This window comes from Amblyraja radiata, chromosome 13 (assembly GCF_010909765.2).
Source record: "Amblyraja radiata isolate CabotCenter1 chromosome 13, sAmbRad1.1.pri, whole genome shotgun sequence".
Lineage (NCBI taxonomy): Eukaryota > Metazoa > Chordata > Chondrichthyes > Rajiformes > Rajidae > Amblyraja > Amblyraja radiata.
Window position 1 is genome coordinate 24,549,029 of NC_045968.1, and position 72,089 is coordinate 24,621,117.

The window sequence follows — 72,089 nt, forward strand, 5'->3', positions numbered from 1 at the left end:
AGACGGTGCTACGGCGGCTGAGGCGGCGTTCTGGCGGCGGCGACCTGGATCCGGGGCTCGGCCGCGGGCCAATGGAGGACAATGTCGGGAGCTCGCAGGTCACAAGCTGGTGCCTGTTTTCCGGAGCACCCGTTGCAACAGCTGCGGGCAGCTTCGACCACCCCCCGGGCCGCGGAGCTTGAACCGTGGGACTGACTTACCAGTGGGGTATCGCCTCGGCGCAGAGGGAGAAGAGGAGGGAAGAGACAGTAACTCTAAGACTTTTGCCTCCATCACAGTGAGGAGGTGTTTGGTGAACTCACTGTGGTGGATGTTAATTTGTGTTTATTGTGTTTTGTTATTATTACATGTGTGGCTGCAGGCAACAGCATTTCGTTCAGACCGAAAGGTCTGAATGACAAATAAAGGATTCAATTCAATTCAATTCAATCATCTCATTCCAGAAACCAATGACTCTTTGCATGAGAAACATACCTCTCAGATCTCTTTTGAACTTCCTCCATCTCACCTTGAAGCTCATGCCATTTTATACTAGACTAAGTGGGACCTGTTGGGTCTCATGTTCACATGGGTGGACTGGTCCCCCAATACAATATTCCACCTCTCCACCAATTCCAATATTGATGGCTTTCTGGAGCGCTAGTATGGGTGTTATGGGCTGAAGGGACTGGTTTCCAGAGGGCTAGTATGGACATTGTGGGCCGAATGGATTCTTGGGCTGGCAGCTCAGTCACACAAGCCTCGCGTGATGGCAGCTCACTCACTCACGGCTGGTGGGCTGGTAGTTGACTCAAGGCTATTCCTTGAAATTCCATTTCAAGCAGGGTGCAAGGCCACCAAATTCAAGTGCATCTTCATACCATTTCAAGCAGGGTGCAAGGCCACCAAATTCAAGTGCAGTTTCATACCATTTCAAGCAGGGTGCAAGGCCACCAAATTCAAGTGCAGTTTCATACCCTTTCATGCAGGGTGCAAGGCCACCAAATTCAAATGCAGTTTCATACCATTTCAAGCAGGGTGAAACCACCACAAAACACCACATAAAAACCACATTAAAACCACACTCACGGTTCAGTAGACATTCAGTATGTTTAGTTGGTTCACAGCTCAGACAGTCGTGACCTCTCTCGCCCCCATCTTGCAGAGACTGGGCCATGCCCACACCAAAGATCCTATAGCTCCGCTATAGGATCTTTGGCCCACACTTCTGGGTTTTATAGTCCCTCCCCCTCCCACCGGTCTTCATGGCAGGAGAGAGAATCTCAACATTTTATAAACACTAATAACTTTTATTTTTTATCGATAGGAAAAATCCTCTGCACCTGATGAGTGTAGGGGGACTCTGAGTAAGATGGCCAAAAATCACAGGCATAAGTGGTAACATTTTTTCTAAAATCAATATACAGTGCAAACAGGAAGTGGTAAAGTTTAGACTTTTAATTATAAGCTTTTTCAAACCTACCACCACCACCACCACATTTGCTTAGCTTTTTCAAACCAACCACCACCACCACCACCACACTTGCTTAGGTTTTGTCAAACCAACCACCACCACCACCACATTTGCTTTGTTTTTTCAAACCAACCAACCGCCACCACCACAATTACTTTGCTTTTTCAAACCAATCAACCACCACCATATTTACTTTTTCGAACCACCTGAAGGGCACTCACAGGTCAGTAAAACCAATCACAGTTTAGTAGACAAAGTGTTCAAGAAGGAACTGCAGATGCTGGAAGATCGAAGGTACACAAAATTGCTGGAGAAACTCAGCGGGTGCAGCAGCAAAATTGTACAGGGCATTGGTGAGGCCAATTCTGGAGTATGGGGTACAATTTTGGTCGCCTAATTATAGGAAGGATGTCAACAAAATAGAGAGAGTACAGAGGAGATTTACTAGAATGTTGCCTGGGTTTCAGCAACTAAGTTACAGAGAAAGGTTGAACAAGTTAGGGCTTTATTCTTTGGAGCGCAGAAGGTTAAGGGGAGACTTGATAGAGGTCTTTAAAATGATGAGAGGGATAGACAGAGTTGACGTGGATAAGCTTTTCCCACTGAGAGTAGGGAAGATTCAAACAAGGGGACATGACTTGAGAATTAAGGGACAGAAGTTTAGGGGTAACATGAGGGGGAACTTCTTTACTCAGAGAGTGGTGGCTGTGTGGAATGAGCTTCCGGGGAAGGTGGTCGAGGGGGGAGGTGAAGGGACAGGTGTTGCATTTCTTGCGGTTGCAACACCTGTCCCTTCACCTCCCCCCTCGACTCCATTCAAGGACCCAAGCAGTCGTTCCAGGTGCGACAAAGGTTCACCTGTATCTCCTCCAACCTCATCTACTGCATCCGCTGCTCTAGATGTCAGCTGATTTACATCGGGGAGACTAAGCGGAGGTTGGGCGATCGTTTCGCCGAAAACACCTCCGCTCAGTCCGCAATAACCTACCTGAACTCCCGGTGGCTCAGCACTTCAACTCCCCCTCCCATTCCCAATCCGACCTCTCTGTCCTGGGTCTCCTCCATTGCCAGAGTGAGCAACAGCGGAAATTGGAGGAACAGCACCTCATATTCCGTCTGGGGACCTTGCGTCCGGATGGCATTAACATTGAATTCTCCCAATTTTGCTAGTCCTTGCTGTCTCCTCCCCTTCCTCAACCCTCTAGCTGTCTCCTCCCACCCTCCCATCCGCCCGCCCTCGGGCTCCTCCTCCACCCCTTTTCCTTCCTTTTCCCCCCCACCCCCCATCAGTCTGAAGAAGGGTTTCGGCCCGAAACGTCGCCTATTTCCTTCGCTCCATAGATGCTGCTGCACCCGCTGAGGTTCTCCAGCAATTTTGTGTACCACAGTTTAGTAGACATGTGTTCAGTGTTATTCACTGCTCAGACTGAGAATCGTGACCTCTCGCTCCCCCATCTTCCGGGGACTGTAGGCTGTGGGCCGAGGAGCTTTATTCTGCAGTTTCGTGACCCAAGTCACCAAACTACATGAAATGTTCACATATTGTGTAAATAAATCATATAAATCACCCCTGAAACTCGTCATGAACAAGACTTGCACATTTTTATTAAATTAGAGAAAAACTGGAAAATTTTCGGGTAATTTTTAGTCCAATCAAAGCACATTTAACATTGAGTTGTCTGCCAGTTGGCCAATCACCCGCTTTGTTTCAGGCTAGCACACAAAATGGCTGAGGGGGCTTCACTGATGCCTGTTTTACTGGAGATTCCGATTTGTTGTCTGTGGAATACATGTCGTGGAAACTTGCAGCAGGGTAATTGAATTTAGTTAGAAAAGCATTAAAAAGGCTGAAGAATGTGCTGCTAAGTGGATGGAAGTGCAAGAAAGCCTTGAAAGCAAAGTCGCTGCTGAGGTGCTCCAACACAAAGAAGACAGCCAGGAATCAACTCTAACTGAAAGGTAAGATCTAAAGTCTGAATTTATGAAAATCTATCTGTATGGACTTTAGTTAATTTAATTGCACCCTTTTATAATGTGAATAAATTCACTCATTCACTTACTCCATTCACTTACTCCATTCATTCATTCATTCATTCATTCATTCATTCATTCATGAAGTTGAGGGCCTAAACTATATGTTTCCATAACACAGTCAACATAACATTGTCACTAATGCCAGCTTGTTGTAGTCTAATAAGTCTTTAACAGCTAATCTCGGAGCTGCCTGCGATAACTTACCGGGAAAAAGTGCTCCGACCACGGGGCCTAGGTACTCGCGGTATAGTGAAGCCGCGGTCTCAATTAATAAGCGGCCGATTCGCGAACACGGAGCCGCGGATCATCTCCGCGGTCGGGGGGGTGGGGGGGAGGCTGTACATAGAAATTTTATGAATTGAAGTCTGTAGAGGCCGTTTTCACGCCCCGACAACGGGAGAAAAACGGAGGGATATCGATCGCAATTTATAGGCTTCCATTGCAGTGAAAAATGGTCAGAAATGGTTGATGTTTCTGTAGAAATGAATTGGTGATATGTGAACTTGAACTAGTTTTTCTATGGTAGTAACCTATTGTTATTTTCATTAACATTCTTCTTGGTTTCTTGGTCCTCCAAAATATTCCAAATGGAATTTAAACTGGAGGTGGAATTTTATTAAGATTAATTAACATTATTTATTAACAATTATTAATTAATTAATTTATTATTATTAATTAACAAAATTTATTAACATTAAGAAGAGGTTGAAATTTTATGAATTGAAGTCCATGCAGACCTAAGTAAAATCAGATTTTTTTTTCTGCAGCTTCTGCCCCTCCACTCTTCAGAGCCTGTCCACACAAAAGTGTTTTGTGTGGACATTCACTGTGCTTTAATGAACACTAATTTGATAATTTGCAGACTTGCCATCCCATCTACCTGGACATGCATACATGTTTAATTTCCTCATTGATATGTCGATATTGTCTTACATAATATAAAACATGAAAAGATGTAAAATACACCCTGACACATATTATCTTGTATTATTAGGAGGCAGCAGTGTATCCCGGGTTATCATGCAGAGTGCTATCGTCACTTCTGCAACATAACAACAATAAATCGAGCGATAGCAAAGTCTAAAAGGAAGAAAGGTAATGATAGGACTCAAACAACAAATCTTTTTTCTTATGGTCATATGATGTTACTTTGAAAAATGATAAGATATATTTGAGGATGTTGATTTATTTTACTTTTCATTCCTTTTCTGTTTTCTTTTTCCTCTTTCAATTGAGTTCAAGACGCTGAAAAGCCTGAAGCAGGTGAATCACCTCAAGAGGCAGTTCCTGATGGTGAAGCAGATGAGCCGGCCCCAAAGAGACTGCTTCGATCCATGACAAGTCATAGTCAACAAACAGCAACGGTCGAGCACACTGACCGTAGGCATGTCCTACCAGCGCATTGCATCATTTGTAAAGGTTCAAAGTACACAAAATAAATAAATTGTGGAAAAAAATGATTATATAAAGTTTTATTTTAATGTGGATCGTTTCACTGTTTATTTGGTCAAATTATTTAAACAATGAGTGAATTACTTATGATAATGACTGCGACAATCCACCCACCGATCCACACATACATGCATACGCACATCCACACGCACACATCCATCAATACGCACACTTCCATGCATGCAAACACCCTACCTGGTCGGTGTGGCAGCCTTTTCTCTGGGCTGCCCGTTGACCCGTCCTCGTGGCCTACCTGCGGGCTTGGAGCGCCGTTTCCTGGCGGGAACCGCCCAGCACCTCGGCCTCGGCGGCGGCACAGCATTGGAGCGCTGGAGCGGAGCGGGCGATCCCTTGCCTGGGTCGCCGCGCTGGAGCGACGCGCTGGAGCTCTGGCGAGCTGGACCGCCGAGAGCAACAACTCCGGGCTGCGGGTCTGCGGAGCGTAGAGGCGGCGTGCGGAGAGGCGGCAGTGTGGAGAGGCGGCGCCAACTTTATCAACGGGAGCCTGGGTGCTCCAAACCGGCGCGGCCTTGTCGGCTTCGGCAGCCGCGGGCTCCAACCAAGAAGCGGCCGTTCCAAGTGGCCCAGCCGCCGAAAGGACTCTCCCGACGCCGGGGCAAGACCACCCGGTGAGAACGGCCAGGAACATCGGGCCTCCGTAGAGGCAATTGCGGTGGCCTCAATAGGCCTGACTTTGGGGTGAACATGGTGTGGGGACTGGACATTGTGCCTTCCTCCACAGTGCTATCCACTGTGGGGGGATGATTTTTTTGTCTAATTGTAGTCTTGTAGGTCTGTGTCCAAGATGGCTGCCGTGAAGAGAGAGTGGACGCTGGCGCGCTTTGGTTGCCGCTGCTCCCTCTTCACACTGTGTTTTTGATTTTCTGTTTTTGGATTGAATCCTGTTTTTAATTTGTGTCTCTGTGATGTCTTTATTACTAGTTATATTCCGATTATATGTTATTCCGATATACTATGTAAGGTGTCCTTGAGATGTTTGAAAGGCGCCCATTAAATAAAATTTATTATTATTATTATTATACATGCACACATACATCCATCCACACGTACATACACACTTACATCCAAAGATACACGTTTGAAAGGCATACACAGACACACACACAAACTAGAGATAAACAATGCAACACTTTTAGGGTTCTTTTAGGTTAAAGGTAATAGCCCTCATTTGCAAAGGCACCATCGGGGGGGGGGGGCTATAACATAAATATAAGCTCATTGTAGCTTAAAATGAATATTCATCAAGTAAACATCAGAGCATTCGATTCTTGGCCAGGATGTCACATTTACATCAGAAATAAGACAGGTCTCTTACAGGTCTGGCACTGCCCCAGTCCCACTATGGCCGTTACCCCCACTCTCCCCACTTTGGCAGTCAGCGGGGTTCAGTGAATGGGGAAATCTAGAGGATCTGTCCTGACCCTTTAATTAGGCAGGTTCATGAGCCCTTAATACCTGGGACATCTGCCGCAGTCTCATTTAATTTCCTATTAAAGCGACTGGAACATGCCTGCCTGGCACTGGCCGTCCCACTATGGCCATCACCCCCACTCTGCACACTGGCAGTCAGTGGGGTTCAGTAAAGGGAGGAACCCACAAGAACTGCCCTAACCCATTAATTAGGCTGGTTCAGGAGCAGGACCTCTGCGACAGTATCATTAAAAAAACACACTCACAATTATATTCATCATATTATTTTTATATAATTATAGTTATACTTAATTATATGTGATTACATTCATATTTACAGGTTACAGGTTATTGGTATAATAATATATAGTTTAAATGGACTGCAACACGGAAATAGGCTGCCCATGGTGTAATACGGGCATTGGCCACTAGATGGCGCTTATTTTCCCGATCTCATTTTCTAATTAGTTTAATTAATTAATGTGCAACGTTTGGCAATGACGAGTTATGACTTCCTTCTCAATTATAATTCATCTAAATCTGTGGAAAATTTCATGTAGTTTGGTGACTTGGGTCACGAAAACTGATTTCTAGACACATTTTTGATGCTCGGCCCACAGCCTACTGAGGCAGTCCACACTTCCGGGTTTTATAGTCCCTCCCCCTCCCACCGGAAGGGGCGTGGCCTTCATGGCGTGATTGACAGGAGAGAGAATCTCAACATTTTTTAAGCATTAATAAGTCTTTTATTTAACATCGATGGGAAAAATGCTCTTGTCCCGCGCAGCGGAGTGGGACTGGGTAAGATGGCCAAAAATCACGGTTCAGTAGACATTCGGTGGTAGCGTTTTTTCTAAAAACAATATGCAGTGCAAACAGGAAGTGGTCAAGATTTGAGTTTTAATTATATATATCTATCTACCATGGGAAACAGACTCTTGTTATCTACCCTATCTATGCCTGTCATAATTTTATAAACTCTATATGGTCACCCTTCAGTCCCCTTTGGTCCAGGGTAAATAGACCCGGTCTATCCAATCACTCAAGAGAACAGAAATAAGAACTCAAACTCTTCAATCCAGGCAACATCCGTATGAATCTTTTCTCTACTTTCTCTAACTTAATCATATGTTCACTGCACGGAGACAATCAGAATTGCACATAATGCTCCAAGTGTGGCCTAACCAACCTTTTGTACAACTGTAACATGATCTTCCAACTTTTATAATCAATGGAAGTGCTGATGAAGGCTAGTGTGCTGTGTGCCGTCTTCACCTCCGTGTCAACAATTGTTACTCCCTTCAGGGAACTCTGCACTTCTTCTCCAAGGTCTCTCTGTTCAACAACACTGTACAAGGCTCTGACAAAATGCGTCACTTTGCACTTGTCTGAGTTAAAATCCATCAGCATTCCCTTGCCCTTTCTCAGTTGATCTATATCCAGTTGTAATCTTTGACAACCTTCATCACTCTCCCCTATACCATAAACGTTGATGCTACCAGCAAACATATTAATCATGCTGCCTACATTCTTATTCCAACCACTATTATTTATCGTAAAGAACATGACCCAGTACTGATCCTTGCTGTACACCACTGTTCATAGGTCTCCAATCTGAAAACCCCTCCACTGTCACCCTCTACCTCCTAACACCCTCTATTGTATCCAATTGGTTAGCTTACACAGGGTCCTGTATGTTCTAACGTTCCAGACCAGCCTATCATGGGGACCCTGTCAAAGGTCTTGTTGAAGTCCATGTTGGCAACATTTACTACATATCCCAATTGATAACTGCCCTGTCCTCATCAATCTTCTTGGTCCCTTTCCAAAATTCCAGAGACATGATTTCCCACACACAAAGGTATGCTGACTAACTTCAAATAACCTTTGCTTTCCTTCTCTCTACCTTCCCAATTCTACGACCAGTTGGGGGAAACTTTTTTTCAATCTCTGTTCTTGATGGAGATGCGATTTTTTTCCTTATCGTATCTCCGTCCCCACTGCGGCCTAACATCGTGGAGTTGGGGGCCTTTCCTGGAGACCGACCCGGAGCTCCAAGCCGCAGGAGTCTGTGGGACTTTAACATAGCAGAGCTTGCAATCCCTTTGTCTGGGATCGAAGCTCCAACCACGGAGCCTGTGGACTTTAACATTGTGAAGCCCGCGGTCTCTGGAAAGAAGAGGCGACTTGGGAGCTCCATGCCGCAGAGAGAGTGGGAGTTTCGATCACCCCGACGGGGGCTTCGATCGTCGGCTGCGGGGGCTTTGATCACCCCGACTGCGGATGATTTGACTGACTCGACCGTGGGAGAACAAGAGGAAGAAGATTGAACTTTATTGCCTTCCATCACATTGAGAAATGTGGAATCCACTGTGGTGGATGTTTATGTTCACTTAAATGTGGTTGTGTGTCTTGTTGCTTTTCACTTAGTATGGCTGTATGATAACTCAAATTTCACTGTACCTTAATTGGTACATGTGACAATAAACTGACCTTGAAACCTTGTGACCTTCTCCCAGTTTAGGATTTATTCTACATTTTCCTAATTCTTCATTCCCTTTGCTCTGTTTACACACCTTCACACTTCCTTATCTATCTACCTCCCTCCCCCTGATGTCAGTCTGAAGAATGGTCTCGACCCGAAATGTCCCCTATCTCTTCTCTTCTTTTGCCTGTCCCGCTGAGTTATTCCAGCATTTTGTGTCAAACCCTAATCAGCTCTTGTCTTTCAATAGACAATAGACAATAGGTGCAGGAGTAGGCCATTCGGCCCTTCGAGCTAGCACCGCCATTCAATGTGATCATGGCTGATCATCCCCAATCAGTACCCCATTCCAAATGCAAATAAATCATATCTCTCAGAAACCCTCCCTACCGATATAAGGTTCACTGTTCTTTATTCCCCTGGGTTATCCCTGCATCCTTTCTTAAATAAAGCCACAACATTAGGACAATTTGAGCCCTAATGTGGAAAGGAGAGGAAAGAGTGAGAGTTGGAGCAGGCTTGACTGAGGACCCAGTCAACCATTATGGAATCCTGGCGTGAGACAAAGAGTCGCATTGGGCATATCAGCACGGAATGATGCATATTCAGAACTGAGATGGAGAAACTTTATGTTTATCTTTGATATGTTTTCTACAAAATGTTATTTATTAATATTTCAGGATCTGAACATCATTAATTTGGTTTAATTGGCCATCTAACTTGTCTTAAACTGAGTCAGGTTGAGTTTATTGCCCTGTGCACCAGTATAGTTAGATACAGGTTTAATGAAAATCTTGCTACACAGATTCAGACAACACACAAACATTGGTTAGTCTGGAGTCACTAATCAGCCATACATGTAGTATAATGATGGCAGATTTCTCCACCCGAAGGAGATGTGTTTACAACAATCGGGTAATTTGTGTTTATCATTATGTATGACATTTTTATGCCAAATTATTAACCGAATTTACACCCCGCAGCTGCTGAGTGCAGGTCTCTGCATCGTTTGCAACATAACTGAAACGCTGCGCTGCTACCCGTGTGTTTGATAAATCAAACTATGCGTGGGTATTGTGCCATTATTGTACATGTCTGTCCGGCTTCCGTGCGGTATTGATTATATACAACCAGGAGCGAGCGATCAGCAGAGGGGGCTGGAAAGCGATAGTGAGCCAACAGATCGTGGCAAACATTTTTTTTAAAGGGGGGGGGTATAAATTGTTTGAAATGCCATGTGCGTGAGGTTCACATTGAGTTTCAGTGCCTGCTCCCTGTCGTTGGCGCCGGGAGACCGGGCCGGGCAGCGGTCACTGCGGACACGTGAGGTGAATTTCCAATGCAGCATCTCAGCAGCAGCAGCAGTAGCAGCGGAGAGAGAGGGAGACAGGGAGAGGGAGAGACAAGGAGGGAGGGAGAGAGGGAGGAGAGCAGTCATGCGCCGGCTCGCTAATCTCTCCACGAATATTGCGGATTTGGACGCGGCCATGGAGGAACCCGCAGAGGAAACCCCCGCTTTCACAGGGTGAAGGGCGCTTGGTGCAGGGGAGCTTACGAATCTGAAGCCCGTCTTTCTCTTCGCCTCGCCTTCACTCCCCGATCCCGGGCCGCTCGGGTCATGGCTTGGCCGTGCATCAGCAGGGTGTGCTGCCTGTCCCGCTTCTGGAGCCAGCTGGACAAGTCCGACCTGTCCGTGCCGCTCACTGTCCAGAATTACTCCGAGGTCATCGAGCAAGAGGTGAGGTCTGTCACCCAGCAAGTGGCGGCGGAAGGGAGCCTGAACAACAGCGCGCCGCTGCCCCCCGAGCACAGGGCAGAGTCGCCGGTGCAGGAGTCAGTGTCCAGGCACGACTTCAAGTCCTGGAGTGTGTGCAAGGAGGCGAGCTGCAAACCGAAGCAGGAATACCATCCGTCAGGGGTCCCTTTCTCCAGCGACACCCAGTACAAACTCGACTTCAAGGCTTGGCCCATCCCCAAAAAGGAGAGTTACCCCTGGGTCAAAGCAGGGCAGGACCATCCCATCCCCAGCAGTGCCAGCGCACACACTCTACACCCCGTGCCCACTGCGGAGCAGCAGCGAGGAGAGAGGCAGCAGAACCCCAGGGAACCCGCCCCAAAGCATACCCGGGAGGAGACCATCAGGCCCGCAGTAAAAACCACCTCCTACAGGTCAGTGTCTGGAGCTCTGCCCACGGCGTGTCTCACTCCGGGCAGTCGTCTGAACCATAAAGATACTGCACCGACGTGAACCTCCCCCTCCCCCCCCATCTCAACCCATTGATTTTTTTTGTCTGCATCTATATCCCCACGCACGTATCTTAAATAATACACTCGATTTCTAGCTTCGGGTTGGATCTCCGTCTTGTGAAAGTTAATGACTTTCCAACTGAGCATTAATCAGAAAATGACTGAATTGCAGGATGGCTGTGATTTGGGTTGCTAGCATTTGAGATCAAAATTGACTTTTTAAAATTATCATTGATCATTACTCGGATGGATTTACACAGATGTTTTCTTCGGGTAGAGGAAAAAAAAGATATGTGTGATAGTGTGCATGAGGATCATCATTGGTAGCTGGTCGTTCACATTTTATACACTATCAAAAGCCTCCTTGCAGTTTCTCGCTGTCTCGTTATGTTGTGGCATCTACAGCATGATTGCTTTGTCCTATTTACTTCAAGTGCACAAATTAGTATAAGTAGCCTTAATATTTTATTTCGTCCTTCCCTTTTGGAGAGATACATTTAAAATTAAGGTATGGAGGAGCCGAGCACTACAATTTAAAAAAAAAAGTGCATTATTTTCAATGTTCTCTTTCAACGTTAAAAAGAAAACTCCCAGTAAATGCTGCTTATTGTTCCACGGGCTTGGTCTGCTTGGCTGTCAGCTGCTGTAATTGATTCCCATTCCTTTATTAGGATAAATGGACAAGAGCAACTGACATTGAAATATGACGGCATTATTCTGGAGCCGTGCTTAAGAACCTCCATATTACGCGGTCCAACATAATGCTAATATGTTGGATTAGTTTAATGTGCCGCTTAACCAGGATCTCGGAATAGTTTTTCTTTAATTTTTTTATAGAACACATCACGAATATGCCGGCTTTACATTTCATTATAATGATGTACTGTTAATGCAATTCATGCATACAGGAGAACTGGGTAAATTCATGTTGAGTTTGAATGGCACATTGCGGACACTCCACTGACTGGCAGAGATTTTTTTTTTAAATTGTGATGCTATGTAATGAGAGAATCCATTTGTCCATCTCTGTAATTATTCTCCCTGTTACTTCTGGGCATTACACTTCCAATTTCAAACACAAGACATTTTGTCACACCAGTGCTGTCACTAATTTTTCAACTGAAATTATCCTCGTCATTCTGTCATCTTCCCATACTTTTACATTTAAAGAACTGTCAAAAATGCACAGTTGCCTTTGTTTTATTTTATTTTAGTTATTTGTGATATTGCTTTATTCTTTTCCTCATTCTCTGCTCGTGGTAAGGAAATTCCAATTTGGAATCCACTCCTTTTCCAACCTAATGTCTCCCTAATGCACACACCCCCGAGTGGTAATCCCGAGTCCAATCCAATTTACCAATTGGTACCAGTAGCGTTGTGGAAAAAAAGTGTGAAGAGGTATTTGGAATCATTTGGGAAATTCGGCAGAATCAAATTATATTAGCTTTGAAATTATTGCATTTTCTTAGTGGATTTTACAATTAATCGACAGTAGCAAGGTATAGGTATGTATGTATAATATATCTTCTGTAAAATGATATACAGTATCTTTGTGTAATTTTTCTATCTATGTACTAGAACATTTCTTTTATATAACACTTGCACTTAGAAGACTATCCAAGACACATTATGGGAGCATAATGGACACAAAAGCAAAGAAGGGATATTGGGAGGGGACTAAATGTTTGACGGTGAAGATGGGGGTTAAAATTTGTATTTTGAAAGAATTACCAAATATGGCTGCAATACCAAATGGGCTAGAGTAGGTGCAGAAGATAGACACAAAAAACTGGAGTAACTCAGCGAGTCAGGCAGCATCTCTGGAGAAAAGGAACAGGTGACATTTCAGGTTGAGACCCGAAACATCGCTTATTCCTTTTCTCCTGAGATGCTGCCTGATCCGCTGAGTTACTCCAGCTTTTTGTGTCTATCTTTGGTGTAAACCAGCATCTGCAATTCCTCCCTACACTTAGAGTAGGAGCAGGTGGATTTTGAGTTTGTAAGATTGAAGGATAATAGAGTTCAAGACGTGCAAAGTTATGAAGGAATTTAAATATAAAGATCTGTTTGTGTCATTGGGAGATGAGAAACCAATGGAAGTTAGTGAGTACAAGGGTGTGATGCATTGTGGAGCCTAGGATATAATCGCCAAGATTTGGATGAGTTGACAGTAGAGGATGGAGGTCAGCCAAGGCTGCATTGGATCAGTGACATCTGAAGGTCACAAACAAATGGACAACATTCAGCAGCGGCTGGCCTAGCTTTGGGCAGAGACCGATTATACTATGTGGATAAAAGAGAAATGGGTCCAAAGCACTTATAGTGAGATTGAGGATGCTAAAACCGCAGCCTTTCTGGTGGTTCTTGCATGATGGCCAGGTGGTGAATTGCATCATTTGCAGATTTTCTTGTTGAAGTGAAAGACAATGGCTTCAATCCTTCCAGCATTGCTTAGCTAAGGAAATATTGGTCTTAATCTGACTGAATGTTGGGCAAGAATCACATCACAGCTAGTGGAAGAGTTGACTAAGGTGGCGGAGAGAGAGAAAATTAGATGTTGTCAAATTTGCTGTGGCTTTTTCCTTTGTATAATTATACTGTCTACAACGTAAAACATGATTGCATTTGTGGAGACGCAAGCTATTAGGAGTTGGAACGTCATGTTACAGTACTGCAAATTGTTGTTTAGACCACAGTTGGAGTATTGTGTGCAGTTCTGGTCACCAGCCCCAGAGGAAGAATGTGATTAATCTGGAATGGGGGGCAAAGAAAATTCACAGGGATTTTGTCTGGACTGGAGGTTTTAAGTTACAAGGAGGGACTGGGTGAGGATTGTTTACCCTGGAATGAAAAAGGATGAGGTTAGAGATTTATAAAATGATGACAGGCACAGATAGGATGGATAATCACAGCCTATTTCCCAGGCTAGGGGAATCTAAAACTAGGGGGTATATATTTAGTCTCAGGCTTCATTGATGGCTTCAAGGTAGAGATGGTTGAAAGCATCAAGTTCCAAGGAATAAATACCGTCAGCAATTTGTCCTGGACTAGCCACATCACATCTATGGCCAAGAAAGCATGCCATTGCCTCTACTTCCTTAGAAGGCTTCGGAAGTTTGACATGTCCCAAATAACCCTCACCAACATCTACAGATGTGCTGTAGAAATCATCTTATCAGGATGCATCTCAGCCTGGTTTGGGAAAAACTCCTTTCATGACCACAAATAAATGCAGAGAGTTGTGGACGTAGCCCAAAACAGCCTCCCTTCAATTGACTCCAACTACACATCACGCTGCCTCTGCAAGGCCACCAGCACAATCAAGGATCAGTCTCTCCCTGATCACTCCCTCTTCATCCCTCTCTGATCAGGTCTGAGGTACAGAAGTTTGAAAACTCATACCTCCAGATTCAGGAACAGTTTCTTCCCAATGGTTATCAGGCAACTGAACAGTCCTCTCATCAGCTAAAGTGCAGATCTGACCTCCCATCTACCTCAGTGGATTCCTTTGAACTATCTTTAATCGGTATTTGTGAGACTTCAATGTTACATCTTTGCACTAAATGTTGTACCTATTTATCCATTATCTGTGCACTGTGGAAGACTCGATTGTACTCATGTATAGTCTTTCCTTTGACTGTATAGCACGCTAACAAAAGCATTCCAATGTACCTCGATACACCTGACAATAATAAACTAAACTAAGAGAAGTATTTAAAGGGAACCTGAGAGTAGGTTTTTCTCACAGAGGTGGTGTGTATGTAGAATGCGCTGACAGACAAGCTGATAGACATAGGTACAGTTTTGGTCTCCTAATTTGAGGAAGGACATCCTTGTGATTGAGGCAGTGCAGCGTAGGTTCACAAGATTGATCCCTGGGATGGCGGGACTGTCATATGAGGAAAGATTGAAAAGACTAGGCTTGTATTCACTGGAGTTTAGAATGATGAGGGGGATCTTATAGAAACATATAAAATTATAAATGGACTGGACAAGCTAGATGCAGGAAAATTGTTCGCTATGTTGGGCGAGTCCTGAACCAGGGGCCACAGTCTTAGAATAAAGGGGAGGTCATTCAAGACTGAGGTGAGAAAAAAGGTTTTCTCCCAGAGAGTTGTGAATTTATGGAATTCCCTGCCAAAGAGGGCAGTGGAGGCCAAATCACTGGATGGATTTAAGAGAGAGTTAGATAGAGCTCTAGGGACTAGTGGAGTCAAGGGATATGGGGAGAAGGCAGGCACGGGTCATTGATAGGGGACGATCAGCCATGATCACAATGAATGACGGTGCTGGCTCAAAGGGCCGAATGGCCTCCTCCTGCATCTATTTTCTATGTTTCTATGAACAATTACAATGTTTTCAAGACATTTGTGTAATCCATAGATACGAAAGGTTGAGAGATACAGTATATGGGCCAAATGCAAGCAAATGGGATTATTTAGATAGGCATCTTGGTAAGCATGGACGGGTTGGGCCAAGGGGCAAGTTTCCATGTTTTTCATTGTATTTTGGTACATGTGATAATAACAAACCAATATCTTGCTGTATGTCTCTATGAATCTCTGGCTCTTGAATTGAAAGTATAAATATTGAAAGTGAAAACTGAATAGTAATTATGTGATGTGCTAAGGAATATTAGATAGGCAAGAGTGATTATGTGGGAGTACGATGGAAGGAGGAGTAGCCTCAGGAGTGAAACATTCGTGCAAAGGTAATAGTATCACATTTAGTTACATTTATTAGTGGTACCATGATGCAGCCAGCTGACTCATACACGAAGCGTAGAAGGCAATCAACATCGGTGACAGTTATGCTGTTTGGTAAAGGAATGGGTTTTAGTCAGAAGCTGAAGGAGGAAATATATTCCAGGATACTGTATATATTAACAATAGTGGAGGAATGATGGGCAGGAGCGTAGGTGTGGCAATTCCTCTCGGTAAAAATCACTAATGCTGTGAACCTGTCGCTAATGATGCTGATGATGACTGGTGTGTAACTGTGAGGAGTGAATCGATAAAGACACAAAATGCAGGTGCTGGGATATTGAGCAAAAACAAACTTCTGGAGGAACTCAACGGGTCAGGCAACATCTCAGGACAGAATGGACTGATATTTCAGGTGGGACTCCTCATCAGATTAATGGAATAGGGTGAAGAAAGCTGGAAAAGGGAGGGTGTGGGGGGGGGGGGACATTTAGAATGAGTTTTCTTTTGGAGAGGGGGATTAATTGAGGTTTTAATAATTCTGAAGAGCCTGGATTGAGTACAAGGCAGATCCTATTTCTCAGCTGAACAATTTTGCAAAGCGGGCATGGATTTAAAATTGTTGGCAGAAGGAATAAAGAGGAAATGAGGAACAATCGACAAACCCAAAGGATGGTAGAGCCCTTAAGGAGTGCTAGAGGTGGAAGCCTTCATTGCACTACTAGTATGTATACTTGAGGAGCTGTGACCTGCTGAACCACAGATCAAACGCAGAAAGATGGATTTTCAACAGGCACAGACTTGAGCCAAATGGTCGTTTCCTCTGTCATAAATGATGCGATTCTCTATGAAAAGGGAGCTCTCATTGGAAATGGGAGTTGTCGTTTTGTGTTCATTATTGAAGTGACAGTTTTTGAAATAACAAATTGCATTGGATGCCTGACCTTCAGTTGAACATTGGTTCATTACAGGGGGTTTGGGAGAACACAGTCAGGACAACCTGGGACTTGTCCTGAATACAAATGAGTACACGAAGCGACAGGCAACCAGTTCTTGTTTCTATTGTCTGTTGTTTATTTTCCTCTTTGTTCCCTTTTCACTCTCTTTCTCTCGTCTCTGCAGTAGACTCCTTGTTGTAAGATTCATTTCTCACAATCGTATGCACACTGAATCTCTCTCACTAGTCCCTGTCTATCTCTCCCTCTTCAAGCACAAACAAGCAGATGGACTGCGCACACCTATACATGCATGCACATAAATGCTCCTTCTTTGTAAAGGGAGAAATTGATGCAAAATGGATTCTGGTTTTGTAAATGTTAAAGAATAATTTGATTTGTTGCTTTATTTTCCAATATTTCTGGAGAGAATGTTGTTAGAAGTGCAGTTCCTAGTTATAGAATGTACAATTTACACTTAAATATTAAAACTACATTTGCACTTAAAATTGAGCAAATAGGCTGTAGCTTATGGCATTGTTGACAGATCCAGATTCTGAAAAAAAACGTTTAATCATTACATATCTAGGGAAGCTATTGGAGAAGAATCTATAGGATAAGATTTACTCGCATTTCAATGGGAATGGGATAATGAGGAACACTGAAACGATGAACTACAGATGCTGGTTTACAAAAGAAAGATACAAAGTGCTGGAGTAACTCAGCGGGTTAGGCAGCATCTCTGGAGAAGATGGATAGGTAAGGCTTCAGGTTGGGACCCTTCTTCAGACTGATTGGGGGGGGGTGGGGGGGAAGCCTGGCTGGTAATAGGTTGACATAGGTGAAGGGGGTATTGATAGGCAGATGGTTGGGCAAAGGCTGGAGATGAAAGGACAATAGGAGTAAGACAAAAGGATTGAAGAGCTGTGAATCTAGAAGAAGGCATTTAGATGGAGGGGGAGGGTTTAAATAGATGCAAATCCAGGTCGTTTACAGGGCCCCTCTCACCTTAAAGCTAAGCCCCCTAGTATTTGATTTTTTCTATCCTGAGAAAAAGATTCTGAGTGTTTACCCTATAATGCCATTGCTAACCTCTGTTATATTTTGTATTGATAGTTGGAGTAATGAAACACTTTATAAGTGTGACTCTTAGTGCAGCTGAATGTGGGGCAGGGTGTGTTATCAATACTGCCATTCATGGATCGGCAATGGGTAAGGTGCAGTAACAAAACATCCTCTGAATTTGGGAATCACAACACTTTCAAAGCCTAGTGCTGTGTTATTACATCATTGATCACTCTATATTCGATGTAAAGCAGGTTTGATGCTTAGATTGATGGACAGTGCAGGAGCCAGAGACCAGGTTATGTCAGTGAAGCTACACCATATTGTACTAAACCAAGTGCAGTGAGAGTTTTGACAAAGGGGTGGCAACTTGATCATTATTTTATTGGACTAGCAATCAAGGGAACCAAATCAAGATGTGGAAATGCGAGCTTTTCATTCACACCAGCTGGAGAACTTTATTTAATGAACTGAATTTAAATTTGTAATAAAGTGCTAGTGGTGACCATGAAAGTACCACATTGTCATAAAAACCACCTGGTTCTCAAGACATTCTTTAATTAATCAAGTTACTCACTTGTGTCAAATAGCAATTTTGAACAATTTACCCAGGTACTAGGCATGATAAGAGCCTACTGAGACTAGTAAACATTTTCTGCTAATTCTCACTTAATACCTATGTTCAGGTGATCTACCAATGCTCCCTCAAGTTGAACACCACTTGAAAGAGGTAGCAAAGATAAGAAGGACACAGCATATCTTCTGAGGAGAGCAAAATTGTTTGATAGCGTCACCAGGATTCGGCTGTCCCAAGTGCTGAAACACTTGGCAGTCTGTGTCTGTGAAAGAAGGTAAAATAATTGGCACATGGAAGTGCAGGGAATAGAGAGATAGGGATCATGTAGAGGCAGATGAGATCAGTTTAAATCGGCATCGTGTTTGGCACAAACATTCTGGGACGAGGGAGCCATTCCTGTGCTGTACTGTTCTATGTTCTATGACACCATCCTCTGTTTGTGAAACCTGTAATTTTATGCCAAACAGGATGGATTTAGAGTAGGAATGTTGCTCTCTCATCTGTTACATTAACATTACAGCAGATCGATGGGCAGGCAGAGAGCTTGTCAGGAGCAGCACCTGGTATAACTGTACCAGAATTGTGAACCTGGTAAATTTATACCACAGGACTACTTTCAATAGACAGCAATACAAAACACCTGCTTCCATCACTATAGTCCTGATGTATCAGATCTCAAAAGGTGATGGACTATGAAATAAATAACTGGGGAAGAGGCTCCATAAACTGCATTTTCTTTTTTCACGGACAATAAAGCACAAGATGTGGGAGTAAACGACAAAGCTTAAACACTTCAAACAGTTTTCAACCAGAAGTCATTGTAATACAGGATATGCTGGAAACATTCAATAGGTCAAGCAACTTCTGTGGAAAGGGAAGCAGAGCTAACAGTTACTCTTTCCACAGACGCTGCCTGACCCGTGTTTCTTTTTCTGTATCAGAATTCCAGTATCTGCTGTTTTTTGAATTTCATTTTCAATATCAAAAAATGCTGAATGCACCAAAAACAATAAAAATTTGCATCAAAGCTGCCTCAAGGGGCTGTCCCACTGCGGCAACCTAATCTGTGGGTTTAGACGAGTTTGCCCTCGACTCAAACTCGCAGCATGGTCGACACGTGGTTCTAGGAGGTCCTATGAGGTCACTAGAACTCTCCATCATGCTCAAGGGAAGTTCCCGCATAGTCACGGCCTCAGCATGTTGAAATATTTTCCGCGAGTAAAAATTGGTCGACATGGTTCTTTTTAACTAATAGTGCAGTGGAGTGGGGTCGCTATGTGTTTACAGGCAGCCGTAGGCAATCTCCTTCGCTGACCGGGCATTTTAATTGGCTCATTGGAGTTTTCAGGACCATGGAAATCCGACCGGTAGGTTAAATGCCCGCTAAACTTTATTATACTTCCTAAACGAGTCTACACTCCTTCTCCGCGCTCTCTAAAGGACTTACCATACACTGTGGCAGCCATCTTTCACCTTCCTCTTCATCGCGGGTGTGAATTTCATACAGCGCCCCCCCGCCTTTGCGATGTGTTTGTGTGTGTGTGTGTGTGCGGTCGGTCAATCCAGCTCGCGGTTTCAATGTGGATTGTCGATCCAGCTCGAGGTTTTCCAGGCGAGTGCCCTCGAGCTGGAAGGCCGAAGACACTCTTCTTAACTCGCAGATTAGGTCGCCGCAGTGGGACAGCCCCTTAAGACATTTTACTCCAGAAATTCTGTGCCTCTGGTCCAGCTGCTTCAATTCAGCACAGGACTAGCATTTACCTAATAATGTGGGGAATTGTCAAGGTGTGTCCAGTCCATAACGTGGAGAAATGCAAGCTGTGTAGTTATTAGAATCTGAAGAAGAGTCTCAAACCAAAACACCTATCCATGTTCTCCAGAGATGTTGCTTGACCTGCTGAGTTACTCCAGTACTTTTAACCTTCCAAGTCGTTATTACCCCACCAGTCTTCAATCATGAGCAAAGTGATAGAAACTGTTGTGGACAATGTTCTCTTGTACTCTTACTCACCAATAAGTTACTCGCTGATGCTTGCTTTGGTTCTACCAGGAACACTTTGCACCTGATCTGATTAAAGCCTTGATTAAAGTGTGGACAAAATACATTCCAGAGCTGGAGAGAGTGTGAGTGACGGTCCTTAATTTGACATTCAACTTTGACATCAACATCTTGGATGGCATTTATGGAATTCCCTGCCACAGACGGCAGTGGAGGCCAAATCACTGGATGGATTTAAGAGAGAGTTAGATAGAGCTCCAGGGGCTAGTGGAATCAAGGGATATGGGAGAAGGCAGGCACGGGTTATTGATTGGGGACGATCGTCCAAGATCACAATGAATGGCGGTGCTGGCTCGAAGGGCCGAATGGCCTCCTCCTGCACTTATTTTCTATGTTTCTATGTTTCATTGCTCAACCAGCATGAGGTATCAAACAGATAAATTGATATTTCACTTCAGTCATTGTTTCCAGATACAGGTACCAGCAAATAATGACCACATAGTTCATTTATCCTGATGAAGATGGGAGAAAGCTTTGCTGTGAATTTTGTGCAATGTAAGCTTCCATGCACTGTCTGGGAAGAGCACTTGGATATGAAATAATTCAGGAGCGCGGGGTTAGAACAGAAAGTGGTTCTGAGATAGATGCCAAGTCAAGATGATTGAGTGGCAGAGTGGATGTTAGGGAGTCAAATGTGTACTCCTGCCTTCGTTCATTCAGTGTTTCTGCAGGATATAAACCTTGATTAATCAGTAAGTATCATCATCACCATTAGAATGGTACAATGCAAAGTCATAATACATAGAAGGAAAAGTCTTTCTGAGACCAGTGCAAGCTGTCAATGTCTAGCTTGCTTACCGTGCTGTCAAACATTTGTATGTTTATTGCAGGCTGGAAGCAGTGTACTGCGTCTAAAAATGTCATTTATATGGATGGGGAGAGTGGAAAGAGAAAATAAACTGTGGAGACTGCTATGATTGTGGAAACACGATTGCACACCTTGACAAAGTAATGGGAAAGTAAAATGGCATTTAGAATGATTTCAGGATCACTATCCTGCTGCATAATCATAGATTATAAATGACTTGTGCGTGATGTGGAGCAAAAATGTTCTATACTTGTACCTAGTTAGCGGGAAACAACAGTGCTGGCTGAATGAAGGAAAACTGCATCCTGATGGCAATGCAAATCGTTAGAAAGCTATTGCCCAGTGTCTCCTACCGAAAACACAAAGCCCTGATCACTTTTAGTCTGTCTTATATAGGCATGTTGAAATATCAATAGGAAGTACTCTAGGGATTACTCGCTTGTAGAATTCAAAGCAGATAAATTCAGATTTTACTTCGGAGTCACGTGAGTGACTACGTGAAGAACCCCGCCAGGATGCATGCATTTCATATCGCTACACGCATTGCGAAACGTCAGACGCGGTGGAAGGACGTTCCTCCGCGGCGGCAGTTTAAAAGCCGCTAATTGCAGGTAAGGGTTTACTCTGCGGTCTTTTTTGTTTCCTTTCCCAACTACAGGCAGGGAAATGGAGAAAACAAAGAAGACAAGGGCTGCGACAAAGCTGGTGAGGGAGGACCGCGGAGTAGCGGGCAGCCAGCAAAAGCAGCAGACGGCACTTGGATCACCCGTAGTGGGATCAGCTGTGCCCGATGTCGCCGCCGCATCGGGCACAGCCAAATCCACGCGGCCGGGCGGCAAGGCAAAATACAAAACTAACAAGGTCGTGGACTCGGAGGAGTCCGACTTTGAACCACCGCGGGCGGCCAGCGGCCGAGAGCCCTGGAGCCGAATGGAGCGGTGTTTGGAGCATTTGCTCCAACGTGACAGACTCCGGGAGATGGAGTCGGGTCACTGTGGGCCCTATGACAAACCCACAGCAGTACCTTTTCAAGGGCTGCATAGTGTTTTCACCTCATCGGAGGGGAGCACTGCGGGTCAGTTCTGGGCTGACCTGGAAGAGGGGTCCGCAGAAGAACAGATAAGTGTGCATGGGGTGCGAGAAAAAGAGAACTTGCTGGACATGGTGGCCAATTTTATACAGCCGGAACAGACTGGGGGAAATCTGGAGCCAAAGCTTGCTGCCAGTATTGACTACATGTCACTAAACCAGTTACAAGAGCAGGCTGTACTGGACACCACAGGAAGACATCTGGCACCGGGCAATTGCATTTCCCTGAACGTTCCAATTATCAACAACTGTATATGGAAACACATCGGAACAGGGGTCAGGATGTAAAATTACAAAAAGTACTGAAGTTACTGACCGCAGGGATAACAGCATTTACCCGTACAGTGGACGACAGGAATATGTCCCAGGACCAACAAGATGCGCTGGCACTATTCTGTAACACCCAGCATGAAATAAATAACATCAGGAAAAGTGCCATACAACCCACACTGAACCCAAAATTCGCGGGACTGTGCAAACCTGGGGCCACGAAACCACCCATTCTCTTGTTCGGTGGCAACCTATCGAAGCAGGTAAAAGAGCTCGATGAGGAAGAAAAAAACCTTGGGATTAATAAAAGGAACACCAACAAAACCCACTACAGCCAAAGACAGCATCCCTACGCACCCACCAGCAGAACTGGTGAAAGCTCGAAGGCACGGTATTCCAAACATGAGTCTTTTTTAGGCCATGGCCCAGGCCAGCCTTCTTGGAAGATGCAGGGAACCCCAACGCCAACACCAACCAACCCGAAAAACCAGGCACCAGCGCAACAACAACAGCGGAAGAACTACAAAAAGAAGTAAACCTGCCACTGGTAACAATGGAGGTAGGTGGGTCTGGTTCCCTAAAAGATATGGAGAGCATGGAGGTTGGGGGGAGACTACACTGGTTTTTGAATGCATGGAGCATGCTAACAACCGATACTTACATCTTAAGCAGTATCCAGGGATATACAATAGAGTTTATACACGAGTACAGCCCTCCAGTTCAACATAGACCGAACCGAGTGTTCGTGCTCTCTGATAAAGAAAAATCAGAGGCACAAGCTGAACTGGAGCGGCTTTACATAAAAGGTGTAATTGAGATAACTCAACACGAACCATTAGAATTCGTGTCCAATATTTTAACCAAAATTCAACTGGATGGGACAACTCTGACAATATAAAGCACTGCCAAATGGTCTATCATCAGCCCCCAGGCTGTTCACGAAAATCTTAAAACCAGCCCTAGCGTTTCTACGGAAACGTAAACACATGGTTATGGCATATTTAGATGACATACTCATTATGGGCATAACTTTGGAATTGGCCATACAAACTGTAACAGCCACAAAACTGTTATTTGAAAAACTGGGATTTATCATCCATCCAGTTAAATCCAAACTAACACCGTCCACTACTATGGACTATTTGGGATTCACCATTGACTCAGTTCACATGACGGTGACACTACCTAAGGGAAAGGCTAGAGATTTAATAGAGGCTTGCAATAACCTCCTTGACATCAGAAATCCATCCATCAGATTGGTAGCAAAAGTAATTGGTAAAATGGTGGCTGCTTTCCCAGCCACACAATTTGGACCTCTACATTACCAAAACTTACAGAGAGCAAAATTACAAGCTCTCAAAATCAATGCAGGTCACTTTGACAGACCTATGAGACTACCAATCCAAGCCAAAACGGAACTAAAATGGTGGATAGACAACCTCTGGCTTGGGTGGGGAGCCACCAATACCATCACCAGCTGTGGAGGTAGATGGACAGCACAGGAGGCATCTTTCTTACTCACACTGGGCATAAACTACATGGAAATGTTGGGTGCATTCCATGGCCTTAAGTCATATTGTACTGGGTCATATCACCAGCATGTTAGATTACAAATAGACAATACCACCGTGGTAGCATACATCAACCACATGGGTGGTAACAAATCGATATCATGTGACAATCTCGCTAATTCAATTTGGCAATGGTGCATCCAGAGAGATATTTGGATATCAGCCACTTACCTACCAGGGAGACTAAATTTAGTGGCAGACACTAGGTCACGCAAATTTAATGAAAACACCGAATGGATGTTGAACAAAATGGTATTTTCTGATATTACAGCAAAATATGGAACACCAGATATCGATCTATTCGCATCCAGACTAAACAACCAGATACCTAACTATGTTTCATGGGAACCAGACCCTGGGGCAGCAGCAACAGATGCATTTTCGCTGCATTGGGGGAAATTGTTTATCTATGCATTCCCTCCTTTCTGCCTCATCAGTCGGGTATTAAGGAAAATACAACAAGACTGCATCTGGTATTTTCGTAGTACCCGATTGGCCTACACAACCATGGTTCCCAGTGGTGCAAAACATGGTATTAGAACCATGTATTACCATCCCACATAGACCAGACTTGTTGCTACATCCCGTGACAGGGGATAGCCATCCATGCCATAAAAGCTTGAACCTGTTAATTTGTAGAGTTTTAAAAACACCACTTCTACAACTGGGACTAACGGACCGAACAGCGAACATGATCTCGGCGGCCCAAAGACAATCAGCTAAAAAACAATATCTGGTCTACATCAGGAAGTGAGAAATGTACTGTCATAAGAACAATATCACCAACAGAAACATGAACATCCCGTCTGTTCTGGAATATCTGGCAGGCCTCCACTATGATGAGGGGCTCAGCTACAGTGCCATCAACAGCGCCAGAAGTGCCCTGTCGACTTACCTATGGCAAGGGACAGAGCGTTACACTGTAGGGACTCACCCTCTGGTAACAAAGCTCATGAGGGGAATATTTAATACAAAAACCAGGTACTCCCAAATTTGGGATGTAAGCATTGTCCTGAAAACGCTCAGGAACTGGTCTCCAGCATCAACTCTGTCCCTACACAGACTGACTTTTAAAACAGTCATGTTAATGGCACTGGTCACGGCACAGAGGGTACAGTCACTGCATAAACTCAGACTGGACAACATGACCTCCTCACCTGACGATATTACGTTCCACATCTACGAACTGGTAAAGCAGAACAGACAGGGATCAGCAGGCCTCAATATACAATTTAGGTCATACCCTTCAGATGACCGTCTCTGTATAGTTAGACACCTGTCATTATACATAGAGAAAACAAAAATCCTAAGAGGCAATGAGAAGGGACTGCTGATCAGCCATAAGCAACCTCACAAAAGAGTGACGGTCCAGACCATCTCAAGATGGCTGAAACAGGTGCTGACACAGGCTGGGGTGGATACTAACATTTTAAAATCTCATTCCACCAGGGCTTCAGCTACATCGGCAGCAGTACAACTGGATGTGCCCATGGACCAAGTCCTCGAAGCAGCAGGATGGTCAGGGGAAAGAACTTTCCAGTTATTTTACAATAAACCAGTGATGAAATCTGGAACATTTGCAGAAAAAATTTTAAGTAAATTAATTAAACCCATAAAAGGGGTTATAATTTGTGTTAATAAATTTTATGATTTCAATGACGAATCATGTCCAAATTATGTTAACACTATGCTCCCACAGTCAAGGCAGACGTGATGCATGGACTCGTTTCCACGGCATGAAATCACAGAGCTTTAAAATCTTCACGTAGTCATCACGTGACTCCGAAGTAAAATAGTAAGATTAAACGAGAACTTACCAGTTTGATGTTTGATCTGTATTTTATGAGGAGTTACGATGAGGGATTACGTGCCCTCCGCTCCCACCCTGATCATATACTTAACTGGTATCTCTTCTCTAATCTTACTATGATTAGTCATTACAGTTATCTGTGATTTCACACCTCTGCTTTGAAGAATGACACGCATGCGTCCTGGCGGGGTTCTTCACGTAATCCCTCATCGTAACTCCTCATAAAATACAGATCAAACTTCAAACTGGTAAGTTCTCGTTTAATCTTACTATTATTCCATCCAATTGTGTGAATGAGATAAAGCCCTGACCTTCTGTATGTTTCCAGCATTTTCTATTTCTATTTCAGACTTCCCCCATCTGCATTTTGTTCTGATTTTTCATTTGGAGAATGAGTATACGGATGTCGGTTCCCTTCATAAGATCTCCTGATCATAGAAGACAGACTACAGCCACCTTGAATCACTCCATATAATGTCAGAAAACAGCTGGAGTGTACTAGATCCATAAAAAACAGTAGGAACTTGCATCCAGACAGCTAGGCTAACTGTCTTTGCTCAAATGGGTTTGAAATCTCTAAAAGCAAACTTACGAATATTAGGGAAAGTCTGTTTTACAGAAATAAGGTTCTTGGTGTCAAGTAAGTCTCTGACTGAATCAGGGAGGCAAGATACCCCAAATCTCAAAAATCTAGTTAAATTTGCATTGGAAACCTTTAAATTAATTTATGGAGGACTTAACAATTTTTATGTACACTTTATTTTATGTTTTTCTCTTTCCCTTAATTATGTTTAATAGTGTCAGGAGATGTAGAACTACTGTAGAAATTATGAAAGACAACTCTGGATTCGGGATTCCGAGGTACTTGGCTGCATCACATGAATCATACAGTCTGGTAATAATAGCCAATGCAAGATAATAGTCGAATAAATATCGGAGGTCTCACCTTCTGTAGTTGGAACATCAGAGGTGCGAATGAGCCAATTAAGAGGGGTAAAATTCTGGCACAATTAAAATCATTAAATATGGATATTGCTTTCCTACAAGAGACACATCTGAAACAACAAACTCAGATCAGATTAAGGGCAAATTGGATAGGTCAAACCTATTACTCCTCATTCACCTCTAAAGCAAGAGGCACGGCTATTATAATTCGGAAGGGTATACCTTTTAAATTAAAGAAATCTATATCTGATAAAGAGGGAAGATATGTTATAGTCACGGGAGAAATTTACAATACACCATTAACTATGATAAATATTTACGCGCCTAATTTTGATAACCCACAATTTTTTAGGAAAATAATAGATTTAATCGCAGAGCATAATTATCAAAATATAATAATGGGGGGAGATTTTAACTGTGTTATAGATCCATACTTAGATAAATCAATAAAGCTAGAGAAGCGTCTTGTTAAAACTAAGACCTGTGAATTTTTAAATACTTATATAAAAAATAATAACATAGCTGATATTTGGAGAATAGCAAATCCAAGCGGTAGGGAATACTCATTTTATTCATCAGTTCACAAAACCTATTCGCGAATTGACTATTTTTTATTGGACACAAAATTAATCCCGTATACGAATAAACCATCATATCATAATAGTATTATTTCTGATCATTCACCATTGACTTTTATACTTAAAATTGAGGGAATGCCGAGTATAAAACCTTTTTGGAGATTCAATGTACATATATTAAATAACCCGCAGGGTTATGAGTATATAAAAGAACAAATAAAACTTTTTTTCGAAATAAATGACACGCCGGGTATTTCTGCACCGCTATTATGGGAAACCTTCAAGGCATATATTCGCGGCGTCATAATTTCTTACCAAAGTTTTCAAAATAAGGAAAATAAAAGAGAACTTCAGCGGATAGAACAGAAAGTAAAATTACTAGAACTGGACAATGCAACTGACCCAACCATAAATAAACATAATAAGATAACTTTATTGAAATATAAAGTCAATAGAATACTATCGGCTAGAGTAATAAGATTATTCCAAGTTACTAAACAAGCACACTTCGAATTTGGGGATAAGCCACATAAACTACTAGCGAGGCAACTGAAGCAACGAGAAAAGGAAAAAACTATTACTAAAATTAAATCGGATAAGGGTGAGTTTTTAACACTGCCTAAGGATATTAATAAGAGGTTTGCCCAATTTTATCACAATTTATATACATCTAAAATAAATACAGATGTAAGTAAAATTACAAATTTTTTATATAATTGCAAGCTCCCAAAATTGGATAGTTTAGAACAAGAGCAATTAGGAGCACGGATTACTAGTGAAGAAATAAAACAAATAATAAACTCACTGAAAAATGGGAAGACCCCAGGACCAGACGGTTTTAGTAATGAATTTTATAAAAGATTTCAGGAGTCAATTATACCAAGATTATTCAATTTATACACGCAGGCTTATACCGAAAATAAACTACCAGAAACCCTAGCAAAGCAACAATAACACTTATACCAAAAAAAGATAAAGATTTAGATGAACCAGGTTCTTATAGAGCTATTTCACTACTAAATACGGATCAGAAAATTTTAGCAAAGATTCTAGCTAGAAGGCTAAATAATTATATTAACAATTTAATAAATACGGATCAAACGGGATTTATACCCAAAAGACAATCATTTAATAATTTGAGAAGGCTTTTCAATATAATGTACTCTCATAATGAGGACAATGAAGATATTTCAGTTGTCACGCTGGATGCAGAGAAGGCATTTGATCAAGTAGAATGGCAGTATTTATACAAGGTACTCCAAAAATTCAATATGGGAGAGAATTTTATTAGATGGGTTAAACTACTTTACGATAGACCTACGGCAAGAATATTAACTAACAATACGCTATCTCCAAAATTTTACTTATCAAGGGGTAATAGGCAAGGGTGTGCCTTATCACCATTGCTATTTGCCCTTATGATAGAACCGTTGGCCGAAAGGATTAGAAATCACCCGAATATTCACGGATATAACACTAAGGATTCAAAGAATAAAATTTCACTATATGCTGATGATATTCTTTTATATATTACTAATACACAAACGAGTATACCCACCTTATTAACATTAATTGAGGAATTCGGCTCTTTTTCAGGATATAGAATAAATTGGAATAAAAGCGAAATTATGTCTTTAAAACCACAGGATTCGAGACACTTACTAAAATTCCCCTTCAAAATTGCAACAGAAAAATTCAAGTATCTGGGTATTCAAATTACGAGAAGACACAAATCATTATTTAGTGCCAATTTTATACCACTATTAAATAAACTGAATGATATGATTAAATTTTGGAAAACACTTCCGCTCTCATTGATAGGTAGAATTAACGCTATAAAAATGACTTTCTTACCACAATTAATATATTTGTTTCAAGCGATCCCAATATATATTCCAAAATATTTTTTCAAAAAACTAGATTCCACTATCACTAATTTTATATGGGATTACAGAACACATAGAATTCAACGAAAGCATTTGTGCAAATCTAAAGAAGTTGGGGGTATATCATTACCTAACTTTATGTATTACTACTGGGCAGTGCATATTAAGAACATAATGTACTGGCTGGATAGTTCCACTCAGCAGTTGGAGTGGATAAGAATGGAGAAAGAGGAGTGCTATCCGCACGATATAGGAACGATCCTGCTCTCACCGATAAAATTGAATAGTATAATATATAAGAAGAACCCAATTATTCACAATATAATAAGAATTTGGAAACAAATAAAAGTATCCTTGAAATTAAATAATTTATCAGTACTAACCCCACTATTGAACAACCCCGCATACAAACCTTCTCTCATCGACAACACATATCAACAATGGGATAGACTGGGGATTAGGAAAGTAGGGGATATGTATGAATTGGGTAAACTGTTATCATTTCAACATTTAAAAATAAATTTAAATTGAAGGATAATCAATATTTTAAATATATACAGGTATGTGACTTTATGAAAATATACACATAGATTTCAAACTATATTTTTAGACCCTTTAGAAGAAGCAATGAATATTAAGGCTGATTCACAAAAATTAATATCATACTTTTATAATAATATATTATGTAGAGAATCACCCTCAACAGAAGCACTAAGGGAAGATTGGGAACATGAGCTAATGATAAAGATCTCGAAGGATAGATGGGAAAAGTATTTGATGAATACACATAACTGTTCTATTAATACAAGACATAATTTAATTCAATTCAAATTATTACATAGACTATATTATTCAAAAACGAGGTTGAATAAATTTTATCCAAACGTCTCTCCCAGATGCGATAAATGTTTGTTTCAAAACGCTAATATAACACATTCATTTGTAGGATGTACAAAGTTGAATACATTTTGGAGTGATATATTTGATATATTTACAAAGCTCTTCAAGTCAAGAATAGAACCCAAAATGGAATGGATTATATTTGAAATAATAGGAGAAGATACTAATTTAAATAAAGACCAAAATGTTTTTTTTAATTATGGGTTAATAATTGGAAAGAAATTGATACTTACATTTTGGAAATATACAACCATACCAACTGTTAAAATGTGGATTAGGAATATGATGGACATAGCACGCCTTGAAGAAATGAGACTCCGACTAATAGATAAATATGACCAATTCTTAAGGAGTTGGTCTCCTTTCATCGACTTTTTGGAATCATGTGATGCAGCGGTACCATAAGGATTGCTGATTTCAGTTCATGACGTGGATAGATCTACATCTCCGAATATAGATTTGAAAAATTCTCTTTTAAGGGGCCTTCTCTTCTATTTCTACTTTCCACCTTTTCTTTTTTATTTTATTTTTATTTATATATTTTTTTATATACACACTTCACATTTTTCTACTCTCTACCATCTATTTTTCCACTCTTTCCCCTTTCTATTGTTTTCTTTTTCTTGTCTTGCTTATTTTAGGTGCCACTGTATTGTTTTGTATTGTATTAACTTCTAATAAAATAAACAAATAAAAAAATAAAAATTTTAAAAAAGAATAAATAAAAAATTAATTTATGGAGCACACATTTCCCTTCACCTTGTTTAAATCAAATTTCACTGTTCCTTAGTTGGTACATGTGACAATAAACTGACCTTTGAACCTTTGAAACCTAAAACGAAGGAAGTTAAAATAAAAAGATTACATAGCGATATAATACTATGTTTACAAATTTAGAGCCACATCTTTAACATCTCTGTAAACTCCTGCTGGAACCAGGCACCAATATTACCATATAATATCTTGATATAATCAATAGTATTGATATACAGACGGATCTTGGGGTCCAAGTCCGTAACTCCCTGAAAGTGGCAGCACAAGTAGATAGAGCGGGAAAAGAAGCATATGGTAATCTTGCTCTCATAGGTTGAGACAGTGAGTATAAGAGTCAGGAGTCATGATACAGCTTTATAGGACTTTGGTCAGGCCGCATTTGGAGTATTGCGTGCAGTTCTGGTCGCCCCATGACAGGAAGGATGCGGAGGCTCAGGAAAGGGTGCAGAGGAGATTTACTAGAGTGATGCCTGGATTAAGGGGTATTAGCTATAGGGAGAGGTTGGACACACTTGGATTGATTCTCTGGGACACCCGAGGTTACGGAAAGACCTGATAGTATATAAAATGATGAGAGGCATAAAATGAGGTAGATATCTTTTAGATATCGTCAGAATCTTATTTTCCCCAGAGTGAAATAAAATCAAATACTAGAGGGCAGAGCTTTAAGGTGAGGGGAGCAAAGTATAAAGGAGATGTGGGGGAAAGTTTTTTTACACATAGGATGGGTAGTGCCTGAAACGTGTTTCGGTGGGCGGCGCGGCTTTCGTCAGCAGCGGCCTCTGCAGTCCGTCTGCGTTTTTATTATTTTATGTCTTATGTTTTTATGTAGTTTTTGTTATTTTTGTTGGGGTATGTGTGTGGGGGGGTGGGGGTAACTTTTTAAATCTCTCCCTGCACGGGAGACCCGACCTTTTCTTTGTCGGGTCTCCGTTGTCGTTGGGGCTGCAACGAGGAGCGGCCTCCAACAGGAAGACCGGGGGCTGTGGTGCCGACTACTCACCTCACCGTCGCGGAGCTGGCCGAGTCCAGAGCGGGTGGAGCTGTGGTGGACGCTGCTGCGACCCGACCTCCGGAGATACGGTGGCTGCAACTGCGGGTTTGGCGGGCGGCACCGGGAGCCCGCGGGTCCCTGGGGGGAGACCGCTTTTCAGGGCTTCCGCAACGGCGACTTCTCCCGCCCGAGTTGCGGGGTTGAAGAGCTCCTGGAGCGGGGCCTTACATCACCGCCCCGCGCGGCTTGGAATGGCTGCGGGACTGCGAGCGCGCGCCGGGGGCTCTAACACCAAGACCCGGTGTGCGGCCTTGCATCACCCGGCGTGGCTTTAATGGCTGCGGGACAATTCGCCATCGCCCGCCGGGGGCTTTGACTTTGACTTTGACTCTGACATCGGGGGGGAGAGTGCAGTGGAGAGATAAGTTTTTTTGGCCTTCCATCACAGCAATGTGATGGATGTTTATGTAAATTATGTTGTGTCTTGGGTCTATTTGTTTGTAATGTATGGCTGCAGAAACGACATTTCGTTTGGACCTCAAGGGGTCCAAATGACAATAAATTGAATTGTATTGTAATTGTATTGTATTACCAGGTCTGGTGGTTGATAGGCATATGGATATGCAAGGAATGGAGGGATATGGGTTAGATGCAGGTGGGTAAGTAATGGTCTGGGCATCATGTTCAGCACAGACATTGTGTAGTGTGATTACAGAGGTAGGGAGAGGCAACATGTGCAGGGATTTTACATGTTACATGGTTTAAGTTACATGTTTTAAAATAAAAGCTTTATGGGACTAGGAGCCAATGTATGTTAGCAAGAACAGGAGTGTGGTTGACCAGATTTTGGGTGAAAATGGTTTGCGTTTACCATTCCAGAGGATGGAAGAATACCAACCCGACGGAGCAAAGAAATTGATAACAAAAATGTCGGTAAGAGAGGCACAGTGGTAGAGTTGCTGCCTCAAACCCAGAGACCCAGGTTCAATTCTCACCTCGTGTGCTGACTGTGTGGAGTTTGCACGTTCTCCCTGTGATTGCGTGGGTTTTCTCCGGGTGCTCTAGTTTCCTCCCTCATTCCAAAGTTATGCAGGTTTATAGGTTAATTGGCTTCTGTAAATGATCCCTATTGTCTAGTGTCCTAGTGATCATGGTCGGCATGGACTCGGTGGGCCGAAAGGTCTGTTTCCATGCTGTATCTCTAAGCTCAATATTGGCACAAGCCAGAGCCAGAGATGGGGCGCGTTGCAGAAGTAGGTCATAGCTGTGAAGGTGAAGGTATAGGATTAAAATCTTTGCTCCAGATCAAAAAAAGTTATGAACAATCTATTTTATTTGTATCGAGGGAACAGGGTGGAATCTGAGGCTAATGATTAGGTTGGAGGCTGCAATTTGTGCCTTTCTCCTTCCTTCTTAGAAAGAGATAAAATAATCTTCAGGGACAATATCATGCTCAGAACCAGGAATAACAGAAATCGATTAATTGGACCCTTGGGGATAAAGACAGACGTGGGTTTGCTGACTGTTGACATTTGAAGGTAGCAGGCAGTAACACTGATATAAACCTACTCTTTGTTTCAGACAGGAGTTCCAGCCCTGGACTGGAGTTCAAGTTGCCAAACCCGTGAAGGTAAGGCAGGTGTACTCTCCCCCAGGAGATAAGATTGTCCTCGAGAGCAGTTACCAGGCAGCTTTCACGGAGGATGCCTTCCGACGCAGTGAACCACTTCAGGTCGCAAGTAGCAAGTCTCAGGACCAAATAGCTTCAGTGTCAGAGACGGGCAATGTAACAAACACCGAGAGCTCAGTAAGTACATGTTAATCCATTCAATAAAGGATGTTTTAATACCCTACAGTGCTACCACAGAGTATATTTCTAGTTGTCTGCCATTTCAATTTTGCTGCAGTCTTTCAGTGGATTCTTGTTCTTTAAGTTTAATAATTAAATTAATTACACACAGGGTTGAAAACGGGTGATATTTATTCAGTGTGTGTTTTACACTCTGTTTTCAGTTGAAGTCTGCTGAGCTATAATACCCTTTCACTCTCATTCTTTTTATACGGCCCAGTGGTTAAATTAAAATCGGCTTGATTATTTTTATAATTGTCTTTTTCCATTCAGCGAACTCCAGTCTTGTTCTTGGCTTGTGATCTAGGGTTTGGTGCTTTACTGAGGGTTTACTGCCTCCTTTAAAGATTACCCACCTGCTGAAACATTGCTGGTTCAGTAGGATTGGAGTGGCAATGTACAATGACTCTAAGTATTGTGTCCTTAATTATTCAATATTCATAGTCTTTGATGTCACCAACCTTCATGGTGTGAATGCCAAGACTGATTAGCGTCTAACCAGTATACACCCCGACCTAATTAATAGCAGGGACAGGAGCCTAGTATCTCTCACAAGAAAAAAAAGAGCAGCTGGAAGAACTCAGAGAGCCAGACAGCATCTGTGGAGGAAAATGAACGTTTGAGACACTTCATCTCATCTGAAAAAGTGGAGGGGAGGTAGCCAGTGTAAAGAGGAATGAAAGGGGTGTGGGGCAAGAGATAGCAAGCAAGCGATGCATGGATTTAGGTACAAGCAATGGAATCTGACAGGAAAGGAAGGCAGAGAATGGAACTAACTAAGGAGGGGTGGTGACAGATGGGAACAATAGAGGGAGGGATGGGGTGTACCATAACCGGTGGATGGGGATCCAGTGGGGGGAGTGTGTAGGGGAGGGAGGAAATAAATAAGCTGACTTATAAGGCGATTAAGGTAGGAAGAAGGAGGTGGAAGACCAAGGCAGATACAAGGATAAAGGGCGTTAAGGTTACTTTAAATTGAAGAATTCATTGATCATGCTATTGGATTGCAGACTACACAGGCAGAATATTAAGTGTTCTTCTGCTAAAAGAACAGTGACAGGTGAGGTTGCGGACATGGGAAGAGTGGTCACCATCCGGCCTCACAGACTCAGTGAGCGAGTGTTGAATCTGCACAGCTCTGCCGGCTTGGCCCAGCTCCCGATTGTTGTGGCTCAGTGGGGTGGGTGGGGGCGGCGGACGAGTGAGGGAGGCAGGGTGGGGAGAGAAGGCAGAGGATACATGCAGCCTGCAGCAGCTGACAAATCAATCCACTGGTCTTCCAAACTCTGTTCCAGAGCCGCTGTCTGAAAAAAGCTCTGAGAATAGCTAAGGACAAACTGCACCCCCTCCACACACACCTGGATCTCCTGCCATCAGGCAAGAGATACCGTAGCATCAAAGCCCAGACTACAAGACTGCTAAACAGCTTCCTGCCACAGGCTGTGAGGCTGCTAAACAGTCACTCTGTACTCACAGTCACCTGATTCTGCGGCTTTGCACTGACATTTTAATAACTCTGGCACTGGCCACTCAAATCAGCTGCCCTGGACATTTTAATGATTAGTTTTACTGTATTTTAATGTTGCTGTTTTACCTGCTTTTAACTATTTATACTGTTTCATCAGGGACTGGATTGTTTTTATTGTTATTATGTGTGAAATGTTTTAAGTTTCATGTGCGATGCTCCGGTATTCCCTGGGAAACGTCTTCTCATTTTGCACTGTGCAACTGTTGCGTGGCAAGCTGACAATAAAGGTTGATTTGATTTGATTTGATTTGAACACTCGTTTGTGTTATACAAGGTGTCCATAAGCCAAGCGTTTGTAAGTTGGAGAGGACCTGTGAAATGTCCAAAGCATCTTCACAGGAGTGTTTTCAAATAATATTTGGCAGATGGAAACATTAGCAAAGATGATTAGAGAGAGGTTTTAGGAGATGTTGTCAAAAAGAAGAATGCAGGAGGGAACTCAAAACTTTAGAGACGGCATTCCAGAACTGAAGGTCTAAATACTAAATAGTAGAGAGATTACAACAAGGAGATATTTAAGAGACCAGAATTGGAGGAGCATAAGATCTCTAGAAGATGGAATAGATTTACAGAAATAGTCAGGAGAAGGGCAAAGGAGCAATTTGATGTTTTTTAATTTGAGGTGATTTTGGACATGGACCATTGTTGGTCAGTGAGCACAGGATTGATGTGATCATTGGCAGTGCGAGATACACATAGACGAGGGTCGGCAGGGCAGAGTAGAAGATGGAAGGCTAACCAGGTGAGGTATGGAACAATCAAGTCAGTCGTGAAAGCGGGGAGGAGGTGATGTCTGGTCGCAGATGGTTGCAGCTGATGATGTATTTTCATTCTCTGGACTATCCAATGCTCAGAAATTAATTGGGAAATCACAAATTCGCTGCTGTGTGCGACTCATTAATGTGGCACTGCATTAACTGCAGTGCTTTGCATTTTTGTTTTGGAGAAGAGTAATGTTAATAGTATGTGATGAGGCCCTGCCTCTAGTTGACATTATCACCCGTTGTTCCAAATTTCCAGCCACAGTAGCCTAATGTGTCGGAGAATGAAGAAGGATCATGATCCAAAACATCATCTATCATTTTTCTCCAGAGAGGCTGCCTTGAATGCATTTCGTTGTCTCTGTACTGTACACTGACAATGACAATTAAAATTGAATCTGAATCTGAAAAAATTAAATTAAAATTGAATCTGAATCTGACTCGCTGAGTTACTTGATGCACAGGGGAGTGAAGAGCAATTGGTAACAGCAATTGGGGATCTGTGACCTCCCTGAATATTGGGGGCATTGGCTTACTCCTTCACCACTTATATTTTAGTACTGAAAGAAATTGCGGTAATTGCTGGGGGAATTAAGGTTAATGAATTTATCTTTCCCTTCAGTATCTGATTTAAGAGAGAGGAATAAAAATGAACAAAGGAAATAGAACAATCTGATTTGTCATAAAAGCAGAACATTCTGGAATGACTGCAGATCAAACAGCATCTTAATTTAGAGAGATATTGCATGGAAACGGGTCCTTCGGCCCACCGAGTACACGGCAACCATTAATCACCCGTTCACAATTATTCATTGTTATCCCACTATTGCATTGAATCCCTACACACTTGGGGCAATTCACTGAGGCCAACCAATTCTGCACCGACCAGCGATCCCCGCACATTAACACTATCCTACACACACTAGGGACAATTTACAGTTATACCAAGCCAGTTAACCTACAAACCTATATATCTTTGAAGTGTGGGAAGAAACCAAAGATCTTGGAGAAAACCCACACGGTCACGGGGAGAACATACAAACTATACAGACAGCACCCATAGTCAGGATCGAACCCAGGTCTCTGGCACTGCAAGAGCTGTAAGGCAGCAACTCAACCACTGTGCCACCGTGCTGCCCTTCTGTGGAGAAATAAATATTTACCATTTCAGATCAATAACTGCTGGCTCTGCTTCATTCCCCACTGATGCTGCCTGATCCGCTGAGTGTTTCCTCCATTTTTTGCTTTTAGAATTCATGCATGTTTTTTTTTTTTAATTTATAATTAAAAGCAATATTTCAAAACTGCCTATGAACAAATTATGCATGAAGAAATTATGCTGTAAAATTGCTTAGATTTCAGGTCAGAGAGGTTGATTGACATAGGTTTAATACACAGCTAAAAAAAATGTCTGCAGTGCTTATTGCCAGATTCAACTTTTCAGTGGGGAATTAAAATGCAAATATAACAAGTTTTAGATATAATGGCAAGGCTCAGAGAGAATCACTGTCAGTGCAAAGTAAATAGGGCAGTGCTAATGAATGATAACGGTCTAGACATTGGCAAAACAGTATCTCTCAAGGATTTGCTGTGCAAAATTTTCTCAGTAACAAAAGACATGTGTCTGAAGAAGGGTCCCAACCTGAAAAGTCACCTATCCATGTTCTTCAGCGATGCTTCTTGATACCACTGAGTTACTCCAGCACTTGGTGCCTTTCCTGTAAACCAGCATCTGCAATTCCTTGTCTCTCATTTTGATAACTTTGTTTTTTTTCCCCCCAGAAAGATCAGTAATCATTGCATCCCGTGAGCTCGTTTTAAACAACCTTTAGGTTATTTGAGCAGAGGGTTTTCTAGTTTAACCAGTGCTGGAAGTTGCTGACTATTGAAGGTTTGCTGAATGCCCAGTTTGGGCTTTGCATTGATCTCCTAGTGATCAGAGACGCTCACAGACTGATTTGTGATGCTAGGAACTTAAAGGTTACTTCTCGGTCACATTTTATACATGTGCCCTTGAGAAAAGTGTCGGGAAGCATTGTGTAATGGCAGTGTGCAAAATACAAGCACTTGATGAGGTAACCATGGTAACGAGTGCCTGCACAGCGCATTATCAGCCAGAGTCAGCTCTTTATGGGTGGAGAGATGAGGACGGCAGCATGACTGGAAGGAAGCTTTAAACTCCACTTCTGAAAAGATACATCATCTCAAAGGCAATGGTTGCTTCAGATTGTACACGCTGCAAATATCAGTGAGCAGGATGCCTTAACTCTCAGCAACCACACACACTTCTTTAGATGACAGGCTTTGCATCTCTCAGCACTTCCCAACCCGCTAATCAACTGACCTGGCTGCAGGATCTGGGTGTCCTTGCTGATGTGTAAACTTTTCAAAAGCTGAACCGTGAAAATTGTACATTCGGCTCCCCAATCAATAGTTCTGTTGGTAGACCTAAAATGCTGGAGTTACTCAGCGGGACAGGCTGCATCTCTGGAGTGAAGGAATGGGTGACGTTTCGGGTCGAGACCCTTCTTCAAACTGGCGTCAGGGGAGTGGGCGGGACAGAGATAGAATTTAGTCGGAGATAGTAAGACTGGTGGGCAAACTGGGAAGGGTGGGGGGGGTGGGGGGCGATGGAGAGAGAGGGAAAGCAAGGGCTATTTGAAGTTAGAGAAGTCAATGTTCATACCGCTGGGGTGTAAGCTACCCAAGCAAAATATGAGGTGCTGTTCCTCCAATTTGTGCCGGACCCATGTGGATTATCTGGTAATATGCTGTCTTGCACTACATACTGTGTGGTTAGGGTGGCACAAGGACTCAGCAGTAGAGTCGCTGCGTTACAGCACCAGAGACCTGGGTTCGATCCTGAGTACAGGTGCTGTCTGAACGGAGTTTGTACGTTCTCCCCGTAACCACGTGGGTATCCCTCGGGTGCACTGGCTTCCTCCCACATTTCAAAGATGAGCAGGTTTGTAGGTTACCCATTCCTTCTCTCCAGAGATGTTGCCTGTCCCGCTGAGTTACTCCAGCATTTTGTGTCTATCTTTGATTTAAACTAGCATCTGCAGTTCTATTGTACATAAGTGTGTAGGTTAATTGGCTTCTTTAAATTGTCCTAGTGTGGGATAGAACTAGTGTACGGGTGATCATTGGTTGGCACAGAGACGGTGGGCTGAATGCCCCGTTTCCATGCTGTACCTCAAAACTAAACTAAAGATTGGGCATTGCCTATCAAGCAGCAGTGGCCATAACTCATGGTGATTTATTGACTGCATCTTGTTTTGGTGTGAAAGGCTCGGTGGAACTGCTGCAAGCTACTTCACTTGCTTTCCTTAACTCTTTCTGATTTATTCAAAAGGAGCCAGTGGTGAAGACAAAGTTATCGCCATCATCAAATTCCTCGGCAGTGTTTCAGACCCGCTCCCGTGTGCTGAACATATAAACCCAGTCACAGCTTCCACTTCGAAGGAACCGGTCCCAGCGTTGACGTCGTTCCGGACTCACGGCAGCCGCATTCAATCTGCCAAAACAAACTATGCAAAATAAGCCTCGGCGCAGATGAACGCCGGCATTTGAAGTGACCCTCGGCAGGATGTGTGTCTCCAGTTGCCTGATAAATACTTGTCATTGTACAGTGAATGATAAAATGATCGAGACTCAAGCAAACCCTATTTAATGTGTGTACGTCTCATCTGCATGTTGTGTAAGGATAGCTTGGCTGATTGCACATTGAGACTTGGACAACAAGCAATAGGTCAGCCAATAAAAGCTGAGAGAAAATTAACATCTTTGTGAGTTTTTCTACCCTTGCTGCTGGTACTGCTGCCAGGAGCTATTCCTCTATTTATACCCGGTGGAACCTTTCAAGTTGCCATTCATTAAACAGAAGCAAAATACACACACACACAGCCCTAACAGAGTCATCACTAATATCACAATATCACTACACTACAGCAACGTCTTTGCTGCAAGGTCTGTACCAGCTCATCCAATATCTTTTCAAAACCAATTTGCAATGGGTAACAAATATTGATCTTGTTTGGGGTACTATAATCATACCATAATTGTAGAATTGTTGACCCACAGAAGGAAGCCCTCAGAAATCAGGTTGGTTTACACAGATCGATCTATTCATCCCCATTCATCTGCTCTCTTCTCTTATCTCTGCAAGCTATTTGCCAGTGTCTGTTTAGTTTATTTTTGAAACCCATTAATGGCTGTTCATGCCCACTTTACAGGTGGTCGGTCAGTTCCTGATCAGAACCACTCTCTGCAAAATAAAAATATTTCTCTGGTCCCCATGTTTCTTTTGCCCTTCATGTGGGTCCCTGCACCATCTGCTAGTGAGAACACCTTCCCTCCATTTAACCTGATGTTTCCTCTCAGCACAACAATGCTCCAAGCTTCTCCAGTCCAGCCTTACAGATGAAACCAGCCACCCCTGGAAATGTCTTCTGTATCCTCCCTCTGTATCCTCTTCCAATCCTTTTGGATTCTTTCCTACCAGCAAGCCTAGCATCACGTTGAAGGAGGGAGTTTACAAAGCCAGTGCAAGGTAAGGAAAGGTGATGTGTTATTGTTTTCCTACCAGCAGGCCTGGTGTCATGGAGCAGAATATAAAAGGGAGGCCAGCTCTAGTTGGAGTGGCCATGTTGTTGAGAGCAGTTTGAGGTTGAAATGCTGAGCTTGAGGTCGAAGTTCAGGGGTTTTGACGAGGGAGGTGTCGGCACATTGAGGTAAGATCTTTTTTTAAAACCCAGTAGATGCTCGAGGGATAGGAATGGCAGTCAGCAGAGTGGTATACTCCTCCTGTGAAGTTGAAAGTTTATTGCCACATGCACCAGTACGGTGAGCCAAAGGTGCTATGAGAAACACACATAGGGCACATAGACTCAGGCAACATGAAAAAAAAACAAATTCTACATAAATTACAAACAAAATTTTAAATGAAAGACTGTACAAAAAAATACATTACTGCAAAAATATATTTAGGAAAGAATTAATGTTAGTGTAAGAGGAGAGTCACTGTGTTCCGTTGTTGAGGTAGGGGTAGAGTTAGAGTTGTGCGAGTTGTTGCAAGAAACTGAAGCAGAGGGTGTGGGGTTTCAGGCCTCTGCACCTCCTGCCACGATGGTTGCAGTGAGAAGAGGGCATGGCCCAGATGGTGGGGATCCTTGATGATAGATGCCACTGTCTAGAGGCAGCACCTTACATGCTTTCTCTGTGTCCGTGATGGAACATGGCGAGTACACCACTCTCCGCAGCCTCGTGTATTGCTGTGCATTGGAATTGCCATACCAGGCCATAATGCAACTAGTCAGGATACCTCATGCAGAACATTTGCATAGTTTGTTAATATTCAGAGACATTCTGAATCTCTTTAAACTTGTAAGAAAGCTGCCTTCACGATTGCATCGATGTGCATAACATCTGAGCTGTTATCACCCTGGACTTTGAAGCTGCTAACTCAATGCCACTGACCCACCAATAACCACTACCAATTTCCCCTTTCAAAAGCCAACAATCATATATCCAGGATATATGAGAAAACTTAAGAAACCAGGAAGGCAAAAAGAGGCCATGAAATGACCTTGGCAAAAAAGCATTAAGGAAAAGAAAACCTTTCGCAAGTATATTAGATGCAAGAGAGTAACTAAAGAAGGAATAAGTCCCTTCAAGGATGATGGGTAATTGTGTGGAGCCAGGAGATATGAGCAAGATCCTAAATGAACACTTTTCATTGGTATTTTCCAGGGAGAAGGACATGGAGGTTGGAGAGGTAGAGAGGGGGTACACTGATATTCTAGAGCACAGTTGTATCAGGAAGGAGGAAGTGCGAGACATATTGGAGCTCATTAGGATGAATAAATCTCCAATGCTGGACAGGATCAATTACACGATGCTAAGGGAAGTAAGAAAGTTGTTGGTGCTCTGACAGAGATTTATGCATCTTTGTTACCTTACTGGTAATGTGCCAGAAGACTGGAGGATAGTTACAAGAGCGGAACTCGCTATCAAAACATGGAGGGGACGGAGGACACAATTTTCTAGCGGCCGCGCGCGCGAGGCTTTGGAAGCTCAATCCAGCGCTAAATGCAGCTCAACTCTGCCTGTCTCACCGGGTTAACTACAGCCCTGTCTGGACTGACGGGACACCAGTGCTGCTTCTCTGCGTTGGTCATATTTTCCGCAAGCCCAGGCAGGTTAACCTCGCGGGACAGGCAGAGTTGAGCTGGGTTTAGCGCTGCTTCTCTGCGCCGGCTGTGGGCCTGGGAGTACAGCTCACGTCTGAATCCCGACCTCTCTGGCCACCCGTGGGGACAGTGCTGGAGAGCCAGCCGGGATTGATCCTGCCTGCGGATGAGGCGCAGGTCTGTACCACGTCTCCCTCCTCCAATCGCCGCACTCTATCCTCAGTCCCACCCCCCCCACCTCCCACTCCTCCCTCCTCCAATCATCGCGCCCTCGATCATCAGTCCCACCCCCACTGTCTCGCGGAAAGTGGAGATTTTAAAACATGGATCACAAAAACTTGGGGGGGATATCCCCCACCTCACAAAACATGCGGGGGACGTGTCCCCTCTGGCTCCCCCCGGGTTTTCCGCCCCTGGTTAATGTTGTTCCCTTGTGTAGACGGAGCATAAGGGATAGCCTGGATTCTACAGGCAGGTGCGTCTTTCATCTCTGGCAACGGAGTTGTTGGAGAAGATTCTGAGGAATGGGATTTATGTTCACTTGGAAAGGCAGGGACTATTGGGGAAAGTCAGCACAGTTCTGAGCAGTGAAAATTCTGTCCTATAAATGTGATTTGAGTATTTTGAGGAGAGAACTAAGGAGGTTGATCAAGGCTAAGTGTAGAATAAGCTACAAAAGAAGACAATGGCGGCGGTGGATGAAGGGAAGCAATGGGGCTAGTTAGCAGTGTAAAATGGATTAGGGCAGATGATTAAAGGCTATTTTCTCTAACTGAAGAGTCTAGAAATGGTGGGCATAAGTTCAGGAGGAAATTCGTTCTGCCGTGTCTTCCAAATCTTTACAATTGGACACCCAAACCCCGGGGCAGCAAATACTCACCCATTAACTGAAGTTGGTATATTTACGGATGTTTCAAAGGAATCAATAGAAATATGGATCAGACAGGAATGAGGGTTTGAGGACACAATCGAGCTCAATCTTACTGAGTGGCAGAGCGGTTGAGTGGATGTACACCCCACTCCTGCTGCTTTTATGGAATATCTACAGCAGTAGAAGGTAAGAGATAAAATGACCACAGGGATGAAGGTGCAAGTGAGAAATCGGTGGCTGTGAGAAAAGCTAGAGGGACTTCAAATGACACCATCAGAACCGATTATCAGTAACTTCTGTCCAAAACAATGGCAATGGTGTTTACAGACTTTAATGTTTGATGTCAGACTTGAATATAAAATCGTGTATTGTGCTAAATTAAAATATTAGATGCTGTTACTCCATTAACCTTTATTTGAAAATTGTGGGGGCTGAAGGGGGGGAGGGGGAGGTGTGCGTGTGCACGCGCGTGTGTGTGTAATGTATGTCAGTTCTGTAGTGGTTGCACATAGACAATGATAATTCTCGATTTAAAGGACCTGTTCCTGGTCCAAATTTGTTGCAAAATTGTAAGGGACCAGATACTGAAGGGCGTACATTTCATTTGATCACATTTGTTCTCGCCAGTGCCGTGATTTTATAACACATTAAGTTGAAAGTTCAAGTATAACCATTGAACCAAGTTCAAGTATATTTGTTGCCCACGCCTCACTACCCTCCAACGGTGCTATTGAGCTGCCTGCTTGAATAGCTGGAGTACAGACTTGGAGAGAAGAAAATAAAATGATTTTTTGTTCTTATTCTACACTTTAATTCTTCTCGAATAGAGTTGTTGAATAACATTGTATTCAGCTTGTAGCTTGAGCAGTGGGAAAAGCTGTTAGCTCTTGCTGTTGTACTGCTTCTCATTGGTGCCAGGGACGCTTTTGAAAACCTAAGAGATTTGAACTTTTAATCCAAAACATTGCAATCGAAAGCGATTACCAGGAGAATCCAGAAGCAAGATAAAACCACAACAGATGGGAATGGAGTGCATGTCTGTTCAGCTCAGAAGGAAGCTCCATTCAGTTAAATTACTCAGTCTGATATGGCAAGGATTGTTAAGCTTCTGTGGGTCACTGTATCTCCTGGACCAGGAAGTTCCTTTAGAAAGGAGATGAGGAGCAATTTCTTTAGCCAGAGGGTGGTGAATCTGTGGAATTCACTGCCAGTGACGGCTGTGGAGGCCAAGTCTTTGGATAATTTTAAGGCGGAGATTGGCGGATGCTTGATTGGTAAGGGTGTCAAGGGTTATGGGGAGAAGGCAGGAGAATGGGATTGAGAGGGAAAGATAGACCAGCCATGATTGAATGGTAGGGTAGACTCGATGGGCCCAGTGGCCTACTTCTGCTCCAATGTCATGAACTTATGACCAAGGGCGAGGGAGCAAGTAAAATAGCCATTGTTCTTCATCCTGATTTGGTATCCAGTTTCCAACTGTAAGTGCAATTACAGGAAAGGCTGATGAGGATTGGACAACACTGAGATTACTGTTCCTTTGATAATGATCATTCTCAGTTTAACAGACCTGCTCCTGTTCCAAACAGAACAGACAAATGCGCATGACTGATTTTATACAAATTTATACACTGAAAGCACTGGTGAATGGAATAGGGTGAAGACACAGGTGATCGAGGATGTGCAAAAAGGATTAACTAGGTACCAGGCTTCAGGCATTCAGAGCAACAGTGAATGACTATAGAACCAGTCATTTACTGTTATGAAGGAAAACTCTGAAAGAGGAAAGGGTAAAGTGTTAGTAACCGCAGTAACCCTTCTCCTTGGCCCGTTCATCAGGGTTGAGAATATCTCACTTCCACTCCATTTCTGTGGGCTCTAAGCTAATTGATGAGGTTCAAGTGGGACTTTGTCACAAGTGGGGCTGGAAGAATTTGAGGGGTTGCTGGTGATGCCTCCTGGACCATTTAAACTGGACGTGTGTGCTTCCTGTACACAGATGAATGGTCCTCGATGCCAAGCTGAATGCTGCTGCTGCTTCACATTGAGCTGTCATGGGCCAGGGCTTCCCTGGATTCAGAGCAGATGTTGCACTTTTCCCAAGGAGATTTGAAAGCAATCTTGATTCTTTTAGTTTCTTATATTTTCTCATGATACATAAGGCCATTCATCACATCAAGTCTATGCTAGCTCACAGAACACGCCCATCAGTCCTATTCCCCACACACCACTCTGCAACCTATAATCTTCCTGCCTGGTAACATATTATTGTGGAAGAGTAGAGCACCAGTTGAGGTATTCTGGTATCAGGGATGCAAACAGCGTGGGTAACTCACTGGTGCCGATTGACTAATTACAGCATCAACATTGGGAATGTAGGATGTGTACAGGGCCCTAGTGAGACCACACCTGGAGTATTGTGTGCAGTTTTGGTCTCCAAATTCGAGGAAGGACATTTTTGGTATTGAGGGGGTGCAGCGTACGTTCATGAGGTTAATTCCCGGGATGGCAGGACTGTCATATGTTGATAGAATGGAGCGGCTGGCCTTGTATACTCTGGAATTTAGAAGGATGAGAGGGCATCTTATTGAGACAAAAGATTATTAAAGGATTGGACATGCTAGAGGCAGGAAACATGTTCCCAATGTTGGGGGAATCCAGAACCAGGAGCCACAGTTTAAGAATAAGGGGTAGACAATTTAGAACGGAGATGAGGAAAAACCTTTTCACCCAGCGAGTTGTGAATCTGTGGAATTCTCTGCCTCAGAAGGCAGTGAAGGCCAATTCTCTGGATGCTTTCAAGAGAGAGTTAGACAGAGCTCTTAAAGATAGCGGAGTCAGGGAATATGGTGAGAAGGCAGGAACGGGTTACCGAATGTGGATGATCAGCCATGATCACAGTGAATGGCGGTGCTGGCTTGAAGGGCCGAATTACACCTATTGTCTATTGATCCTGGGTGAGGAGGCTGAACATAATTCTCTGCCAGGATAAGGATTTTCCCGAGGCAGCATTTTGTGATATCACACCAGTATTTTTCCTGATAATAATCCTTTAGCACAGCGCACTTTATCAATGAACATCTAACAAATGCATTGTCATCCACAAACAAACAGCATATCAATAAGCAGACTAAAACAATGTACCATGAAGAAGCAGAGAGCCCTGCAAAGAAACGGATAGTGCATTGCACCATCAATAAAACTAAAAAGCTCCCTCCCAGCTTCAGAGACAAACGACCAACAATATACAGACACACAATGTAATGACAAAAAATATAACAGTGCTTCCGTGAATAAATCACAGCACAGCATTCCATTAATGAATAGGACAATGCACTGGCATTATACAGGCACCACAATGCACCACCAATAAAAAGAAGCAAACGTCTTTCCCGGTATATTCATTGCAAAACGCTGCAGCCATAAACGGCACAATGCACCAGCAGTAGAACAATCCCCTTGTTATAAATAGGCAACATAATGCACCATCGACAAACAGGCAAATTAATGCAACAACAGTTTTAAAAAAAACACTGCACGATACTTTCAGCAAACAGAAGGTACTCTACATCAAATGAACAAGCAGCACAACATGTCATCAACAGAGACACCATGTCAATACAGAAGAATTATTCTCAAAGCATCATTAGCAGAGCCTCAAACAAGGTAACAGTAATAGCAGTGCCTACGCTACTGATGCCTGAGAGGCAGGAAACCATCTGAGACGGTGGACTTTAAAACATTCAAAATAAAATCTGCACCTCTGACTACTGAGTCTCCTATTATTGCTGCATGCTGAAAGGTAAATGGTTTCTGTAATTAAATACTATGTAACATACTCTCTGGGTACTACTGGGGCGATTGGAAAGGAGTTGGGAGTAAAAGGGGTTATTAGTTTCCAAATGCAGGAGGGCAAATAACATCTGAAACAGAGAAGGGTTGGGTGGTTTTGGCTGTGTTTGGGGAGGGTAATGTTACTGAAGAGGACCAGGAAGGCAGATAATGCCTTGGAAATGGAGGGTAAGAAAGAATGGTGCCCTATCTAGGGGAAATGGTGAGGATAAGACAGTGCAAATGATTTCTGATGTTCTGGAGGGGTGAGGCACAAGAGAGGTCAGACACTTGGCAATGCCACTAACATGCTGGACAACAGATGATTCCTTGTGTGACATAGGCTGAGAACATTTTTACTAAAGAGAACATTACTTCTGATCTATTGAAGGTTGAGTCAAAAGGTGCTCAGATCCTTGAATGGGTAATGTTGCCAAGTTTAGTTTCGAGATACAACATGGAAACCGGCCCTTTGACCCACCGGATCCACGCTGACTATCATACTAAAGGGGTATAAGAGGGTTGGTAATCAGTTACTGGAAAGAGAGCAGTGTTCTTAATGTACTAGAGGATGGGTCAAGTGGGTGTCTAGATACAGCACAGCATTAGTGAAGGTATATTGGTATAGCAAAGGTTTTCTTGTATATTGGAAGGCAGGAAAAGGTTCTACCAGACACTAAATTGTTCGGCGCGGACTTGTAGGGCCGAGATGGCCTGTTTCCGTGCTGTAATTGTTATATGTTATGTTATATTATGAGTGCAGGCAGGTGGGACTAAGGGAAAAAAATTGTTCGGCGCGGACTTGTAGGGCCGAGATGGCCTGTTTCCGTGCTGTAATTGTTATATGTTATATGTTATATGTTATATAGATGGGTGGAGGGGACTCGTGGTCAGATACTGATGGAAAGGCTCTTAATATACTGGAGGGTTTTGTTGAGCGGATTGTAACCTAAGGATGAAGGACTTTCCAGAAGATGTGTAGTCATTGGATTAGAGTCACATCTTATGTGTAGAAGGGCAGGTAACACCCTGTACTTCAGACACAAGAAATTCAAAGAACGGTCTGTTCTTTTTTCTAATAAACTGAAAATGAAGTAACTGCTGATTGAGTTCATTCTAAATTCATTCGCTCTCAGTTGGCAATGAACCTGTTTAAGAGTTACTGTTACCTGAAAAGGATTTCACATCAAAGAAGAGCCAAAATCACAACCATCTTTGTTCAAAAGGGAACTGCAGATGCTGGAATATCGAAGGTACACAAAATTGCTGGGGATACTCAGCGGGTGCAGCAGCATCTATGGAGCGAAGGAAATAGGCGACGTTTCGGGCCGAAACCCTTCTTCACAACCATCTTTGTTATGTTGTGTTTCTGTTACATCTCAATGGAAGGGGGACCATGAATGAAGGGCAGTTAAAATACAGAATCAATTTGTACAGGGTAATGTCTTCCTACAAACAAGATAGATTGGAATGTAATCAATGTCTGACAGGTTTGATTGCAGAATAACCAAAATTAAAGCATTGAAACAGGCGGTATGAAGGTTCTTCTTTTATCAGCCCTATTTATCTTATATCTTCCTCATTCTTGGCAACCCCATTGATTGAATTAGTGGCCTGCATAGTGGTGCAGCCTCACAGCTCCCTTGACCCAGATTCAATCCTGATCTCCCTCAGCATAGGAGCACCGCAAGGCTGCTTACTCTTCCATCTCCATTACTCTCTCTACACCAACGACTGCACCTCCACAGACTCCTCTGTCCAGCTTCTCAAGTTTGCCGACCACACAGCCCTGATTGGACTGATCCAGGATGGGGAGGAATCTGCCTACAGACAGGAAGTGACACAGCTGGCGTCCTGGTGTCATCGCAACAACCTGGAGCTCAATGCTCTTAAGCCAGTGGAATTAATTGTAGACTTTAGGAGAGCTCCCCCCCCCCCCCCCTCCCCCCACTCATCAACTGTCGCATCTGTGGAGTCCTTTAAGTTCCTTGGAACCATCATCTCCAAGGACCTTAAGTGGGGGGCTACCATCGACGTCAAAAATGCCCAAATGCGGATGTACTTCCTGCGGCAGCTGAGGAAACACAATCTGCCACAGGTAATGATGGTCCAATTCTATACTGCCATCGTATAGTCTGTTCCCACCTCCATCATGGTCTGGTTTGGCTCAGCTGCCAAGCGCGACATCCGGAGGCTGCAGCGAATCGTTCGATCAGCTGAGAAGGTTTTGGCTGCAACCTTCCCCCCCATTGACGAACTGTACACTGCAAGGGACGGGAAGTGAGCAGGTAAATTCATCTCTGACCCCTCTCACCCTGGTCACAAACTCTTTGAATCACTTCCCTCTGGAAAGCGACTCCGGACTGTCAAAGCTGCCACAGCCAGACATAAAAACAACTTTTTTCCACGAGTAGTAGCTCTACTCAATAACCAAAAGCCTGTAGCCTCCTTTTGCTCTGGTATTTTATTCCATTCACATGTTTAAACTATAATGCTTTATTCTTAATGTTTTAATGTTTTATTCTTAATGGTTTACTGTATGTCGTGTTGTTACTTGCGAGCGGAGCACCAAGGCAAATTCCTTGTATGTGTACATACTTGGCCAATAAACTTATTCATTCATTCATTCATTCAATGCTGTCTATGTGGAGGTTGTATGTCAACGTGCAGGACCCATTCAACAGTATCAATATCACCGACATATCCAATATACCTTGGAATATCTTTAGTAATCTAGATCCACTATGTTGAAAACTCATTTTATATCTTCTTAAAGTCCAGTAAGGGTCTTTGTTTAATTCAATGTTCAGCTTAATATACTTTGTACTCCTTGGGTTGTAAGGTTCAGTCTGCTGTTTGCATTTACTTTTGTTGTCCTTCATGCATGTGATCAGGTATATAGCTTTCCAGCCCATTTTCCACCCATGTTATGTGCTTGAATGTCTGATTTCAGTGGGGGGTTGGTCAGGCTGCTAAAGGTGACAAAAGAAGAACAAATATACATGTTCCTTCTCCAGATCACAGGCCAACTCTTGTTGAACGTTGGTGTGGAGATGCGACTGTGAACAGCTGAGTTGTCACCAACTGACAGACAGCCCACCTATAGCCGGATGTGGGCATGACAATTGGGGAGGTAGGATACAGGCGATAGTAACAAACATCATGCTGCTACAAGAGATAGTAAAGTAACCTGGGCTGATGGGAGCAGGTTACCATAGCATCTCACAGCATGGAAACAGGCCCTTTGGCCCAACTTTCCCACACCAGCCAACATGTCCCATCTACACAAGCCCCATCTGCCTGCACTTGGCCCATATCCCTCTAAACCTGTCCTATCCATGTACCTGTCTAAATGTTTCTTAAACGCTCCAATAGTACCTGCTTAAACTACATCCTCCAGCAGCTCATTCCATACACCTACCACCCTTTGCCTGTAAAAGTTACCTCTCAGGTTCCCATTAAATCTTTCCCCCCTCACCTTAAACCTATGTCCTCTGGTTTTCGATTCACCTACTCTGAGCAAGAGACTCTGTGCATCTACCTGATCTATTGCTCTTATGATCTACTGAGCAGAGTTAGAGTTTGATTCGCAATCTCTACCTTCCATGGTAGTGAAATGGTTATGTAGTGGCTGGAATGATGCAAACCTACAGACTAGGGGTCTTTTTGTTTTAACTCTACCATTAACAGGTGGGGTATGGAATGGAATATTTCCATCAGATTCTGCAGCAACGTAAATGTGTGGCATTGTTTGGCTTCACAGTTTTATAACAATGAATGAGCCAGTGAAAATTACAGAGCTACATAATTATTTATTTTCGTTTAATTCCTTCCTGATGCCCTACAATTAACAATCTATTACATACTGGATGTAATTACACACCACTCAAATAACACAGGTCCTCGCGGTGAGCCTTTCATGCCTATTAATGGGGGTGTATTTTGAATCAGGCAACAAGGGGCTCTCTCTGGACAGATGACCAGGGGTCTCTCAGGAGGAAGAAGGGGAGGTTAAAGGAGAACTTGGAGCAAATGATTTTAAAAGTGTAAGTGAAATAGGAAGCATTTGAAATGGACTGATCTGACAGAGCTGCACTGAAGGATTTACATTATTTATTAAATATTAAATAAACTATTTATTCTGCCAATGTGGTGATACGTGCACATGCTTTAACTCCAGACTGCTTCAGAAATACACTGAATTCAGCTGTACACCTCTATAAGATCACTTTAAAGCCTACTGAGCTCCAAAGAATAAAGTCCTAACCTCCCAAACCTCTCCATGTAGCTCAAGCCCTTGAGGAATTCCTTATAGAGGGAATAGGTGAGTAAAAGTGGTTCAGGAAATAAACATATATGGTACATGAATGAAATGTGATAAACAAAGCCCTATTGAGTTGAAGCAAACATTTGGTTTAAGTAAATACTTTGAGGATCAAACATTAGGTAATTCCCAGTAGTAATAGCATTTTATAAATTATTCTGATAAAGTTAATCTAATAAACAGAGGTTGGCAAAGCAACTCAGACGTGAGGAAAGAACACAATGTACATGATAGAATAATTACAAAAACAAAGAGAAACGGTGGTGTGTGTGGATACCTGTTTGAAGCAGCTGGGCAGATTGAAGAAATTATGCTGGGTTTTATAGACAAATATCACACAGCAAGAAGTCATAATGAACCTTCATAAATGACTGGTTTGTCTAGTTCGGGGAATCACACTTTAGAAAAGATGTGAGCTTTTGGTGAAAATGCAAGAGAGATTTGCCAAAATGTTTCCAGGAATAAGGGACAGATTAGAGAAGCTAGGGTTCTTCTTGGAAAAGAGGAGACTGTGGGGAAACAATTTAGAGCATAGTAGGTGTTTAGGGTCTTAAATTCACCACTTCAAGACAGATCCAATTGTTATTGCTTAGAAAGGAGCTGAATAGAGTGGTGCAGCTCAGTAACAGACCCTTCAGTCCATGTGTCCATGCTGACTGAGATTTACATCTACGCTAATCTAATTTTCCTGCACAGCCTATACTCCTCTAATCAAGTCAAGTCAAGTTTATTCACATACACATATACGAGATGTGCAGTGAAATGAAAAGTGGCAATGCTCACGGAATTTGTGCAAAAATACAGACAGACAAACAAACAACCAAACAATTTCCCAGCACTTGTCCAAATGCTTTTCAAACACTGACTGTGTCTTCCTCTACCACCTTCACCGGTAATTTGTTCCATGTACCCACCACTGAAAAACGTGTCCGACAGATCACTTTTAAATAATTCCCCTCAGACCTTAAACCTATGCCCTCCAGTTTTAGACATCCTACTCTTTGAACATGACTGTGATCCACCCTACCTTTGTTGCATGATTTGATAAACCTCTGTAAGGTCACCCCTCGGCCCCTGCGCTCCAGTGAGAACAATCTCAGCCTATCCAATCTCTTCTTGTAACTAAAGCCCTCTATTCCAGGCATTATCCTGGTTCTGCACTCCTTGTAAGGCGACCACATCCTTCCTACGGTGAAGTGACTAGAACTATATTACAAGCACAGCCAATGTTTTGAACAACTGCAACATGATGTCCCAACTCTTATACTCAATACACTTGCCTATGAAGGTTCTTCACTGCCCTATCTATTTGTGCAGCTATTCTCCGGGAGCTATTCAATGACACTTTATTGTCACGTATCCCTGGGTACAGTGACATTCTTTGTTTTACATACAACCCGGTAAAATCATGCAGAAGACCTCACCTAGGCAGTACACAAGGGTCGCCACATATCTGGCGCCGACTAAGTTAAAAATCAGTTTTATCTTCTGCTCGCAGTGATGAACCAGGCTTGCCGCTGCACATGGCTGCGGGTCGCCTATCATTCGCGGTGTCTCCCGCCGGGTCCCCCCTTTGTTCTCGCTGCCCTTTCCACCTGGTCCCCCCTTCATTCAAAGCATATCCCCCCCTTTCCCCACGCCACCATCGGGTCGGTCTTGTTGGTACCCCTATGCTCCCAGCAGCGCGGGTCCCCCCTCGCTTTCAGTGGCGTGGGTCCCCCTCCTCCCTCTCGGCAACGCAGGTTGAACTTGGACTCTAAGGTCGCTCTACATCAGTGTTTCCAAGGTCAGTTGTGTATGACTGCCAAGAATAGACGAACTGGAATTCTGTGGAAATAATTTGCAAGCCTGTGGGGAGATAGTGGGGATGTGAGTCCAGCTAGATTACTTTTACATAGACCTAGCCTGGATTCAATTTGCCGAATAGGTTCATGTGCTGTAAATCTTGTGATCCTGAGCAGTGTTCCCGCATATGGCCACGGCAAAACAAGATGCCATGAATCAGGGATACCTCACAATGAAATAGGAAATTACCCCAGACGTACAGTGGAACTTGCTGCTGTAGAGACTGATTGAGGTGAACGGAAAAGAGGAATTGAAGGATAATGTAGCTTAGTGTTGAAGAAGGAACTGCAGATGCTGGAAGATCGAAGGTACACAAAAATGCTGGAGAAACTCAGCGGGTGCAGCAGCATCTATGGAGCGAAGGAAACAGGCGACGTTTCGGGCCGAAACCCTTCTTCAGACTGATGGGGGGTGGGGGGGGGGGAGAAGGAAAGAAAATGGGAGGAGGAGGAGCCCGAGGGCGGGGGGGGGGGGGGGGGGGGGGGGGGGGAGGGGGGGGGGGGGGGGATGGGAGGAGACAGCTCGAGGGTTAAGGAAGGGGAGGAGACAGCAAGGGCTAGCAAAATTGGGAGAATTCAACGTTCATGCCATCCGGACGCAAGCAACCCAGGCGGAATATGAGGTGCTGTTCCTCCAATTTCCGCTGTTGCTCACTCTGGCAATGGAGGAGACCCAGGACAGAGAGGTCAGGATTGGGAATGGGAGGGGGAGTTGAAGTGCTGAGCCACCGGGAGTTCAGGTAGGTTATTGCGGACTGAGCGGAGGTGTTCGGCGAAACGATCGCCCAACCTCCGCTTAGTCTCCCCGATGTAAATCAGCTGACATCTAGAGCAGCGGATGCAGTAGATGAGGTTGGAGGAGATACAGGTGAACCTTTGTCGCACCTGGAACGACTGCTTGGGTCCTTGAATGGAGTCGAGGGGGGAGGTGAAGGGACAGGTGTTGCATTTCTTGCGGTTGCAACGGAAAGTGCCCGGGGAGGGGGTGGTATGGGAGGGAAGGGAAGAATTGTCAAGGGAGTTGCGGAGGGAGCGGTCTTTACGGAAGGCAGACATAGGGGGAGATGGGAAGGTGTGGCGAGTGGTGGGGTCACGTTGGAGGTGGCGGAAATGGCGGAGGATTATGTGTTGTATTTGCCGGCTGGTGGGGTGAAAGGTGAGGACTAGGGGAACTCTGCCCTTGTTGCGAGTGCGGGGATGGGGAGAGAGAGCAGTGTTGCGGGGTATGGATGAGACCCTGGTGCGAGCCTCATCTACGGCATCTTCCCTGAAGAACGAGGACATTTCCGATGCCCTGGTGTGGAACGTCTCATCCTGGGAACAGATGCGGCGTAGGCGGAGGAATTGGGAGTAGGGGATGGAGTCTTTACAGGGGGCAGGGTGGGAAGACGTGTAGTCCAGATAATGTAGCTTATGTGGGAGAAGAGAATGGGGTAAATTTCCTGGTAGGAGTTGGATGTAAAGTTGTTCTTGAAAGCACCAAGAGTGCTAATATGGAGTACCTGGGCTGAATACCCTGTTCCATGTCATATATTTCATGTCATTCAATGAAAACAATTACATGAACAAGCACTGTAATGAGATGAGATTGGTGAACAAAGAGAATCACTAATGAAAGACATAACAGTTTATGGAATAACAAATTATCTCAGGAATGAAATGCTGCAACATCTTTCATCAAGCAAGGCAAGGAAATAAGCAGGGCAATCAAAACCATGAAAGCAAAAAAGCTTTGCAGCAAAATTAAACCCGAACATCACGGACAGACCATTCAGCTGCTCAAGCCTATTCCACAATTCAATTATATCAAGGAAAATAGAGTGAAGGACTCTATAATACATTTCATATACATAACTTGGTTCCATAGTCTGACATTCCCATGTCAAACACCTAATTTAAAATTTCATTAGAGTCTCTAGTTTATCAGCATTTGGGGAACTATTTGGGGAACATCCTTACTTCTATCTTTTTCTTAAAGCTCAAAAAAATGAAGCGGTACAAAAAATGTATTAAGATATATGTGTTGTGTATTATTGTAATTTACTGTACTTCTAATAAAAATAATTTAAAAAATTAAAAAAAAAAAAAAAAAAGCATTTGGGGAACTAGAATTCCAGCTTTCCATTACTTTTTGGGTAAATAAGCACGCATAGTCGATTGTTGATGCACTAGTGAGGGTGCAAAGAGCAACAGCAACGTTCTAGGCATTTGTAATATTTTCACAAAGTACAGCTGAAAATTGTGGAGTAGGCCATTCGGCCCTTCGAGCCAGCACGCCATTCGATGTAATCATGGCTGATCATCCCCAATCAGTAAACAAGACTGTGACTTGATTTAGAAGTATGAGCTACGATCAAGTCCAAGTTTGTAGCAAGTTGTATCAGGCATCTCTAAAGGCACAGGGGCAGAAGTGTGTTATTACTTAGAATAAACTTTCATTAATCATGTTGTCTAAACATGGTCATCCAGTTTTAGATCAATATTCAAGACAAGTCTCGGCATAGGTTCAATGGTATTACGCTTTGTTTTGAGGGATAAGGTTGCCAGCTCGAGGTATGTTCCCGAGACCTGAGAACAAAATCTAGACCTCCACTCCAAAGCAGCAACTGAGGCTGTGCAGCATCATTGGAGATGCAGTCTTTTGTCTGACCGCCCATGTGGGCACAAAAGGTCCCTGGGCACTTCTTTAAGTTCGCCTCAGACCTAACTAACGAAAGATCCTCCAACTAACATTACAACGAGACAGATTACATAAAGCATTTCCCACTCTCACGTTTGAGAAAACTGGTCACTTTGCTTTTCCGCATGACAACATTTTAGATTGCAAACTGCTTTAGGAAATTCTGAGGATGTGGATATTGCAAGTTCACAGTCTCAAGAGTTTGACCACAGAGCCATCTAAAAGCAAAATATCAAGCGCTGGAGGTAGTGGGCCAGACAGCATCGGTGGAGGCAATGGACGGACGACGTTTCGGGTCGGGACACCTTCATCAGATGATGGAGTTTGGGGGAGAAAGCTGGAACAGAGAAGTGAGAATGGGGCCAAGCCTGGCAAGTGATAGGTGGATACAGGACAGGTGATGGAGATTTGATTGGCAGATGGGTGGAGTAAGTGTTAAAAGTTTGAGGTGAAAAGGATATAAAAGGTTGTGAGATACGAGAGGAGTGAAATGTGAAGTCAGCGGGGAGGGATATGGATGGAAGAGGACAGGGGAGAGGGAAAAGAGAGGGGAAACCAGTGATAGATGATTTGGGGATGGGAGATGAGGGTGAGAGGGGAAAGGAGCAGCATGGCTTGGGAGTGGAAGATGGTGGGAGAAGTGTATGTGCATTGGGGTGAGGGCAGGGAATACCGAAAAGAAAGGGAATGGAGGGGATATGTCTTGAAATTGAAGACTTCATTGCTTGTACTGTTGGGTTGTAAGCTATCCTAGCAGAATATGGGGTGCTGTTGTTCCAGTTTGTGTGTGGCCTCATTTTGGCAATGCAGGCCAAGGACAGAAATAGTATGGGAATGGGAAGGGGAGTTAAAATAGTTTGCAATTAGGAGATCAAGCAGGCCTTGGCAGACTGAACATATACCTCCAGATTCTGGAATAGTTTCTTCCCAGCTGCCATCTGGCAATTTAACAGTGCTCTCATCAGCTTGAGTTCGGTCCTAATCTCTCACTACATCACTGGACACCTGGACTATCTTTAATTGGACTTTATATTGCACTAAATGTAATACCCTTTATCCTTCATCTGTGCACTGTAAACGGCTTGATTGTAATCATGTACAGATGTAGTCTCTTCTTTGACTGGATAGCACGCAAACAAAAGCTTGTCCCTGTACCTGGGTACACATGACAATAATCTAAATTAAATTAAACTACACGTTCGGTGAAATGGTTTCTTATTCTATGCTTGCTTTCATCGACGTCAAGGTCGCATCGTGCCTTCTCTACATGCACCTAAAGCAGCTACTTGAGTGAGATATCAGGTACCAATTGGGCGGGAATTGTATCCTAAAAACCTCACATCCTCTTCGAAGAAATAGCAGAGATGACCATTTGCTTATTAACCTGTTACCCGTCCTTGTAAATAAAGGAAATTACTATTTTAACCTGGATGCTGAGCAAGAGCTCAATCAAACTCCACTGGTGGAAATGTAACAAAAAGGAATTGCAGATGCTGGTTTGTACCAAAGATAGACACAAAATGCTGGAGTAACTCAGCTGGAGAACATGGCTAGGTGACGTTTTGGGTTGGGACCCTTCTTCAGACTGAAGTCACCTATACATTTTCTCCTGAGATGGTGCCTGACCCGCTGAGTTACTCCAGCATGTTGGGGTCATCCACTGGAGGAAAGCTGCTCTCGCTACTTACTTACTGCCTATTATGCCCCCTGGCATGTAGGGCAGCAACGAAGGTCCTCCACTCAGTAGTGTTGATTCCTTCAGTTGCTGTTTCCATAACATATTTGTTTTACGAGACAGGGTTGTTAGCCCTGTGCTCAACCTCCAACCTGGAGGACCAGTGGATCGCTCTTTGTCTCGCCTCTACCCTTCGACCTGTCCAGCATGGGAGACCCTAACAGGAGACAAATCTCCCGCTGGCATAGCTCTAGGGGTCACTGAGACACACAAGCTCCCCCACCACGACAAGGTTGCAATCCAATTCACCTACCCCTGAATCTATCAATTTCATTCTCAAACTATATGTAATCATGATCTTTCTAATCCTAGATTAAACAAGTTTTAGATGAAGTCAGCTCCATTCAGCAGGGCCTCTCTCACCTCCTCGCTGGTAATCCCACAGTGGTGTGTGTGGGAGGTGCAGGCTGGGACGTAGCCTAGCAACACAAAGGACCCACGCAGCAGCAGCAGCAACAGCAGCACCGCAGTTACACATCATCTCTTTCATTGTCGCAACCACCAATCATCTTTAACCAGGTCAACCTGCTGCAGTGGCTGGGAGAGGTGTCCGAATAAAGCATCAGTATCAGGTCAAAATATACATCGGTGCACTTGAACACAGAAATCTAAACACACAAACACACCATTTACACAAATAGAAATAACTGAATTGATCATGTTACTTGATCTGCTTAAGGTTCATCCAACAGTTCATCCAATCTCTTCTCCATTCCTGATAGAGCTTTAAAAACAAGTAATCGTATAAAATGTAGAAAACTAAACGTTTGAAATATTGAATTAAATCCGTGCTTTTCCTTCGGTTTGATTGCTTCAATTTACCTGTGGCCGGCCTCCCTCATCCTAATCCCCATAAACTGGAAGACATCCAAAGACCACCTACCCATGTCCTAACGCTAAGCTACTGTACATGCACTTATCACTCCTGGCTTTTTATCTAAATTTGCTCCCAGTTAAACAGAGCCTTAATATTTACAATTCTCAGCCTTGTTTTCAAATCTCCTTCATTTACCCCCTTCCCAACTCTGTAATCCATTGAGGCATCAATGTTTGACATACCTGGCCTCTTGCTTATCCACGTTTCTACTGACAATGGCCTAAACTTTAGAATTTCCTTCCTTTACCCCTTTGCTTCCCCACTACTTCTTCCTTCATTATGACAATCATTCTGGCCAAGCTTTTTTAAAAAATAATTTATTAAGATGTCAATAACTTCCTCCTGGATATGATTGATAAATTCATCTGGTCAGTTTCACTTCAATGAATAGTACTTTTGGGTCAGGTTATGGCTTCATCACCCAAAAGGCCAAGACTGGCATTGCCAATCTAATACTAAGGTAGCACTCCACTGTTAGCAATGGTTCCACTTAAATAGTGCATTGTGAGCCCTTATCCACACACCTCAGTAGACACCGAGAATCTCATGGCAACAGTATTAATTTTCCTGGTTCTTCGTCCCATATTTACCCCTCAAATAATGACACTAACACAGATGATCCACTCGTAATTTATTGCTGTTTGTGAAATCCTACATTTGGTCAGTGACTCCTGCAGTGCATGTCACTATATGTCTTGTCCAAGTGCTCTGTAGATCCTTATAGGCCTTACCTAAACGTACACTTCACTTTCATGATGAAAATCCAGAAAGATAACATCTCTGCTCTCTCCAGTGTAACAAAAGCTCAAAGGATTAATTCCAAGCATCCGAGGACTGTTGCATGTGAAAAGATTAAGTTAACTAGACGTGTATTCACTGGCTTATGGAAGAATAAGAAGAGGTCCTGTTGAACTGCAGAAAATGTTGGCAGGGCATGATGGGCAGTGTGGATGTTTTGCCTGGCTGAAGATGTCTGGGAATCAGGGGTCATAATCTCACAATATGGAATCAGTCATTTAGGAGCGAACCTCCATTACTTAGTAAGCAAAATTCTCAACCACAAAAGATGCAGACATTCTCAACCACAAACATTGCTGAATATGTGTCGGTGTGGAATGCACAGAACTAGGAACGAGGTTCAATATTAATCTGCGTGATGGAAACTAATCCCATTGGAAGAATGCTCAGCACTATTCCTCAAAGCAAAATTTTGGGTTAATCTATAGGAAGAATGAAGGCAGGAAAATGGGGTTGAGAGGGAAAAAAATAAATCAGCCATCATCGAGTGGTGGAGTAGACATGATGGGCTGAATGGCCTAATCCTGCCCCTATGTCGTATGTTCATGGAAGCTCAGCATTATTATCTCAAAAATAAGTGAATGTACAAAATAAAACGTTTGTCCACTGAAAGCTCAGCAGCATTCATTTATAGGTTTAGACTTACTCTGTTGGAAGAAAACAGTGTAAAGTGAAAAGAAGATGGTAGATCAATGTTGTTCTATAGGAGGGAAGCTCAATGTTACACTTTGGAAAGGATGCTCATTCCTTCTCCTCGTGAAGGTGGCTCAAGGATACGATACTTGATTGTCAAATATACTTAGGTGCAGTGAAATGTTTTGTTTTAATCATACAGCAGCCTTCACTGGGGCAGTAGAGGAGTCTCCTCTTGGGGCTCAAGGGTACACCATGGGAAGGAAGCTCAATGTTACTCCAATGGAAAGATTGATTAGGGTTGCTCCCTGGGAAGGAGACATACAGTGTTAGGTCAAATTGGGACGGGAGAGTCAGAAGAAGGGTCCTGATCCAAGATGTCACCTGTAAAGGAGTGATCTCTGACACACTGTAACCTTTACTGGTAGTTTATTATAGCACATGGCACACACGTCCCAGCACTGACTGCATCCAGCCTTCAGACGTACTGGGACCTAATGGGAGGAACAAAGGGAGGAGACTACAATTATACTAATATGATGGGGCGTGGTTAGTGGTGATGAGGTAGCTACATTATAGGTTGCATGCATAACCCATCTACATCCTTCCCCTTACAATTCAAACAAGTTACTACAGTAGCAGGTTTATTATACAGTACCTGCAAAGCTAGGCATATTCTCCGTAGCGAGCCGGAGGTTTTACAATCCGACCCGAGCGAGTGCGTACAGCACCTTCACCCTCCCCGCCCGAAAGAATAGGAGGGGGGACAGGAACAGAAACAGGAGGAGGAGAGAAGATGGGTGGAGAACCCAGCTTGAAGGGGGAACGGAGAGACACAGGAGAGCCAGGTGAGAATGAAGGAGTAGAACGAGTTGAAGTTGGAGAGAGAGAAGATTTTGCAGGGGACAACAGGGCCTGGGGAGCAAACCCGGGAGGAGCAGTGGGGGCTACCCGAGGCAAAAGGACCGACCGTGGCATGCAGGGAGCAGATGGTACGTTAGTGGAGGAAGGCTCGACACGCGATGGAGGGGTATACGGAACCGCAGGAGGTGGTTTGGGCTCGTTAACCGCCAACAGGTGCTGGCGGCTGCGTCGGTATACAGTCCCTTCGAAATCCACGAGGTAGGAACGTGGCGCGCTGTCAAACCCGACGACGGTGGCAAGTCGGGAATAGCCGGTGGACGTCTGCAAACGGACGACCTGTCCCGGCATCAGTGGAGAAAGAGGGCGGCAGGATTTATCATGCGATCGTCGCTGGATCTCGTGCTTCTGGGCAATACGTTTCTGGACATCAGCAGGCTGCAGGACTTTAGGCATCAGGCACTGCTGGGCAATAGGCATCGGAGGGCGGACAACTCGGGACATGAGTCGCTGGGCAGGGGATCCCATGGAAATGTCTCTGGAAATGTTGCGAAGGTTCAGGAGACACTGATAGAAATCCCCGTTCGAGAGGCGGGTTTGTTCAAGCAGGTGCTTAGCGCTCCGGACCGCCCGTTCAGCTAGACCATTGCTTTGTGGGTACTCCGGGCTGCTAGTGAAATGATTAAAGTTCCACTTTGTTGCAAACGCTCGAAACTCGGCGCTGGTGAACTGGCGACCGTTGTCTGTTTGCAGCCGGACAGGGGAACCAAACGTTGCAAAGTGGCGGCGAAGCTTGCTGATCACCATCTCGGAGGTGATTGCAGGGAGGAGGTCCACCTCGAACCAATTCGAGTAAGAATCTACTAGCACAAGGTATTGCTTCCCACGCCAGTCGAAAATGTCGGCAGCCAGAGAAGTCCAGGGCATGTCAGGTGCAGGCTGCTGCAAAAGTGGCTGTCTTTGCTGGTGCGGGGCAAGCGAGTGACAGTCCGGACAGGAATCAACTCTGGCCTGGATGTATTTAGCCATGGCCGGCCAGTAGTACTGTTCCTGGGCATGTGAGATGGTGGCATCTGCACCGGGATGTCCCATGTGGGCGGCATCAAAATACAAGCCACGCAGTGATTCCGGGATGACAACTTTGTGTCCTTTGATAATAATACCGTCCCGGAGGACTAACTCATCGCGGACCAAAAAATAGGGGTGGACGCTGGCAGGCAACGAATTCCGCTTGGTGGGCCACCCGCGCTTGATGACAGCAGCAAGCTGCTGCAGGTCGGGGTCGTTTGCGGTATGCTCAACCAAGCACTGCAGCTGGTGAGAAGGGACGAAGTTGACGTTCAGTACCTGTAAGTCCGACTGCTCGAAGGGGTGCTGGTCGCAGGAGGTCCGGGGGGCCCGGGACAGTGCATCAGCCACATGCATCTCGGTCCCCCTCTTATATACGATTTTAAAGTCGAAGCGCTGTAGCTGCAGCATCATCCGCTGTAGTCTGGCAGGAGCGCAGTGTATTGGTTTGTTAAGTATCGTTACCAGTGGCTGGTGATCCGTCTCAACGGTGAACCTGGAGCCAAATAAGAAGTCCTTAAACTTCGAACACGCGAAAACCACCGCCAGCAGCTCCTTCTCTATCTGGGCATAGCGCTGCTCTGTGTCCGTCATGGTCCTGGAGGCATAGGAAATGGGCAGCAGTGAGTCACCATCGTGGGGTTGCAGGCAGGCAGCACCCAGTCCAAATCGAGAGGCGTCGCAAGTGACCACGATCGGACGCCGCAGATCAAAAAACTTAAGTGTAGGTGTGCTGACCAGCCTTGTCTTAAGCAGATCAAATGCCTGCTGGTGGTGCGGAGACCATGCCCAGGCAATGTCCTTCTTTGTGAGCTGTCTCAGGGGTGCGCTCAACTCGCTGAGGTCGGGGATAAACTTCCCCAGGTAATTCACCATACCCAGGAAGCGCTGCAGACTGACGGCGTCTGTCGGGGCGGGCAGCTCAGAGATAGCGCTGGTCTTTTGCGGGTCTGGCTTCAATCCTTGGGCCGTGAAAATGTGGCCGACATATGTGACTTCAGGCACCCGGAACTTGCACTTTGACCGATTGAGCTTCAAATTTATCTGCCGAGCACGGTCCAAAATCCGCCGGAGGTTGTGGTCATGTTCGGCCACGTCCCTCCCATAGACTAGAATGTCATCCACAATAATCGCGCAGGGCAGACCTGCAAATAATTGTTCCATAGAACGCTGAAATACCTCGCTGGCAGAGTTGATGCCGAACGGCATCCGTAAAAACTTAAACCTGCCGAAGGGCGTGCTGAAGGTGGTCAGGTCCGTGGAGCGTTTGTCCAGGGGTATCTGCCAAAACGAACTCCTTGCATCGAGGACGGAGAACACAGTAGCTTGTCCCACCTGGGCGGCAACATCTTCGACAGTCCTCATGGGGTAGTGGGGCCGTTTAATCGCCATATTTAAGTCCTTGGGGTTGATGCACACCCGTATTTCATTTTTTCCTTTCTTCAACGTGGCGACCATGGTGGAGACCCATACGGTTGGATCGCTGACAGCCTCCAGCACTCCCATGTTGACCATGTCCTTAAGCATGTTCTCCACTTTGCCCTTCATGGCAAAAGACACTCTGTGGGGTGGACGGATCACGGGCTCCACAGATGGGTCAGTCGCGATCTTGTACACCACCGGCAGCTTCCCCAGCTTGTCGTCAAACAGGTCTGGGTACTCACATAGTGGATCCATCACAGGTTGCACCTCGTGGACCGTATGGTTAAACGACACCAGCCCAAGATCCTGGCAGGCCCGGTTGCTAAGCAACGTCACACAGTCACTGTCCAGAATGAAGAAAGACAGGTCCTGGGAAGCTTCCTGCAGCACGCAGTGGAAAGTCGCCCTCCCCACAGGTGTTAGTTCCTCTCCCCCATAGGCACGCAAAACAGAGCGGTCGGCAATCAGCAGCTCATTATTCCTTATCTGGTGGAACAGCTTTGTTGACATTACGTTCACCTTCGCCCCCGTGTCAAGTTTAGCAGAGAAAGACTTGTTGTTTACAGTTATGTTCACAGAAGGATCGGGGAGGCGAGATCGGCTGTGGAGGAGAGTGTAAATACTTACATCTCCCGTGGAAAAGCTGAGCTCAGAGTCGGGGGCAGCGTCAACAGAGGGCTGAGAGTCCATCTCGCTATCAACCTGCAGAAGATTGTTTAGGAGTTGTCTGGGAGCTGAGGGAACTTTCCCACGGGATCGGCAGGCAGCTGCAAAATGGTTTCTTCTCCCGCAGAAATTGCATGTCTTCCCAAGGGCCGGGCACTGTGATTCTGAGGAGTGCACGTAGCTGCAGTTAGGACATTTGTTAGATCTTGGGTCCCGGGGTGTACGAACGGGCCGCTGTGGAGGGCGAAAGTTCTCCTTCATCCGTCGTTGTCCAGCAACACCAGTTAAATTTATGGCTCGGTTGTCAGACCCCCTCTGTCCAAGAGGATGGTGGACCACTTCGGCAATGCGGCACGCATGCATTGCCTGAGTCAGGGTTAGGTCAGGCCGTTGCAGCAGGTCGGCACGCAGCTTCTGATCGATCATACCGGTAACGAGAGTGTCTCTGGTGAGCTGGTCGCGCATGGTTTCGAATCGGCACCGCTGGGCAAGGTGCCGCAGGTCGGCAATGAAGCATTCAACAGGTTCATCCGGCTGTTGCTTGCGTGAGAAGAACCTAGCCCGCTCCAGTATACGGTTGGAGGGCAGGTCACATATCTCCGCGAATTTGCGCAAAAGACATACCGGGTCGTCGGCCGATTCAGCTGGCTCGACCGGTAGGTCGTTGTCATCCAGGACCGCTGGTTCGTAGACAAAGGCTTGAGCTCTCTTCATTGCGTCGGGACCGGCCAGGTTGAGCAAGAGTGATGCTTTGACCGCGGCTGGGTCATTCCGGTGCGCAATATTGACGTAGTGAGTGTAGTCCATCACAAAAGTCGACCATCGTTCCGCAATGTCAGCATCGAAGACAAGGGGAGATGGCTTTCGGCATGAGGATGCCATATCGAGGGAAACCCGAAACTGGGCACTAACGGGGACAAAATAAATGAAAACCGGTAAACGGGAAACGCGAGTCTTAAACTTCTGACGCCATGTAAAGGAGTGATCTCTGACACACTGTAACCTTTACTGGTAGTTTATTATAGCACATGGCACACACGTCCCAGCACTGACTGCATCCAGCCTTCAGACGTACTGGGACCTAATGGGAGGAACAAAGGGAGGAGACTACAATTATACTAATATGATGGGGCGTGGTTAGTGGTGATGAGGTAGCTACATTATAGGTTGCATGCATAACCATCTACATATCCATTCCCTCCAGATGCTGCCTAACCTGCTGTATCAGTACTTTGTTCTCATTCTTGCTCCACATGAAGGAAGTTCAGTGCTACTCCATTCTGTGTTTCTTCCCAGGACAAAATCTCTGTATAGGATGGAGTTTTTTTTTTAAAACTTTTTTTTAAACTTTTTTAAAAGATGGAAGCTTCGTGCTCCTTGATAAGATACAAGATGACTGTAAAACTATTAACTTCCTTTTTTTGTGAACTCTTTACATAACCATCTAACGCAACCTACTCCATCTCATGTCTAATAGTTGGAATACCTTTCATGATTCATTGGAATAATGTATTTTATGAGTCCTAGGAAAAGGATGTCTGATGTCACACGGTACATGAACGGTCCTGAGATACTTGATCTGGATTTTTATCCCCACAGGCATGGGCTAAGGAGGAGTAAATTGTCTCAGCACCCATTCCCTGTTGGAATATACATGTGGTCACTAAGGGGCACTCTTCTATGATGCATCCTAAAATTCTTTCACAATATCAGACCTCTCCATTTGCTTTAGTCTATGAAACACGGTCACTGTTTTAACATAGGAAAGACAGATCTGGGAAATGACATTCATGGGTGAGTATGATGCTTGACAATGATCCTAACATACTTGTTATTGATTTAATCAAGAAATGCAAGTGATTATATTGACAGTATGCATCTGCCGAAGGCAGTGGAGCACAAATTGAACGCAGGAATAGCCTGCAGGATATGGTAAGAAGGTGACCTGATCCCTGGTCTCAGATAGGGACCTCTATGTGGGATTGTGTTCAGCCGGTCATTGATTATAACTCAATATCAGATATACCAGACAACTGGTGAATCTATGGTCGCAAGTTGCAAGGTTTTGCGTCTTTGAAGGCACAAGCCCACATAACCTGTAGTCCAGTGAAATAGATGGAGAATAGTTTTCCATCTCAGACAACAACTTGTAGAGGAGAAGTTAAATCAAGGTCCATCGCTCCTTCTGGTTGGATGTAAAATTGTACCATTTCAGAGTAGAGTAATGGAATTCTCCCATATCCCAGCAGTTACCAGAAAAATAAGTTATACTATTACTGTATTGTCCCTTATACAGTCTTGATATAAGCAGATGAGATATGTTTCCCGTAACATAATAATGACATCTAAAATAAAGAGTGCTATAAAGTGCTGAGGGGCTGTGACAGCACCCTCTCCCTTGGATGATGCTCCGATCCCTTTAAATGGATGTCAGGCCAGGAGAGGCCAATCCTCAGCATCATTGGTAACAGTTGGCTGATATTGGTTGGCCACTGTCAGCCTACTCCCTATAAAACCAAAGCATTCAAAGTAGAGTGAGGAAGGGAGACAAAGTGGAATGCCACCCTACTAGCTGTGTTCCTCTGTTGCAGGTTTAAAAGTCACTGGGACAAACCTGAGACCACCAGTGCCACTGTGAGTCAAGACTGTGTTGCTGGAAAGAAAACCCAGCACATCTATTGAGGCTAACACTGTGGCCTGGGAAAGTCTGAGATGCCAGAACCATCTCCTGCCCACAGACAAGGGACTGCGCACACAAACACACACACAAAGGTAAAGTTTAGTTGCCCGTGTAATCCACACACTGCCAGCACCACCTCTTGAAACCCAAAGCTGAGCCTCCAGGAAGAAACCTGCAATGTCAGCACCTCTTCTTGAGGTGTGGGTGAACTGCGGGATGAAGCAGGAGATCGCCATGCCTCCTCTTTCGAAGACCAGGACTAAGATGCTGGGACAAGCTCGATATCGGCAGCGTCATTGCACGTGCGTTCCGATGGCGAGGGACAGCATCCCCCCCCCCCCAATGTGGTCCTGGTCATTCTTACTGCTGTAAATAGAATATATCATGTTGAGTTCATCCTTCTGTGAGTGTCTGTATAGTAACTGCAGAACCTGGCTTTGTCCCCAACCCCACAGGACACAAAAAAACATGTTGCAAGGCACAAGTATAAGACATTGGCATGAATCCTTTCATAGCTGTCCCACTGTTAAATACAAACAGGAATATCTGAATCACGACTGTGACTTCTACTCCTTTGAAGGATTGTAACCTTTCACCCAAATGTTGCTTTGTTGTTGAGCTTTAAATTTAAGTCCTTGAATTATTGACACAAAATCTGATGGAAATGCTTAATTGAAAGAGAAACAGTAACAATTGATCGGGTCTGATGATGAGAACTATACTGGGTCTTCCTTTTTCAGAGCTGAGAAGAATTTTATTTTGGAGATTCGGTGGCGCCGTGGTAGAGTTGCTGCTTTACAGCGCCGGAGACCTGGTTGTATGGAGTTTGTACGTTCTCCCCGTTACCTGCGTGGGTTTTCTGCGAGATCTTTGGTTTCCACCAACACTCCAAAGACATACAGGTTTGTAGGTTAATTGGCTTGGTAAATGTAAAAATTGTCCCTAGTGTGTGTAGGATAGTGTTAATATGCAGGGATCACTGGTTGGCACGGAACTGGTGGGCCGAAAGGGCTGCTTCCGTGCTGTATCTCTAAACTAAACAAGGAACTGCAAATGCTGGATTACAAACAAAACAAAAAAAGACAGAGTGCTGGAGTAACTAAGAGAAACAAATAACTTAGTGGGTCAGATAGCATCTCCGGAGAACATGTATGTGAAGTTTTGGGTTGGGACACTTCTTCAGACAGATTGGGGGGGGAGGGAAGATAAAGCTGGATAAAGTGTGGAAACAGGCCCTTCGGTCCATTGGGTCTGCGCCCACCAACAATCACCTGTACACTAGTTCTATGTTATCCTAGTTTTGCATCCTACACACTATGGGCAATTTACAGAAGCCAATTAACCTAAAAACCTAGACATCTTTGGGATGTGGGAGGAGAAAACCCACAAACTGCACACAACAGCACCCATAGTTGGGATCAAACCTGGGTCGATAGCACTGTACGGCAACAACTCTACTGCTGTGCCACTGTACTGCCCTGGAAGATGTTTGGACATAGGCCGGAGATGAAAAGTTAAGACTGAGATAAGAAGATAAGTTGCATGGGACAAGGGGAACTGGGGAAAGGAGGGAATGACAGGAGTGTGGGAGAAATGGGTGCACATACAGGTTGGGCACAGAGAAGGGGGGGGGGGGGGGGGGGGGGGGGGAGGGGGGGTGTTGTGAGTTTATTACCTATAATATGTAGAATTCAATGTTGATACTGTTGGGTTGTAAACTATATCTTCCCTGCTGAAATTTCTCAGTCCTAAATTTATTAAAAAATTATCTCTGAGGAAAATATCTCAAGCCCTCGACCTTAATCAGAATTATATCTGCATACTTAAAACAGGAGCAGAAAATATTGTAGAGCAGTTCTGGGAGAAAAACAAGCAATTCATCAAGTTCGACTGTACTTTGTCAAAGATGTTATCCCGTACTTGACAAATGACCAAACTCAATTTTTCCACTGATTCAAGTATTTTTATTCAACTGAACCTTCAATTTACTATCTATGATTTCCGAAAGAGGGTAGAATAAACATCTTCATTTTCCACTGAGCCTAAACAAACAGCATTCTTATTCAGTAACAGTTTTAACCATTCTGATCCACACCAGCACACAGACAGGAGAATCTATTTGAGACAAACAGGCTGCACTGCACAATGCTGCCCTTTAACGAAGTTTCAGCAAACGGCTCAAAACAACAAGTGTTTTTTTTTTTTGGCCAGAGGCAGAGCCCAACTCCCACTACTCAGCTCAACGTGTTACACAAATGCTGCGGTGCTGGAGGCAAGATCTAGGCCCCACATGAGATTCAATAGCAGGCTGTTGGAAAGCTCCCACAATGAAATTGTTATGCTCTCCAATCTAAGACACCAAAGGGGTAATTTAACTTTCTGTACAGAAAATATGATGTTAAATCTGCACCAATTGCAAACAAAAAGTTGTAAGAAAATAACAAATCACTTTAGCCACTGCTATTTGGTACATGGGGTGCGTTTCCTGAAAAGAGAGATGGCTTCTATTGACGTCCTCCTGCATTGCATATCAAGTGCAAACTGATTGTTGCTCCGGTTTCTTCTTTCATTCATCAAACCAGTGGTAGAGCCAACGAGAGGCATGTCACTAGTGGTATTGCCCTTTAAGTTTTTGTCCAACTATTCAAACAACAAGAATGAGACAAGCGCCTCCACACCAGATAATCCTGCAACTCTCTCCAAGCACCAGCTTCCCCGACAGTACTTGGCCCAGAATCTCCTGCAGCTCCACGGAGAATGCGGAAGACTTATATTTCGTAGCAGCACAGTGACACTCTCTCCCACTGTGGGTCTGGCAGGAGAAGGAAAGAGTCCTTTGACATTGGCTTGGATGTTCCCAGGTCCTATCCGAATGCAGGAACAACAATGGAGTGGTAGAGAGCTTAAGGCCCTTCATCGTTCTTGTTGCACAGTCTGTTCACTTGATACAACACCCATGTACTTGTTAGTGAGAAAGTCGCAGACAGAGATGTTGCAGATGGCTTGGTGCACGTCGGTTAAACTCAGCTCTTTGGGTGTCCTGAATAAAAATAGAAAATAGGAGAATCAGTTTTTCAAACCGAACAAATTGATGGCTACGGTGAGGTGCCAGTAGACTGGAAGGTGGTCAGTATTCTGTCTCTATTTAATGGAGGCTGCAAGGAAAAGGTTGGGAATAACAAACCAGTGAGCCTTACATCAGTGGAGGGGAGCCTTGCCTATATTATTGGAGGGGATTCTAAGAAATAGGATTTACATGCATTTGGAATGGCAAGCAACAATTATGGATAGTCAGTGTGGCTGTAGGCAAGGGACATTGTATCTCACAAATTTGATAGAATTTTTTAAAAAGAGGTGACCAAGAAGACTAAGGGTATATGAATGCATATTGTATACCTGGATTCTAACAAAGCCTTTGACAAAGCACCACCTGCATTATCCCTTTCGGAACTGCCTTAAAATGGAGATGCTCTGATTAGGTATGTTGCAAAACCTACCTTCAGCATCGCTGCCGGTCTGTCCCTGCCCGTGTGCGCGATTTTGGCGCCATTGAGAGGGGGGCGGGTTTAAAACGCGATTTTCCCTAGGCTATTCAAATCGAGGTTGTTCAGCCTACTTAGTTGCTGACGAAAAATCGCTGCGAGGTTCATTCGCTGCAGCTATTTTTAAACTTAATTGGTTAATTTAATTGTTATAGTAGGTTAAAAATTATCCTCTAAACCCGCGACCGCCGACAACGGGATGGATCTCATACAGGGGACAACGGAAGATAGGTTGTTTATTTTTACATTAAAAAGGGCTTCTTAAGATCCCTTTATACAAAGTTTTATGTTGCGAGTAGCTAATTTGGGGCCCCATTATATCCCGCAGTATTTTTCTGGGCATATGGGTTACAAATTCACCGCAATGGGAACGTTCCAAACCAGCGCGTTCCACAGAGTTCCACAGGATCCCACTCGAAAGCTGATTTAAATGGCCATTAATTTACAGCAATTGAACACTAAATTCCTTCCATTTGGCCTATAAATTAATGTCAATGAGATTTAAAAATCATGTTTTATTGTGAATTCTTTGTGAATGTTATTTGGACACTTAGGCTATTTTAAAATGTTAATCTTTTCTTAAGAAATGGATAGATGTTTAGATCTAGTAATTGAAGTTTGGAATTAGCTACAATTGGGTAACTAACTAATTATATGCTTTAATTTCACGTCATCCAAGTAAGATTGTTTCATATTTGTTTCAGAATGCTTCAATCTATAATAACTGAAAATTTCTTTCAGTTCTCTTAATTTTTAATAAAGTTATGGCCATTTCACTGTCCTCGATCACAGCTTTTGTATTAAGTCAATGGAAAATCAATAGGGAACAAGATGCTAATTTCCGAGTATGAAAATGGCCATAACTTTTTTAATACTGAAGATATGAAAGTGAATTAGGTGTCAAATTAAACTTATTTTTGTGCTTTATCTGATGGGATAAATTGCAGACTTGATTTTTAAAATCTCAAAATTTTGTAACATTGCTACTCTGATGATGATTTGCTTGGTGGAGAAGTGTCGAACCAGGGGACAGAGTCTTGGAATTAGGGGTGCCGACAAGATTGTGACGAGAAGGATTTTTTTTTTCTCTCAGAAGGATGTGAATGTTTGCATTCATTACCCCAAAAAGTTGTGGATGCTCGAGTCTTCAAATACAATGAGGGCTGAGACAGGTTTCGTCCTCCCACATTGCGTTTACACCTGATTGACACAGTACTCAAGGGATTTGTCCCCTGAATCAGAACTACAGCATATTATTATTTCATAACCTTCTTTTCGCACACTGGCCTTGAGACTTCCAAAGTTTCATCCATGCCCATCCCCTTCCTTGTCCACACGCCGCTGACTTTGGCTGGTTTCCAAATAATACATACCTCTCCACCATCTCTCTCACAAGTGTTGTTAAATTGCTTGCTTAGGATCAATGTGAGGACTAAATATAAATTTTCTTTGGATAAATATTGTGAATTCCAAAGCCTACAATTAACTTTAACTACAAATTTAATTCACGTCACAAACTCTATCACCCCCAGCCATTATTAAATGCTAAACCAAATGATTTGTAAATGTGTTAACCTTCTAGTCTCAGAGTTGAATTTATAAACATAAAGATTTCAACCTCAAACTAAATCAGTGTTATTTGACAATATTGCAGCCTATCTGCTGCTTGAAAGAACCAAGTTATCCTTTGCTATCGTCATACTCAAGTCTTCCCCTGATCAACCTCCAATCTTCCTTAACCCAACCTCCTATTTATATCAGCTCAAAACTTTATCCTCCATCAACTCCTGCTCATCCCCATCTTTGGCTATTATAGTTTATAGATCCAAGATGCTTATTAGAAATAAGATAGAATTGTACCTGTT

The 72,089-nt window shown here is 43.8% G+C and overlaps 2 protein-coding genes across 8 annotated transcripts in view; one reads left to right on the forward strand and one right to left on the reverse strand.

Annotated features, from left to right (window-relative positions):
• The first annotated feature begins 10,126 nt into the window (after positions 1-10,126).
• Positions 10,127-39,985, forward strand: map6d1 (MAP6 domain containing 1). The gene is made up of 3 exons (XM_033031440.1): positions 10,127-11,024; positions 33,648-33,873; positions 39,560-39,985. The coding sequence occupies exons 1-3, from the start codon at positions 10,474-10,476 to the stop codon at positions 39,641-39,643; spliced, it is 861 nt and encodes a 286-aa protein (XP_032887331.1). The 5' UTR covers positions 10,127-10,473; the 3' UTR covers positions 39,644-39,985.
• A 28,638-nt stretch (positions 39,986-68,623) lies between these two features.
• The window catches only part of yeats2 (YEATS domain containing 2), a 118,311-nt gene continuing 114,845 nt past the window's right edge, over positions 68,624-72,089 (reverse strand). For 5 of the 7 annotated variants that reach the window (XM_033031443.1, XM_033031446.1, XM_033031447.1 and 2 more), the window contains 2 exons: positions 72,085-72,089; positions 68,624-69,722 (listed from right to left, as the gene is read on the reverse strand). The exon at positions 72,085-72,089 is cut by the window's right edge and continues 69 nt beyond it. In XM_033031443.1, the coding sequence (XP_032887334.1) occupies positions 69,596-69,722; positions 72,085-72,089 (132 nt within the window). In that variant the 3' untranslated portion in view covers positions 68,624-69,595. The remainder of the gene's footprint in view (positions 69,723-72,084) is intronic. The other 2 variants (XM_033031444.1, XM_033031448.1) reach the window with 1 other exon arrangement.

Coding starts and splice junctions, on each gene's coding strand:
- map6d1 (XM_033031440.1), top strand. CDS start 10,474: ATGGCTTGGCCGTGCATCAGCAGGGTGTGCTGCCTGTCCCGCTTCTGG. Junction 11,025..33,647: donor GTAAAAACCACCTCCTACAG/GTCAGTGTCTGG, acceptor TCTTTGTTTCAG/ACAGGAGTTCCAGCCCTGGA. Junction 33,874..39,559: donor TAACAAACACCGAGAGCTCA/GTAAGTACATGT, acceptor TTTATTCAAAAG/GAGCCAGTGGTGAAGACAAA.